Source organism: Phyllostomus discolor, chromosome 6 (assembly GCF_004126475.2).
Source record: "Phyllostomus discolor isolate MPI-MPIP mPhyDis1 chromosome 6, mPhyDis1.pri.v3, whole genome shotgun sequence".
Taxonomy (NCBI): Eukaryota; Metazoa; Chordata; class Mammalia; order Chiroptera; family Phyllostomidae; genus Phyllostomus; species Phyllostomus discolor.
In genome coordinates, this window is record NC_040908.2 from 159422809 (window position 1) to 159494897 (window position 72089).

A 72089-nucleotide genomic window follows, 5' to 3' on the forward strand; every position below is an offset into this window, starting at 1 on the left:
GCTTAGAAAGTACATGTGATCAACACTGAATTAAAGTGCCTCTCAATCTCCTGCGCATAAAGCAGAGTTTCCTTTAAATTATTTTCAAGGCTAACTCAATAGCACTTTGTTATTGCTCAGCTTACTACTCAATAGATTGTGTATTAATAAATTGGCCAAAATTATTTATCTATCAATTTATCATTCATGTCACAAAAGTCAAACTACCTACCACCTTAAAGAAATATCTTTGTGAGTCTTTGGGAAATAAAGGATGGCATCAGACCAGACTGGAAAGTTGTTTTGTTTTATTTAATCAAAAATTCCTGATTTATATACAGTAATTGTGTGCGGCACTTATACAACTTTCATAAAAGTAATAAATGATAACTCAAGACTAACAAAGTTGTACATCAGTTGCATTGTGACTAGCATCTAAGTGAACACAGTGCATGGTGGGGCTGTGCTCTCTCAGTGTGAGGTGAGCTGTGCACACTGCCACTCTGCAGGGGTCCATGACCTGTGATGGCTCAGTTCTTCCTGACAATCTTTTCTCTTTACAATTTTTGTGGACCCTTTCTGACATAAACATAAGCCTAATTTTAAACTAATTTTTAAATATAGAGGTCCACTAAAATCATAAAGTGATTGCTTAGCTTTCTCTTTCACCCTTAAAAATTGCTCTCACATACAGGGTGGGGCAAAAGGGGAGATTTACATTTGTTCACAGGGGAAATAATACAATCATTAAGCAATAGTAATGCAAGAATAAACTCTGTGTTTCACGTACAAACTACAGTAAATCTACTTTTACCCTACCCTGCATTCAAGAAAAAGAAAAAGAAATTCATACTCAGCAGGAAAGCAACTTGATAAAATATTTTCCCTCCTTGTTGTATATGTGCTCTGTAGTGTGTTGTGTTTTCAGTTTTGGAGATGCTTCTCAAAGCTCCTAGAGGAAGAGGAATTGCATTTGAGTGTTTGTCTGGAATGATTGAAAGATCACTGTGAACTGCCTGAGAATGTGTGCCATCCAAAGGCATCCTGTGAGCAGGATAAAGAGATCACAGATATATTTGTAAACTACCCAAACCATGGCACTTTATAAAAGTATTAACTTTTGAAAAGAAATAAATTTTCTAAAGAAGAAGAACTTGGATTTTTGAAATTTGACACAGACATGAAAAATGTTTTAGACACCATCATAGATGATAGAGAAAATACAGGGATGAATACAGATTCTGTAGCCCAAAAAGAAGTTGCAAACACGTCAACAGATCATACTCACATCTGAATCAACAGACTATGCCTGTGGCTGCCTGTGCTACGCAACCTGATGCATTTTGCAAAGCTTTGTGAGAGACAAATTTTCATTTAGAAAGTCAGACGTGATTGCACAATACCACAGATGATTTGGCACACACAAGAAAATGGCTATAAAAGATGGCGGTGTTGGTATTTTACAAAAGTGAAACACAAGGGAAAATGAATGGTAGTTAGCCAACTAACAGCAGTGGTGAACTGGTGGGGAAAGTGAAAGAAGGGCTAGGTCTGGTCTTAGGGGGTATGTGGTCTGCAGAATTTGGGGAATCGTAGAAGCACTTTTCTTTACCATCTAAAAGCAAAAACATACATTCAAATTTCTTTTTTTAAAAATTTTATTTTAATCATTGTTCAAGTACAGTTTTCTCCCCCCTACTCCCATTCCAGCCCACCCACCCAACCCTCTCCCTTTCCCCCCAATACCCCCCACCCCTAGTTTTTGTCAATGTGTCCTCCAAATTTGTTCCTGTAAACCCTACCCATTCCCACCTGAAATTCCCTCTTCTCTCCCCTCTGGTCACTGTCAGACTATTCCCTATTTCAGTGTCTTTGGTTATATTTTGCTAGTTTTTTTGTTTTGTTGTTTAGATTCCTGTTAAAGGTGATATCATGTGGTATTTGTCTTTCACATTCAAATTTCTTATAGTGTAAAACTCTGTATTTCAAATTAACTTACCAGTAAAGGTAGATTTTTCCCCAAGACTAGGAATGAAAAAAATATTAAATATTCCAGTTGAGTTCTGTTTCTATCATCTTGTTTAAATTCTCAGTCCATGATATTTTATGAACTTAGGCAAGTTTTATTCTTTTGTTTGGTTGTTTTTAGATTATCTGTGCCTTAATGTGATGTAACAGCAATAATAATAATCCTCTGATTGTGTGTTTATGAGCATGAAAAGAAATATTACACGTTACCACATAACAAATACACAAGGAACAATTATTACTAAATGAACTCTTGAAAATTGTAGCTTCCATTAATAGATAGCAGTAATCAAACCTCGATAAAAAACTCTCCCTCTCTCTCTTGCAATCACTTCTCTTCTCTTTTACATATATAAACAGCACACCTACACACAGATAACATTTAAGGAATAATTAATGTTAATTAACACAAAATAACATAAAATCCAAGATGCAACCTTCATCTGACAGTTCTAGACAAATGCATTTGTATACCAACCTGAGTGTGTGTAGAAATACCCCCAGTAAAGATGCAGAGTAAAAAGAGAATGGAAAAGAGCTTATGTATACCAGGCAGAAAACAACTGCAGATCCATAAGAGACTATTCCCTGAAATCGTTGCCTTAGGAAAAAAGAAGTAATTAAGAAGCTTCCTCTAGAAATGACCCTAGGGGAAGTACCTCTCTAGAGGAAAAAGTAATTGTAGAATTTCTTTTTTGGCAATGAGGAATGTGTAGGGAGGAGGGAACCATTAGGAGTCATTTTTTAAATAATTAATTTACTATTTTTTAAATTTTTCCATTGTTTATTCTATTACAGTAATTACAATTGAGAGATTTGAACAATTTTATTATCTGTCCACCCAAAATTCAAGTTATTTGGATGTGTCAATTTGCTTTGAGTTTGCACCACAATAAAATTGGTGATAGTGTTATTCAGTCAGCTTAAGGGTATCTTTTATTCTGTACTTCAGTCTATGTCACTTGGATTTTCCAGAGAAAGAGGAAACAAGTATTATTCCTTATAATTAAATTTGTAATTTATCAAAGCAGGAAAAATATGTTTGCTTTAACTTAGTTTAAAAACAAGGAACTCTAGAAACTTAATCATAACAACAATAATGCACTCATTAAACTTAACACAAGCCAGACAATTTAATTTAATTCTCACAAATATCTCCTAAGATATTTATATTATTCTCATTTTTACAGGCAAAAAATCCAAGTCTTAGAGAGGTCCAGTGCCTTACTCAAGGTCACACTTTCAATAAATCAAGGAATAGATTCCTGACTCCAGAACATGATCCCAGAGTTGCACTGTTAATAACCTCATTCTATTACGCAGCAAATATTAGCAGAACAGACTAAAAGTTGCAATTTCTGACCCAAAAGGAGTCTCATTTTCACTATATGATTGATGTTAATGTATATTACATCATAATCTTTATACACTTAAGGGGGGAAAAAAGTAAATATATCTCTACTTTTACCCAAATTTCCTAAAGATAACTTGTTTAAATATATTTATGAAAGTACACTCTGAATGCCAAAACACCAACGAGATTGTAATTACCTTCTGATAGTCCTTATAAGGTACGGCATAAATAGGATCTTAAGTGAATATCATAGGATATTAAATATTGTTGCAGGAAAAACTCAATTGTTCTTGTCCACACAGGAAAGAATTACAGATAAGCAAGCCTACTAGTATGCAGGCAAAGTTTGTTAGAGATATGTTTCCATGGAGGAGACCAGGCCTTGCCAAGGCAGGAGTAAAAGGCATAGGCAAAGGGCATAGGTAAACGCAGGGGTGGCAAAAAGCATCAGGTCCTTTATCCTCAGGACTTATACAGTTAGTGGGATGGGGTGAGGGAGTTACATATTGATTGGTGGGTAAAGGCAGTGCCAGCTTCCCTGGGTGGGTTTGACTACCCAAAAGGAGGTATGTATGGGGGTCTGATAGCCCAAATTCTTATCTTGCTCCAGACCACATTTATTCATCTTGTAAACCAAACATGTGACAGGGTAAGTGTTATTTCTCTTACCCCATAGTACTTCAGCTTGTGAGCCCAAAGAGCTATGTTTCTGTACTCTGTATTTAGAGGTTTGAAGAATGGGCTTCTCAGACCAGCAAGTCACTTGATGCTAGCTAGCTCTTTCATGACTCTCGAGTTTGAAATCATTGACACTAGATAGTTTCACACTGTATGAAAATCTTGTCATGACAATTGTCCATGAAGACCACAAGTCCTCTCCTTTAACACGGATGTATAGTACATTTATTGTAGAACAATCAATCCTTTGGCCACCACATCATGCTATTATTTTTTGCTTGTTCATTTCAGCAATAAGAGGTTGAAGTGACCAATTTAACAGGTGGTATGGATCTTGAGATGGGTGGAAATGAAAAAGAATCACACAAAACTCTACATTTCTTTTGTGAGTTAACAGGGGATTCTATTCCATGTCTCCTCATTTAAGAAGCTGCACCTAAATCTTAAATCCTGCTTGTCACCATGGAGAGAGCAAAACACCCACTGAAAGTTTCTCTCACCAACAATATTTTGCTCAACTGAAAAGAGACACATATGAATTCTAATCTACCTCACTGTTCACAAGTAACCACACACTTCCACCTAAACCCAAAGTTAAGTATAAATGCTATCATGTGCAAAAAGGGCAATAAAATTAAAACAACTAGTGAACAAAATGAATAAAGGTACAAAATGTAAACTTTTGTAATAAAAATTTTACTTTTTGGGTTGGATTAAAAAATCTTTAAAGTTTTAAAAATGCAGTATTCATGAGATTCCACATATAAGTGAAGTCATATGGTATTTGTGTTACTCAGACTGGTTTACTTCCCTTAACATAATACTCTCCAGGTCTATCCATGCTGTCTTAAAAGGTATTTTTTACAGCCAAGTAATATTCCATTCTGTAAATGTACCACTGCTTTTTTCATCCAGTCATTTACTAATGGGCTCTTAGGATGCTTCAAATCTTGGCCACCATAAATAGCACTGCAGTGAGCACAGGGCTGCATGCATTTTTTGGGGTTGGTGTTTCAGGCTTCTTTGGTTATATTCCTGGAAGTGGAATTGCTGGGTTATAAAAAAGTTTCTTTTTCAGTGTTTTGAGTTAACTCCTGTTTTGCTCAGTGGCTGCATCCCTCTGCATTCCCACCAACAGTGTATGAGGGTTTCCTTTTCTCCACATCCTCGCCAACACTAGTTTCTTCAGTTATTGACAATAGCCATTCTGACAGGTATGAGGGGATATCTCACTGTGGCTTGAATTTGCATTTCTCTGATAATTAGTGACATTGAGCATCTTTTCGTATGTCTATTGTTCCTCTGTATGTGCTCTTTGAAGAAATGTCTATTTAGGCACTTTGCTCATTTCTTCATTGGGTTGTTTGGTTTTTTTTGGTGTTGATTTGCATAAGTTTCTGATATATTTTAGATATTAAGCCCTTGTCAGATATATTGACAAATATTTCTCCCCCTTTAGTGAGCTGTCCTTCCTTTTGATTTCCTTTGCTGTGCAAAACCTTTTTAGTTTTATAGGGCCCCACTTATATGTGAAATCTAATGAACAAAATAAACTAACAAACAAAATAGTATCAGACTCATAGATACAGCAAACAGACTGACAGTTATCAGAGGTGAAAGGAAATGGGGGCTGGGTGAAAAGTGTGAAGGGATTAAGCCTCATGGGCACTGACAACAGTGTGGTGATTAGAGGAGATTAAAGGGACAGGGAGAGGTAGAAGAGGATAAGGGGGATAAATGGTGATGGAAGGAGACTTGACGTGGGGTGGTGATCACATACTATTGTACAATATACATGTGATGTAGAATTGTATGCCTGAAACCTATATAATTTTGTTAACCAATGTCACTCAAATAGGTCAATAAAAATAACATAGAAATAAAGAATTGCAGTGTTTCCTACTGGTGTACCAAATTTCTCCTTTTACCATAAATTTTATCCTCTAATTTAGAGAAAAGGTCTCAAAAATGCTTTGGGACCAAAAGAACAGTGATATCTTCTAGGGAAACATATTGTTCCTTAACAGCTCTCTGGCTAATGCTTCTTTCACATCTTTGTTTCTAAGGCTATAAATCATGGGGTTCAACATGGGAATTATTGTGGTATAAAATACAGCCACCATTTTCCCCTGTTCCACAGATTCTTTCGAAGGGGGTCTAAGATACATGAAGAAGAGTGTTGTATAGAATATAGTAACAGCTGTCAGGTGGGAGCCACAGGTAGAGAAAGCTTTGCGCCTGCCTTCTGTGGAATGAATCCTCAGGATAGCAGCAAAAATATAAAGGTAAGAAACCAGGATGATGAGGAGAGAAAAGGAAAGGTTACATCCAGCCACAACAAACATTGATGTTTCTTTGTTGGTGGTGTCAGAGCAAGCCAGCTTAATCAGGGGTGGGTCAGCACAGTAGAAGTGATTGATTTCATTGGAGCCACAGAAGACGAGGCCATAGGTCCACATGGTCTCCATCAGCCCAGTCAACGCTCCATACACATAAGGCACCGTGATGAGGGATGTGCACACCCTCTTGGACATTTTGATGCCATAAAGCAGAGGGTTGCAGATGGCCATGTACCTGTCAAAGGCCATCACAGCCAGGATATAGATCTCCACATGGACCAAGGCTATGAATAGGTAACACTGCACCAGACAAGCGGGATAGGAAATGGTTTTCTTCTGTGACAAAAAAATCTCCAGCATCTTCGGAGTCACATTGGAGGAGAAGCACAGGTCCACAAAGGACAAGTGGCTCAGGAAAAAGTACATGGGCGTGTGGAGCCGGGCATTGGCCTGGATGAGGACAATCATGCCCAGGTTCCCTGCCACGGTGGCCACATAAATGGTCAGAAACAGCAGGAAGAGGAGAATCTGCAGTTCTCGGCGGTCAGTCAGTCCTACGAGAATGAACTCAGTCACAGAGGTGAAGTTTCTTCTCATAGTGTCCTTCAGTGACAGAAGGAAACTAGACATTTATATAAAATTAAAGCAAAATGAAAAAAATTTCATACATTAATGATCTTTGTTTTCCTTCTCGGGAGTTTTTTTTTTTTCACCCCATTTCTACTGGTGTCAAGCTCAGTGTCATCCAGGCATTAGAAATCAAGGGTATCAGAGCAGTTCTCTACCTTTGTGATATTGATCTCCATCTTATTTATTTCCCTCTCTTTCTTCCCACTCCCTTCTAATTCTGCTTCTCTCCCTTTTCCCGTTCTCCATTTCCTCTTTCTCTACTTGTGCTCCTGTCTTTTGATTGATAAAGATACTTTATATCTATACCCACCCCACATACAATCTTCAGGACTAAAGAACTCCTGTGTTCCTGATTATCATAAAAACTGAACTATTTTTAGGCAGGCATTAGTGTGGTTATTTTAAGGTTTATTTATTTTCCAAGAGAGGGGAAGGGAGAGAGAAAGAGAGGGAGAAAACCATTGGTATGCCAGAGATACATCAATCAGTTGCCTCTCACGTGTCCCCAACTGGGAACCTGACCCACAACCCAGGCATGTGCCCTGCCTGAGAATTGAACCAGCAACCCTTTGGTTCCCATGCAGGCCCTCAATTTACTGAGCCACACCAGCCAGGGCAAGACAATTATTTTAAAGAGAAAAAAGGACCTGGTTCTTTTTAAAATGACATTTTTAAAAAATAACTTTCATCTGACCAATTCCCTCCTAGAGAATACTTAGAAATTAAGTGGGGCTACTTTGATGCTTTCTCCCCTTTCAGACCCCAAAGAATTGGGATTTCAGGTGGGGCATAGGAATTTTCTTCTCCTTCTGTTTTTGGAGGGGTGTAGGGGACTACATGCATAATTGCATTTTGGCCATTGTCTAGCCTTTAAATCCGCCAGCTGTTAGTACCCCATTAAAATTATGTTGGACAGAGTTATTGGTAGTTGAAAGTGATGAAAATTCTCTCCTTGTGGTGTCCCACTTCTGGTTTCTACTATGAAATCCGAAGGAAGAGATCCCTGGTTCAGAAAGGGGTACACACGGAAGAGATACTTGTCCTAGTGATCTGACATAAGTCAGTAAGTTCAAGGTGGACAAAATATTTTTGTAACAAATTGATGGCAGTGGACCTTAAAGACCAGAGTGATCCTGTGAAGTTTGGGCTACCCAGCCTCCAAACCTCCCTGCAGGGTTCTCTGTTCTCTGTGGCTGGTATTCTGGCTACACATTGACTTAGAAAAACCAAATGCTTCTAGAACACTTTTGTGCTTGAGGTAGAATTACTGCTGTTGCTTGCAAATAAAGAAAAAACTCATATTACTAATATTAACTGAAATATACAGGTGTATTTTTTTTATCTAGAGGTCATCTATATTCACTAAGAACACCCTATTCAGAGCTACTTTTTGAATTTGAATTCAGATAATTCCTGAGTTCTCTTGTTAGTCATTTATGAGATGCTGCCCTACTTTTTGGAAAAGTTCATAACTCTGAATTTCAGTTTTATTATCAATTCATTGATTCAACAAACAGTCATATACTCCAAACTTTGATCTAGGTGCTTTATAAATGTTAACTTCTTTAACCTTCAAACCAGCACCATTGTGTCCCATCTTTCATAAATATAAATACTAACACACTTCTCAAGTTCAGCACAGAAGAGATAATCTTATGGACAGTAGAGTATACAGATGGAAACATGGGCTATGGAGTCAGTTTCACAGTCTGGCTTCAGCACTTTTGATCCCAGTAATCCAGGTAATGATTCTGAGCTCCAGTTTCCTCTACTGCTAAATGGCTTTAATAAATTGGAAGGGCTATTGAGGATTACAAAAATAAAGTAGGCGATTTGCAGAACACTATGCCTAATATATGGTCAGCCCAAAATAAATGGTAGCTATCAGTCCTGTTAAATGGAGGGTCTTAGAGAATACCACTTAACATATTTTGATCCCCTATCATCTATCTTCATTACTCAGTCACTTTTATAGTTAACAGTACCCTAAATAGTTAATATCTGCACTTTTCTGGTAATTGGCATTCTTCTTTCCATCTAGTCATTTAAAACCATAAATCTAATTCTGGTAATGCATATGCTTTCCTAAATAACTAAAGATTCAAGATCTTCAGTATATGCAGAATAAAGTAACCTACTTACCTGTGGAGAAAGAACCACCTTTACAAAGAATATAAGTGGCTCTTTGGAATAAGGCAAGCAGAATTTATATTATTTATAGGTTAACTCCATTTCCCTAAGCAATTGCACAAATAGATGAAGGTGAAGCAATTACTTTGTTAGATCACTGTTTTCACTGAATGAGTTCTCTGGAGAAATAACTGGCACAACGCAGGTTTAACCTGGGAACTATCCATGGTCTACTCAGTGTTTTCTCCTTTGTGTTCAATCTCAGTATTGAGGAGTCCATGCCGTAGTAACATTGACATTTGCCATGGACTGCATTCTGTTTGCCATGTTAATTTCAGCTGAATCCAATTTTCTGGTACAATTTCTTCACATCATTGTCACAACTCAGTGTCACAATTTTATTACTATCTCACCTTATGTTATAGACTGAATTCTGTCCCTCCAAAACTCATGTGGAAGTTCTGACTTGCAGTACTTTAGAATATGACTAGATTTGGAAATGGAATCTTGGAATAGGAAATTAAAGTGAAATGAGGTTATGTGAGTGGATTCTAATCCAAGATGACTGGCATCCTTTTAGGAAGAGGAGATTAGGACACAGACACATACAAAAGGAAGACCATGTAAGGACACAGGGAGACAGCCCCCCACTAGTCTCACAGACTTTTCAGAATGCAAACAACCCTAGTGACATTTTGAACTTTTAGCTTCAAGAAATGTGAGGATAATGCTCTCCAGTTCCATCTATGCTGTTGGGAAGGATAGGAGCTCCTTTCTTTCTGCTGTGTAGTATTCCATTGTGTAAATGTACCACAGTTGTTTTGATCCACTCATTTACTGATGGGCACTTACATTGCTTCCAGTTCTTGGCTATTGTGAATTGAGCTGCTATGAATATTGGGGTTCAAAGGTCTAATCAACAAAACAAAAAAGCAAGCAAAATATAAGCAGAAACACTGAAATAAGGAACAAACTGACCCGAGGGGGCTGGGTAACTGGGGATAGAAGAGGAAGGGTCATCAAGAAATATGTATACAGGACCCGTGGACAAAGCCAAAGGAGGGGACAGGATTAAGGGTGGGAGGTAGGGGTAGGTGAGGCAGGGGAAAGTGGTGGTAGGAAAATGGACACAACTATACTTGAACAACAATAAAATAATTTAAAAAAAAGAAATGTGAGGAAATATATTTTAATTGTTTAACTCACCTACTTTTTGGTATTTTGTTTTGGCAGCCCTATCAAACTAATATATTCTGTGTATTGCAGATAAAAAGAGAATGTTTTGATGTTAGATGGAAATGTTGCTTCTTGAAAAGTACTATTGTTTTTAGCACTTTTGAGTAAACTTTAAATTTAAGTTTAATATGCACATAGAAAATGTGCACAAAATTGATTCTGGATACACTTTTCATACCCTTTCTCAGTTACTGTCCTTCAAGTTAACTCTACCCTCACTTCTTTTTTATAGCCAAACCAAGATTTTTTTCCTGATTTTTTAATAGTTAAACTTCATTGTACATTTTTTCCACTACCATTTACTCCCCTCTCCCCAACAATCACCACACTGTTGTCCATGTCCATGAGTCCTTTCTCGTTTTTGTTCAGTCCCTCCACACCCTAACCCCACACTCCCACTGTCATCTGTTACCCTCGCTTTTAACACTGTTGATTAATTGTGTCTGGTTTTGAGTTTTACACAATTGAAATCACACAGTGTGTATTTTTATGTCCACTATTTGACATAAAGTATGCTGATGGCCAAACATCACATTGGTAATTGTTTTAGTTTGTTTGGGCTGTGATAACAAAAACTAACATAGGCAAGGTGGTGTATAAACAACGAATATTTATTTCCACAGTTCTGGGAGCTGGAAGTCCCAGATCAGGTTGCCAGCACGCTCAAGGGTCCTTTTCCTGGTTCACAGATGGCCATCCCTGTGCTGTGTCCTCAGGTGGAGGAAGGGTCATGGGAATCTCTCGAGTCTCTTTCATGAGAGCACTAATCCCATTCATGAGGTCTCAGCCCTGGTGACCTAATTACCTCACAAAGGCCCTGCATCCAAATGCCATCCCACTGGAAATTAGGTTTCAGCAAGAATTTTATAAGGACACAAACATACAGTCTGCAGCACTGATTTTCATTGGCAATGTTGAACATAATGAGTATAGCAATTATTCTTTTACTCTCTTATCTGTGTATTGTCTGTTGTATGACTGTACCAAAATTTATATAACCTTCTTACTTTTGAGCTATACTTAGGGTGCTTCCAGATTTTGGTATCACAAAGACATTCTTGTGCCTTGTTCTATGAACACATTTATGCATTTCTGCCTGTTAGAATTCTGAGCAGAACTGCTGGTTTACTGGATATGCATATGTTGAGCCTAAGCTGATACTGCCAAATAGTTTTACAAACTGCTTATATCAGTTTACACTAGCACCAGTATTATATCTGTGGTGCAGTTGTTCCACTGTCTCACCAATACTGAATACTTATGAAGTTTTAATTTTTAAAAAATCTTTGCTATTCTGGTATGTGTTTTTAGGGACAGATATCTTATCATTGTAATTTGTGTTTCCTTAATGACCACTGAAGTTGAACACATTGAAATATGTTATGGTTCTTTGAATATACTTCTGTTCAGAACCTGTTCATAATTTGCTGTGCTCTTTCATGCATTTTATTAACTGGTTGAGTAATATTTTAAGATACTATAATAATTTAGAGTTAGGTTGCTTTAGGATTGTAGCTTCACCACTTACTACCTGTATAATCAGAGAGAGGTCATTTAATGATGCTTTGCTTCATGTTTTCCCAAGTAGAAAACTGGGACCATTAATATCACATGTCTCAGTTGTTTGGATGACCACTGACATAATACCTGTAATATCTGTTTTATAAAAAAGGTAAAGCTTTGAGTATTGGTTGGTAATTGTCAACACTGTATGAGTATTATCTATTAAACTTCTTTCTCATGTGTTATTGCAAAATACATTCTATGTTTAGTTTTTCACTACTGACATTTGGTATTTTAATGCCCACACTAAGTTTAATAAATTGATGTTAGGGAGTGCTTTTACTGTCCTTCTAAAAGTAAAAACAATAAAAAAAACATTAGTATAACTTCTTCCTTCTTTACAACTTGTTTTCCAGTAAATTTATTATATCTTTTGAATCTTCAATTATGTATTATTATTGCTTTATATAGTCAGAACTTCCACATATTTAGACTTGGAAGTTTGTTTTCCTCCTACCATTAAATATATTCTAATAAGAAGTTAAGAGTATCCACCTATGTTTTTTTTTCTCATTTTCCTTGAAATGGTTATGAACAAGACCTTCATCTGAGGAAGTTCCTTGCAGTCTCAGTGGTTGATATTCCCTCCCTCTTGCATGGATTTTTGTTTGCTGGTCAAAGCCCATGAAACTTCTTCCTATCTAGGAGTACTTTCAATTCATTTCTTGCCTTGAGACCTGATAACTCACTCATGAAACTAGCATCAATCTAAAATCCAAATTGACATGAAAACTAACCTATGGTCTTGAATTATCAAATAAGATGATTTCTAACTTCTCCAAGAGAAAAGGCTAGATAGACTAGATTGATTTGCTGCTGCTGTTGTTGACTGGTACTTCTGCAGAGGTTACAGCCTTTCAACGATCCTTAATTCATGAGAGGCCTGTGTTCTAACTCCTTGCTTCATGCTCACCTCATCATTAGCTTTCCATATTCCACAAATATTATTCTTCTTAAAGCTCTAAGTAACTGTAGCAGAGCTGTTGGCCTCAACACTCATAGAACACACACAAACAAGACTGGAATATGTTGTGTTAATTTGGCTATTTGTGCTAACATAACATTTCAGCAACCATTCCTTTATATTTAAAGTACAGAAAAGGATATTAGACCACTGGGCTCCCAGTGAAGTCAGTATCACCTGTTCTTAATATTTTGTGGGATGCAGTGGGGACAAGGTAAAAGACTATTCAATTTACAAAGTGCTATGAAAATATGAGGTGATATTATTATTTGAACTATTCACACTTTATAAGTTGACACAGTAGTTTTAGGCACACATTCAATGTATTACCAATTAACCTTGTGTATCCTCACACAGAACTTTAGGTAATACTAAATTTCAAAACAAACTAGTCATTAAAAAAAAAAAACAGACAAAAAGGGCAGGGATGAACTACAACAAGGTGGATGCTTCACTGTGGATGAAGTCTCTAAAGAAGGGGTTGGCACAAGCCAAGACTAGAGCTGAGCTGACAGATAAGCACACAGAGATGAGGTTGAATTGCAGCCTAGGTGAGTGAAAGTGGAGTGCTGGTTTTCACTGGCAAGGGAAGCAAGCTTATTGAGTAAAGTTTGGCAGAAAGAATATTTTTGAACAGCTTTATCATAAGCTGTATGTTGAAGTAAATAATTCTCATTAAAAGATCATCTAAAACTACATAATTAACTGTTATCAAAAAGAAAATACTGTTCTGATTTTAATGCATTTACTCCCTAAGAAACCAATTGTGGTTTTCACTGACACTGATTCCTCAAAGTGCAGTTTCTTAGTTTGGGTGTGTACAGGCAAAGCTTGGGAAATTCAAAATGCCCATCAATGAAAAAGGTACTCAGATTCCTCTTACTCAAACTTTCTCGATGGACATTCCATTCATCCCTTCAAGAAAAATGATAGAAACTTGGGCAAATCATTGTTGGATGAAGCCCTAAGACAAAAAAAAAAACTCATGGAATGTATAAAATAAAAACAACTGAAATCAGCATTATTTATTTAGGAAGCAACTTCCTTATGAACAGTTCTTTGATTAAAGCCTCCTTCACATCTTTATTCCTAAGACTGTAGATCATGGGGTTCAACATGGGGATTACCGTAGTATAAAACACAGCCACCATTTTCCCCTGCTCCACGGACTCTTCTGAGGGGGGTCTGAGATACATGAAGAAAAGAGCTGTGTAGAATATGCTGACAGCTGTCAGGTGGGAGCCACAGGTAGAGAAAGCTTTGCGCCTGCCTTCTGAAGAGGGGATCTTTAACGTGGCAGGAAGTATGTAGATATAAGAAATGAGGATGACAAGGAGAGAATAGGTGAAGTTGAAACCAGCCACAACGAACATCGACAGCTCTTTGTTGGTGGTGTCAGAGCAAGCCAGCTTAATCAGGGGTGGGTCTGCACAGTAGAAGTGATTGATTTCATTGGAGCCACAGAAGACGAGGCCATAGGTCCACATGGTCTCCATCAGCCCAGTCAGCGCTCCATACACATAAGGCACCGTGATGAGGGATGTGCACACCCTCTTGGACATTTTGATGCCATAAAGCAGAGGGTTGCAGATGGCCATGTACCTGTCAAAGGCCATCACAGCCAGGATATAGATCTCCACATGGACCAAGGCTATAAATAGGTAACACTGCACCAGACAAGCGGGATAGGAAATGGTTTTCTTCTGTGACAAGAAAATCTCCAGCATCTTCGGAGTCACATTGGAGGAGAAGCACAGGTCCACAAAGGACAAGTGGCTCAGGAAAAAGTACATGGGCGTGTGGAGCCGGGCATTGGCCTGGATGAGGACAATCATGCCCAGGTTCCCTGCCACGGTGGCCACATAAATGGTCAGAAACAGCAGGAAGAGGACAATCTGCAGTTCCCAGCGGTCAGTCAGTCCTAGGAGAATGAACTCAGTCACAGAGGTGAAGTTTCTTCTCATTGTTTTCTTCAATGGGAAGTAAGAACTTTGGATTAGTTCAGAATTTTTTTTATGGAAAAGAATTTCATATTTTCTTAGGGGTGTCCTTTTCTTTGCTTTTTTCCTTTCTTTTCTATGATTATTTTTCCCCAGGAGACACTAGAAATAGTTTAATTAAAACAGAATCTAGTCAAATGTCACCAAACCCATGCAAAGTAGCTCTGGATCTCAGTCAACAGGCAGCTTCAATTTTTATTTTTATTTTTGCTAATTGATCTCTTTTTTCTCTGTGTTTATGTATCTTTGTGGTGTCTGTCACTACATTCCTACCTGCATCCTTTCTTACTTTGTCTATTTTCAGCTTTTTACTTCAGCCTACATTAAATTTTTATTCTAGATTTTGCCACTCAGTGGCCATAAACACACAAATACCACTAATCCAAATAAATTTACCAGACAATGTAATAAAAAACTTAATTAGAAATTGAAAACCTTGTACCAGAAGTCCTTTTCCTGCTACTGATTCTTTCAGGTCTTACCAGACAAAATCTCTTAGGTTTTCTGTCACAGAACACTAAGTGACACTTTTACTTGATTCTTTGTAGAAAATGAAAAGTCTGTACTTCCTATTTTAGACTGACTCGATGATATTTGGGGGAAGACACTGAAAAAAAGAGAAACCTTTAAAAAGAATGAGTAATTATAAATCTGTTACCATGAATAGGAATCAATAGAAAGTACAGGGAAACTTTCAGAAATTCTTCTAACATTTTCCCAATAATTCAATAAACCTTGGAGAAGCTAATTGTTCAGCCCATCAGGCCTGAATTAGACCTTGGCAATGACTTAGTCAAGCATATTCATCTATACTTGTGAAAACATTAAAGAGCACAGTGCTCGTACCAGCCACTGGGAAGTTAGGGGCCTGGGCCAGAGCCACCCCCATGCCTACACAAGTGTTTGCTTCTTTGATCCAGAGCTAGTGTCTTTAAGACAACACTTTAAAAAAAGGGAAAATCGTAGTAAACAAAACAAAATAACCAAAAATGGCCTTTTTTTTTTTGCTAACCTTCAAACTAGATTTACTACAACAAAAGACTAAGTTCTAGACAAGAGAAGTTGAAGAAAGAGTGTGATTTTGTACAACAGGCACAGTGTTTTTCATGCCTTTACACCAGAGGCTTGGCCTCCCCTTCCCCTGTTCTGCTTCCTACAGCTATGATATGGGGACAGTGCTGAGCTACCCTGGATCCATGGAGGAGATGGCAGAAAAGGGAGTTAATAACTTGAAACTCCTAAAATTGTGGCAGCACTGAAATGTCACATCCCCTCAGAGTTGCATATAGATGGTAATTGAACTCTAAATTGTTTAACTAGTATTTTATTTACTGTTGCATGAATTAAAATTATTATTCAAGTAATAACAAATTTCTAGGATCAGTACTCAAGATACTATAAGGCTGATTGCTACATAAGATATAATTATATGAGGTGATAATTGTTCTTTTGAATTTAATTAATCCCTCATAGGTTATGCCCAAGGACCATGCTGTGACTTAAAAATTGTTATGATAACACCTAGAAAATCCCGACATCCACCTTTTGAGACATTTTAAAATTGTCTTAAACTTCTTATTCACTTTTTCCATGCCATTTAGAAGTCCAAAATCACAAATACACACACACACTCATTTCAATTCTATGGAATGTAGCTGGAAGATAATATTTGTTGCAAAAGAATAAAATAATTACATTTAAATGTTGAGCATATGTATTTTTTAAATTCCCCTCCTGTGTCTTAATCACAGAGGATTTTTAAAATTTTTTAAAGATTTCGTTTATGTGTTTTTAGAGCGGGGAAGGGAAGGAAAAAGAAAGGGAGCAAAACATCAATCTGAGGTTACCTCTCCCATGCCCCCTGCTGGGGACCTGGCCTGCAACCCAGGCCTGTCCCCTAGCCTGGGATTCCCTTTGGTTCACATTCCAGTGAGCCACTGAGCCAGCCAATCCACTGAGCCACACCAGCCAGGGCCACAGAGGACTTTTTCCATGGGCTGCTTTATAGTACTTAATCCCCAGCTTCATAACATCTTTGGTTTTTCTTATTTCTCCCCCATCCTTTTTCTTATCTCTACTCTTCTTTCTGAAATGACTTCAAGAACTCCCTATTCTTCTCTCTACATATCATTCTGAGCATCTGACCCTTTCTTCACCGTGTGTGCATATATTTTCATGTGGGTACTGGGGTGTCCCACTATCTTCTCCTCTCCTACCAGAGAACACTGAAATATATATCGTACCTGCATATGTGTTCACCCCCTAGTCTTACATCCTACCTTCCTTAATGATGCTCTACCAAGGCATATTTGTGCTTTCCAAAATTAAAAATATTATTTTGCATTAAAATGCTTCCAGTAAACTGAATACTGGAATTTTTCTCACAATATCAACCATGGGTTTTGGAACTAAGCTGATTTGACTTGAAAAATTATGACCGTGCTGCCTATTAGCTCTACAATTGGAGAAAATGTAACCTTTATGAGCCTCTGTGCTCTCATTTGGAAAACGTTGTACCAACAGTTTCCTCCAAGGATGTTAAAAGTTGTAATCATGTAACTATCTGTAACCATGTGTGAAGCACATAAGGCCATCACAAGAAATGTTTTGTTTCTACTACTCCTTTGTTTAATATTTAGAAGAAATAAAAATTCTTGAATCATGAGCATTAATACTTCTCTTATAATCAACCCTAATTATTGCTATTCAGTTCTTTATTCTATCCATACACTTGTTCTTATTAAATAAGAAATTAATTCCAAGTATAAATAATACCACCATTGCTAGTCCTTCACACGAAATAGACAGTCCTACCTGTAAGGTGGTGGGAAAAATCTGTGAGCCTTCAAAAATAATAAGTGAGGAAAATCGGTACTTGTATTTATTTATGAGATGGTTTCCTTTCCCCTATGGCATCTTGAAAACAACAAGATTAAGCAATCAATTCTGCCAATTAAAAGTTCCCTGAAGATAGCTCAGGGAATCCTCACATGGAAGTTAAGAATGGCTTAAGCATCTCCTTTGTGTTTTCTTCCTCTGCACTCTCGGTAGTGGCTTTGCCTACTGCTTGAATGAAGCCGTGCATTTCTGGACACCACTCTTTTCTGCTGCCTTCATTATCCAGCTGGAAGGGCTTCATTTTAAAGAAAGTTACTCATTCATGTTACTTGGCCATCAATGCAGCAATAACATATTCTGCCACATAGTGTCCTTGCAGTGATCATTGATTCATTTGGGAAACAAAGCGGTATATGTAGCTCCCTTTTTCTTTTGCTAGTTTTGTTTGTTTTGTTTTGTTTTGTTTTGTTTTGTTTTGTTTTGTTTTGTTTTTAGAAAAGTCCAAGGGCAAATGAAAGCAACTGGAGAAAGCTAAAGTATGCACATGATTTATTATGCTTTCCTAGGCCATGATGTATTTTGTGTAAATATAATTGTTGAATTTTTAGTGGTTAAGTGTTCTTATCATATTTAATTAATAAAGTAGACATACTAACTGTATTCACAAAACAACTTTTAAAAATACTTCAGCTGTTTCTCATAAGGGTTATGGTAAAATAATTGAGAATGTTTCTCCATTAATAAACATTATTCTTGATAGGCCGTGCGTATATGTTTAATCTTATTAAAAACCTACAGTATCTTGCCTTTGATAAACCTCCATAACTTTGTGTTGAGCAGAGTTAAAGTAACATATGATCACAAACATATTGAGATATTTTTATCAGCTGAGGTGTAAGGTAAGAGGAAACTTGTTATCAGAACAGTCTTACCCAGGTAATTCAGGCTGCCTTCAGCAAATCTTGTAGGAAAAATCCACTTTTTTATACTATAACTTCCAACCCAAGACCATCATAATAAATAGTGATTATAAATATTATTTCAATTCTTGAATCAATGGCTACTTTTACATACATTCTGATTTCCCAAGCTTATTCATCAAACATCACATCATTTTAAAAGTGCTCTGTACAACTCAGAAAAATTAATTTGACAATTAAATTGTGGAAGATCTCTTTGTGGAATGTGAGACAGATAAAAACTGAGGAACCAGGGCTTCAGAACCAAAGATTTTAAGTAATTCAGTTACCTAGTGATTGTTCCTGACTATTCATTGTACATTCTTTGAAAATTTACTCTGTAAGAGTTTATTCAATTGTTGAAATAAGTAATCACCTTCTTTGAAGAAAAACAAAAAGCAATGTTTTACTTATTCAGTAATAAAAACAAAATACAAGCCTTACAAATTATTTACATAGTGATTCTTTATGTTTATTGATAAAAATAAGTAGTAACTCAATTCTGGATTTTATCATATTTTCAAATATTACATTCTTTTTCTTTCTATTTGTTTGGCAGTTCAAAAGAAGTGTCACAAATACATAGAAGAGATATTATTTTAATGTTTGCATTGATTCTTTTGAGGAAGTACCACTACCTAGCCATACTTATTGGAGATTTTGAAAGCAAAGAGGTTTTTCTGGATTTACAAAGATTGAAAAATTTTTGGTAAATTTCAAACTTGACATTCCTGTGTAACCCTAAAAATATTCTAGAGTTTCAATAAGATGTGTGGTTAAAAACTTAATTTTATTTGGTCTGAGTAACTACAAAGTATGATGATGTTCCATATTGCCAGCACCGGAGAAAACAAGTGATGTTCAATTTATATAAAGCCACATGTATAGACTATGGGTGGCCATGGGAATGTAGAACAGCTTATACCCAATGTTGTAACTACATGAAAAACAGATGATCATGTGCATGTAATTGTCAGAGATAACACCAGGAACAAAATATTGAGTTAACAGGAATGTAATCATGTTATACTGGTCAAATGAATCGATCAAGGAAATGACACTATTAAATAAAAGGTTAAGGGGAATGTGTATATTTGGCAGATTGATGAGGAGACAGTATGAGGATGTGATCTGCGGAGTTAGGCTCAAGGTTTGCACAACAAAGAAAATATAGATAACTAGGAACAAGGCAAAGTAGACAAGTTACAACAATGGACAACTAGTCAACCTCAGGAAGATAAATTTTGACTTATTTTGAACATCTCCAAATAAATTCTTCTGTTTAAGGAAATCAAAACAGACTTATTATACATGAATGAATCATACATATTTATAATTCTATCACTGTGTTTCATGTTTTCTAGTTCCCATCAGCTTATAAAACTTATCATCTCCAGTGTGTTAAAGTTTTCTGTCTATGTATTTACCAATCTACTCATCTACCTGCCAATCTATCTCTTTTTTTTTTTAGTGGTACACACTATGTACCAGGCTAAGCAATGGAGAAATGCAAGGTATATCTGGAAAAAGTCCATCTATTATTAAAATAATGAGAACTGTTTTCACAACGTTGATCTAACCTGGCAGCCAAGAAGAGTGGACGGGAATGCACATGCCTAAGTGATGACAACATCATCACTTATCTGTCGGAGCAGTAGATGCTGTTGAGTGAGCACATGTACTGTGTGACCATCACATTCAATGTGACTAAATGAGTAGAACAATGAATCCGCATTAAATTTTGCATTAAGCTTGATCATTCCTCCATGGAAACTATTTGGGTGATTCAGAAAGCCCCAGCTATGGGCAACTGGTGATTGGCAGTTTCATCACCACAATGTGCCTGCTCATGCATGTCACATGCAGTCTTTTAGGCAAAATATCAAATCACCCAGGTAACTGAGCACCCCTATAGCTCAGATTTGGTGCCCTTTGACTTCTGGGTTTTCTAAAACTAAAATCACTTTTGAAAGGGAAGAGATTAATGAGATTCAGGAAAATATGACAGGGCAGCTCATGGCAACTGGGAGAATTGTGTAAAGTCCCAAGGTGCCTACTTTGAAGGGGACTGAGGCATCATTGTCCTATGTACAATGCTTCTTGTATCTTGTATCTTCTTCAGTAAATGTCTCTACTTTTCATATTACATGGTTGTATACCTTCTGAACAGCCCTCATGCTTGCTTTCAAACATTTTATGTGACATTGTGATATTTACTATTATTACGGGCAACACAGGCATTAATTAAATAAACACACCTGTAAGGATATTATATCCAAAGAGTACTAAATGTAATAACAGAAAAATATAGAAACCTATGGAAGGAAACTAAGTCTAAAATAGGTGACATGATTTTCTAGTTAATAATAAAAATGAGTTAACTTTTATTGAATGAATAATAAGTATTGGGCATTGTGTTCGGTACTTTATGTGCGTTAATCCATTTCTGCTACACAGCCTTCCTATCAGAAAGTCTTATATGATGATCTTATATAGGAGAAACGGAGGCAGAAAGATGTTGAGTAATTGGTTCAGTAAATCAGATTCCAGAGTTCATTCACTTAACTATTAATTTAGCTGATAAGTGATGAAGTCATGACCTAACTACAAAGCTTACTTTATTGAACAAGCTGAATTAGTCCATAAATTGTAAAATAGGATATTTTCTCATACTGGACTATGTAATTCAGTGTGCATGCAGCTGACAAATGTATGATGAATATTTTTTAGAAGATAGAAATAATGGTTTTGTTCATTTCATGGTGTTTTTTCAACAAAATATAGTGAAAAAATGTATGTTATTGTAGGAAAACAAAAGAAAATTTGAAGCTAGACATATTGGGACTTGCCTTTTGATTGTAGGTTAATAATTACTCTGTGAGTCTCTGTTTGCTCATCTTTAAAAAGGGGACTATGACAGTAAAAGCAGCATTGGTTGTCACAATATGTGAAACAACAAATAGGCAGGACCTGAATCTTGGTAATAAGCATTATTATTATTTCTTTCCATCTCTCATGTATGTATGAGTGAGAGCCTAAACATTCTTCAGATATGCACTGTTCCCAGGGAAATATATGTGAATAAAAATGTTGTACTTATTGCATTGCTACTTCCTGCAACATTTATTTTTCTAAATACACAAGGATTGGTTTTCCTCACAAAACCACCAATTAGAGTCATAAACCTTTAGATAAGTGAGGAGAAAAATATAAAATATCATAACAAGTATTTCTTAGAGAAGTACAGTAAATATCCTCTATTTTCTCCATCACATTGCTTAATTTTTTATTTTATTTTTATTTTTAATAGTGTATTTTATTGATTGTCATTACAGTTGTCCCATTTCCTCCCTTTATTCCCCTCTGCCCTGCATACCCCCTCCCACCCACATCCCCCCCACTTTAGTTCATGTCCATGGGTCATACATATAAGTTCTTTGGTTTCTACATTCCCTATGCTATTCTTAATCTCCTCCTGTCTATTTTCTACCTACCATTAATGCTAGTTATTGTCTACCTTTTTCCCCTTTCTCCCCTTCCCATGCCCTGCTGATAACCCTCCATGTGATCTCCATTTCTATGGTTCTGTTCCTATTCTAGTTGTTTGCTTAGTTTGTTTTTGTTTTAGGTGTGGTTGTTAATAACTGTGAGTTTGTTGTCATTTTACTGTTCATATTTTTTGTCTTCTTTTTCTTAGATAAGTCCCTTTAACATTTCATATAATAAGGGCTTGTTGATGATGCTCAATTTTTTAAATAAATAGAGACTCCAGCAGAATTAACTTTAAAAAGAGGAGAACAATAATTTAAGATCCTTCATGACAGATTGTCATTAATAAGAGAATTCCTTCAGTTTTAGGTAAAAATTCTGGATCTACTGGAATAGTTCACTAACACAAAAAATGTTTAATTAGCACATACTATTCTATGTCCAGCACAGTGCAGCATGAAATAAAAGACAAACTGTCTTAACAGGCTGATAGTGTTGTCCCAGCCAGCCAGTCAGTTCTTGAAAGCACGTGGGATCATTCCTCCTTTATATTTAACACGTGTGTACATGGGCATCACTGCAGGCTTCACATTCCTAGTGTCAACCATACACGTCAGTGACATTATGGATTACCTGTGTTTCTAAACACTTTTGTTGCCCTATAACTCATGTTTTTCCTCAGAGTCACTGGTTGATCCATTCAGAAACTTTTTTCTCATACATTTGAAAATGGAGATAATTTTTTCACTTTCAAAATGAAAATCCATTTATTATTTTATGCTGTCATTATGATTGAAGCTTTATTTGGTGCCAAGCTAAGCTATAAGGATAAAGACATGGATACTGAGAACAGAATATTTGAACTAATAAAGGGGTTGGCTTTATATAACTAAACGTGTGTGTTTAAATAGTAATAGATCTAGGTATGTATTTAAGTAGAATCTAGCAGACTATTAATTGAATGTTAAAAGTTACAAAAATAATTATTTATATATGTGTTTTAACAGAATTTATAGACAATCTGACTTTCAATACATAGTTATTTAAATAACACCTAGTCATAGGAAAGCTTGAAATAATTATACATGATACTATACAATTAATGAATATTAAAATCTTACCCTGCAGGAAATATTCAGCAAAAATAGGCTGTAAGGTGAAAAAGAAACTTTGAAATACAACTAAAAAATTATCTCATTTGGGGGAGTGACTAATTACTGTTCTATGTAGGGCTTTTACTTCATCACTGAAAGTAACATTCACATGTGGTCTCAAAACAGTTGTAACACTTACTTTGCTCAGACCTGACTGGTCTGACATAACATTGAACTAGGAGCTATGGGTAAGTTGGAACAGGAGCACAAAGGATGAACAAGTTCTTGCCTTGCACAAAAATGAAACTAACTTCAATTTACTCAGAATAAATTGCTTCTTTCCTCTTTTGCGTCAGCTCTTCCATTTTCTTATACTATAGCACTTAACAAATTACATTGATTTTTCTCTTTAAAGCTTCATAAATTCAACAAAACCCTGTAAGCTGCATATTTTTGTAAGAGCCATTCTTTTCCTGCTTCAGGAGTTTAATCTGAAATGAGTAATTGTCGGGAGCTTGTTTCCTGTTATGACAGAAGAAAGATGTCTTATTGAAAGTAATTCTCAGAAGTGAAAAGAAACGAATGGGTGTCAGGCATGCACATGGGGATGTTATGGTAAGTCCTCTTTCTAAGAGGTGATCAGTCTCATTAGCTGTTGTGGACATATTTCTCTAAACCCCTAATTGGATCAAAGCCCCTACATCATTAATTCTACAGAATTATAAAAATAGTAAAACTTATCTCATGACAGTCAACATGTGCATTAACAATTTTGTGTATATGTGTATATAGATATAACTACAGCACACAACAGTTTGTAGATACATAGAAATTTTCTGGAAACAAAGGAAACTGTTAACGGTGGTAATTTTAAGAAATGAGAATGAAAGATGAAGATAGAGGGAAAAGGAAATATTTTACTCTTTTATTTTATAGTCTTGTAGAGACTGAATATTTCATTCTGAGAGTGTGTAATTTTTATAATCTAAAAGTAACATATAAAGTCATCAATGTAAAGATGTATAAAAGAAGAGAAAGTATGTCCCATAGATACCTTTATAACATCCACCCTTTTACGTTCACACACCATGTACTTATGTGTCTCCTATATAACCATAAAGTTTCTTTACCTATATCTTTTATAGTTTGTCATTAGATTAGAGCTTTTTATTGTTTATTGAAAATTGATTTTGCTTCCCTGGCCAGGTAGTTCAGTTGGTTAGACTATTGATCTGATACACCAAGTTTGCAGGTTCCATCTCTGGTCAGGGCACATACATAAATCAACTAATGAATGTATACATAAGTAGAACAACATATTAATCTCTTATTATCTCTCTTTCTCAAATCAATAAATAAAATTTAAAATACATAAATAAAATAAAATTGTCCTTACTATAAATGCAGTTAAAGTCAGATCCAGTTGTTATAAATATATTTTTATTTATTTTGTTAAAAAAGGGACACTGTGATTTTTCTTCAAAAGTACATTTCTTCTGATCAGTTTCCCCAAAGCTTGTTTCACATCCTTGTTCCTCAGACTGTAAATGATGGGGTTCAACATTGGGCTTACAAAAGTGTAGAAGACAGCAATGATTTTGGACTCTTCCACTGACTTGTCCGTGGGAGGTCTAACATACATGCAGAACAGTGTCCCATAAAACACAGTCACTGCCATTAGATGGGACCCACAGGTGGAAAAAGCTTTCTGCCTGCCTTCAGTAGAACGCATCTTCAGAATGGTGATGAGAATGAAGACATAGGAGATGAGGATTATGAGGAGGGAGTTGGAAAGGTTAAATCCTGCTACCACAAACATGGATGTCTCCTTAATGAATGTGTCAGAACAAGAGAGTCGGATGAGGGGTGGATCAGCACAATAGAAGTGATTAATGATATTGGAGCCACAGAAGGTCAAGCGGTATGTCCACATGGTTTCCATAAGGCCACTAAGGAACCCATAGATGTAGGGACCAGCAATCAGGCGAATACAGACACCATTTGACATCTTGCTGCTATAAAGCAAAGGGCTACAGATGGCCATGTACCTATCATAAGCCATCACGGCTAGCATGTAATATTCAGTAATCAGCATGGCAATGAAAAAATAACACTGGACTAAACAAGCAGCATAGGAAATGGTTTTCTTTTCTGATAAGAAGTTCACCAACATCTTAGGAGTCACATTAGTAGAATAGCACAAATCCAAGCAGGACAAACTGGCAAGAAAGAAGTACATGGGGGTGTGCAGGCGTGAATCTATCCTGATCAACACCAACATGCCAAGTTTCCCTCCAACAGTGATCAGGTAGATCACCAGGAATAGTGCGAAGAGGATGGGCTGAAGCTCTGGACGGTCTGTTAATCCTAAGAGAATAAACTCAGTCACCAAGGTGGAATTTTCTCTGAGCATTTTCTTAGGTGCCAGCGTTGCTCACTTAGATGAATTAAAATAAAGAAGTGATCGAGAAGTTTGTCATATGTTTCTTTCTCTCATTTTCCATTCACATTCCCTCTCACACATCCCTATTATTAGACAGAGTCTGACACTGTAGGAGCTGGGACTTTAAGAAAGTCATGGCCATTGTTACCTACATGTATAAAATTCAGATGATTCTGAAAGAAAATGGCTTTTGTGATACCAATCTGTTTTGGAAAGCAGGAATTAGGACCCAAAGTCTGTCTAAAATGTATTGAACTACCACCTGTCACTTGCAGTTTACCATAAAATCATGCACTTTATCATTGAACTCAATTATGGCTCTGGACAAAATGATGATGTGCTTGAAAAATGGTTTTTTAGTCATTAATGGGGTGTGCATATTTAAAAATTCAGCCTCTGAGAACTGCACTCCCCATTGTATTAGAGAGCTCAAAATTATAGAGGTTTGAAGCAAATGTTCTGGGACCTGTTTGACTGCATTGTTCAAAAAATATAGGAGATTGTGTTATCCTATATAAATAGATCAAAGATAAGAACTCCAAATTTGGAAATAAAGTCCTATATGAATAACTGATGAAGAAATTTTCATTCTGAAGAATTTATATGAATAAAAGCAAGAAACACATAAAGATAAGTATCCAAAACTTATGTCATAGTTTCTTTTGCTTATCCATTCTTTTATTTTTTTTTATTTAACAAAAAGCATTTAAGGGATTTATAACCAATACAGAATTTGGCAAATTTGACTTTAAGGCTTATAGTGGAACACAAATATGACTCTAAACTTTCTAATAATATATGCAAATAGTTCAACCTTCTTTATTACAGAACTATAATGTCTAAAAGTTATAAAACAAAAACTAATTAATAGAGAATTATTCTTAGCATTAGAGTTCAGATGATGTTAATTATAATGAAAGGATTATATATTCAGATAATATTGATTATAATTAAAGAATAAAATGAGAAATTATTGTGCCAGGCACCTAGGAAATATATTTTCATTACGGATTCTTAATGTTGTCATGTGTTATTTCACAAGTGATACACTAAAGAAGGTAATGAGTCAAAACTCAAATGCCTGTGGGAGCCACATTAAACCATAAAAATGAGTAGACAGACAGTCTGGGTGAGAGTGAACTGAACTAGAGAATGGTTCCCAGACTACGGCATCAGCAGCCACTCAGGCCAGTTGAATTTTTACTGTATGATCATGTTGTCCCACATCCCGAGATCTTAAGACCTTTCAATTTTAAAGAGTTATCAGAATTCATTATTTTCATGAGAAATCTAATCAAACACAGTATCAGCAAATAATTTTGTTTTTAAACTTATCTCAGATGAATAGAAATTTCCCAGGATAGAGCACTTGCTTTGTCTACTCTGCCATCATGAACTCCAGCACTTTCTCTGTCTCTTGGTTTTCCAGTCCAGTGTCTCACAAATATAAGGGCAGGATGTATCACCTGATTACACTGTATAAACCTAAGGTGTGGATCATTTTACATTTTGCAGCTTCATATTAGTCAATCATCTATCAGTAAAAACTCATTGGAAAGCAGTCTCTTTACCTTAATATAGTTGCTTTATTCTATAGACCTCAGAGCCTTCTTATTCAGTATCAGACTTTGACTAAGTAATTTCTAAAATTTCCATCATTTGTAACATCCTGACTCATCATTTATGTAGTTTCAAATCCTGTACTCATTACTAGTCATGTATTTTTAGTTAACATTAAATGTATCCTAAAAGTTTCTTTCTCTAATAATTTAAAAAGAGATTTACAAAGTTCTATGAGAATTTTGTTTTTGCTACAATGAATATAATTATGCTTGAATTTTTTTCTCTTGAGAATTATTTGTCAAGGTTTTGTTGTTGATGAGGAAATTGTTATTTTCAATAAATATTATTCTAAAAAAATGTATTAGGTTGGCAAGTGCTTACTCCAGTATGGTTATTTAATGTGCATTAAATTATTAAATAATAACTTAATGTTCATGCTATGTATAAAGTAAAATAATTAATATAAATACATAATTCCAATACAATTTTATATTTCCTAGTGATCAATCTAAATAACAAATGCTGAGAAATTACACTAATATTCACAGCTCCTTTTGTGGTCACCTGAGTCCAGTTCATGAAGATTCAAAGCTGAAACAAGAGGAGAAAGTGCAGGCACGGAAGTCAGAATTGTCATACCTACCTGACCCAGGAAAGGTTTCTCAGAGACACTAGTGGCCCAAGGAATGAGTTACTGGGAATGATTTATACCTGACTTGCAAATTGGAACTTTTATCCCTGAAGTAATTTTCAACACACCCTGAAAAAAATAATTACAATGTTATGACAAGAGAAAACTCCAGGGAAATAATAATTCGTGTGGACTCACACTCATTAGAGTCTTGGGATGTGCAAACTGTGATTGCCTCAATTTGTAATCATTTTGAGCTGACTCCTGTGGGTGATCAGGAGTTTATTCTCATAAAATTTGTGTATTAAGGATCACATATATTCCAATCAGATCAGTAAAAATAAATAAAGATTTAAAATAATGACATGATTCATGGACTTTGATGTTTCTGTGATGTTTACCAGTCTGAATTATTTTGTACAGCCCCTTCCATAAAATTACTACTGTTTGCTGAAATGATTTTCATGTATAGAATAAAGTGGTTAAATTTCAAAACCCAATGAGTAAAATGATTTGAACAAGATATTGTAATGAGTTGTAATGCAGGCATTGGGTCTAGCACTTTGAAACTAATATATTATGAAAAGCCTAGTGAGCATGTAATTTATCAATATAAGATTTGTTCATACATGAAAAAAGAGTAAATGTGAAAATAGTATATCTATCTTTTCTTCCCATTACCAAGTATCCAATTATCTACTACAACAAAAAAAATTGTAGTTATGTGAGATAATAGATGTGTTAACTAACCTTGTTGTAATAATCATTTTCAAATATATACCTTTGTAAGCTAAAGCAAGGTTATGTGTCAATAATATCTCAATAAAGCTGGAAAAATATTGGTCAATAAATTTTCAAGAATAAAATCATAAGGCTAGTTCTTTGATAAGAGAACTAAATTACAAATATATAACAATGAAATATCTTTTAGAGTCCCAGTGTATGGTCATTAACCACGTTCTGCTAAACAACCTGTAGATTAAAGAAAAAGTCACCAGGAAAACAAGAAAATATTATAAACTTGATATAAAAATAAGTAGCTTTTAGCTAAAGCAATGTTTAGGTGAACTGTATAAACATTTATATGACAAAAAAGTAAGATTGGACATAATAATCCAAAAATTCATGTAAAAAAACTAGAAAACTCCAGTAAACAAGAAATTATTCTTTTCCAAGGCCTGAGCTTATGGATCCAGTATTGCAATTCAAAGGAAGGAAGTAGAATCCTACAGCTCAGAGGCCACAAACTAGATCCACAAATTCATGTCTAGGAAAGAATGCTCATTCTGGTCCACTGCCTACTAGCCACTACTGACTATTCCAAAGCACATCAACAGGAAACCATTATCATGACCTACAGTTTATGGTTTTACTTAGTAAGTTGGGGTGGAAGGTGTGTTTCTTAAAGAAGATGGTCATAAGAACAGAATAAATTCAAGGAACTGGGCTAACAGCATGTCTCTTCTGTCTACTAATGTAAACAACATGACCACACCAGTGTTCCAGGTTGTGACAGCAAGGAAGTCCCACTAGAGCACTGCCCCTAGATTTGACCTGTCTGCAAATCATCTAGGATGTGGTTAAACCACAGATTTGGATGTTGTAGATCTGAGGTACAGAATGTGATGTCACATTTTTAAAAACCTTTGTGATAGTACTGGTGCTGCTAGCCCAAGGACCACACGTTGAGGGGCAAGGGAGGAGACTATCAAATGCAGCTCATTTTTACCCCAAACCTGAAGGTTGTACATGAGCTAGTGAAATACGCCCACAAAGAACACCAAACTCGTCATCAGCATGCAAAGACATTTGAGCCAACAGTTTAGAGTTATGGTTTATTGGAAAGTAGAGGCATTGCCATCTTAGTGACCATATTTTGTCTGAGGACACTCTTCAATGCCCGCTTTACATCTTTGTTCCGCAAACTGTAGATCAATGGATTAAGCACTGGGTTTACAAAGGCGTAGAAGATGGCTATTATCTTAGATTCCTCAACAGTCTTGTCTGTTGGTGGTCTTACATACATACAGAAGAGTGTCCCATAAAATAGGGTAACAGCCATCATGTGGGAAGCACAGGTGGAGAATGCTTTGTGCCTTCCCTCTGCTGATTTGATCCTGAGGATGGCAGCAATGATGAAGGCGTAGGACACCAGGATGATGGTGAGGGAGCTGGAGAGATTGAAGCCAGCTGATATGAGCATGGCATGCTCTTTGATGTAAGTGTCAGAGCAGGAAAGCTTGATGAGTGGTGGGTCAGCACAGTAGAAGTGGTTGATGATGTTGGATCTACAGAAGGTCAAGCGGAAGGTCAGGATGGCTTATAACAGGCCATCTGAGAAGCCATACACATAAGGAAATGTGGCCAAGCAGATGCACAGCCACCTGGACATTTTCACACTGTAGCGCAGAGGGTTGCATATGGCCACATAGCAGTCATAGGCCATGGCTGCCAGGATGTGCTCCTCAGTGAGGAGGAGCACAAAGAAAATGTAACACTGTGTAAAGCAGCCAGCAAAGCTGATGGTCTTTCTCTGAGAGGAAATTAGTCAGCATCTGTGGGGTGGCATTGGAGGTATAGCACAAGTCAACAAAGGCTAAGTTAGTGAGAAAGAAGTACATGGGCATGTGAAGGTGAGAGTACAGTCTGATCAATACTATCATGCTCAAGTTGCCCAAGAGAGTGACCAGGTACACCACCAGGAACAGCACAAAGAGGAGAGGCTGGAGTTCACGGTGACCTGTGAGCCCCAGGAGAATGAATTCTGTTATTTCACTGTCATTAGTGATGGGCATTTTCTGAGAGTCAGTGCCTGAACTTGAAACAAATGGAAATGGGGCAGACAGGAAGGCAGAGATCAGGTTACTGGTTATTGAAATTATTTTTCTCCAAAATTCATGTCATTTAAAAGGAATGCTACCATAAACCAAATTTGTATTTTTACTGTCATTATTTTAATGTGCCTATATATGAATTACCATTATATTTCTATCTCTTATTTATACTTACACCAACAGGTATACCTATAGATAATATATTTATATCCATACTTTTGTCTGTATACACAACTGAGCTACTCAACCTGAACCTCCTGGCACTATCCTTTGCCTCTCAAGCTCTTTCTCATCCTATAAGGCTGAGTTTAATAGCCCATCCTTTATGAAGAATTTCTCAGTCCACTTTGTCACACATGAGATTTAATTCACCCCTTTCTGCTTTATGCTTCCAGTCACCCTGTATACCTCTAACTTACTCTTTGGCACACCTCATCACCATAATGTAGCTATTTCATACTAACGTATTAGTTCTCCTTGGGCAGCGAAAATATCCAGCCCATTTTTGTTCTGTGACTTCTAAGCACATATTTATGTACTGGATTTTAAAGGCAAAAAATAGTGTAAGCATGGAAAAATGAATAACATGTAATGTTTTAGCCATTTCTTTACCTTCATAAACCTTTTTATGATGCCATATCCTTCAGTGCTTTTTGAATTTAAGTGTGTGAAGCAAGTTTTTGAAAAACATGTTCTTCAAGCAAATTCACAGAAAGTTTTTTCAAAAAGCCTCATGCAATATACTGTTGTCTTCATATTTAACAATTATTTAAAGACTCTAATGTAGATATTGTCACAATCACAATTTTTTTTTATTTCAATCATTGTTCAAGTACAGTTTTCTGCCCCCTACTCCCGTTTCAGACCCTCCACCCAACCCTCCCCCCTTCCCCCCATTACCCCCACAATCACAATTTTAAAAGACACCATCACATTAGTAACACAAATGTATGCCAAATATATGAACAAAGAATCATCAAATCAAGTGAATTCTCCTACAGTATTTTGAATAAAATTTTCATCAATGACATGTATTGATAAAAAAAGAAATAACTTTTCCATAGTTAGTACCTAAGTAATTAATCACAACTTGTGTTTATCTGAAAGCATTATAGTCCCTGTGGTTTTTTAATTAAATTTTTTAAAATTTTATACTGGTTTCAAGTGTACAAATCTATGCTCTTCCTCTGTATCTTGCATTGTGTGCCCACCACCCAAAGTCAGATCTTCCATTACCAGAGAGTTGACCCCATTTACCCTCTACCATTCCCCATTCCCCTTCCCTCTGGTAACCAATTAGCTCTCCTTCACATCACATCTAGTGCTGAATCCCTGTTCCTTTTTCTTAAGATGACTTATGTTTTGTCTTTTCTCTCATACTTATTTTTTCTCTATTCTTGTCTCATTTCAAAATGAATGAGTAAAACATATTTTACTGTAACTCTTAGAAAGTCAGTGACAAAGTCTTCTTATACCTCTATCTTTATTACCCAAAATAATAAATATGTATAAATGTTTATTGATTATACTAATAATAGTTATTGATAACATAACAATTCTTATCCATAAGCCACTTTATTCCCCCATTTGTAAGTAGTAATAGTAACATCCATCTTGCCTATCTCTCAAGTCATTGTGAAAACCAAACCAGATATCCATGGAACAAATATTTATTGACTTTTTTTTTAAAGATTTTATTTATTTATTTTTTAGAGAGGGAAGGAAGGGAGGTAGAGAGAGAGAGAGAGAGAGAGAGAGAGAGATCAATGTGTGGTTGCTGGGGGTCATGGCCTGCAACCCAGGCATGTACCCTGACTGGGAATCGAACCTGCGACACTTTGGTTCGCAGCCCGCGCTCAATCCACTGAGCTATGCCAGCTGGGGCTATTTATTGATTCTTAACATAAGCATCTGATTAGGCATTGTAAATGCAGTGTGAACAAAACTATCCAAAACTCCTGCCCTTCTGGCATCATATTCTAGTAGACAGAGTCATAAAATGTTGCAAGTAAGTACATGGTTTTTTAAACAGCACTGTTATGGAAAAAATAAAAACTAAAGAAAATGTAGTTGAGGGGAAGCATTCAAATTTTTTAAAATAACATCAACAAAGAAGTCATGAAAAGGTAGGGTTTTTAGGCAGAAACTGAAGAACAAAGAGACTAGCAATGCAGCTTTTTTTAGAAGGCTGTGGGGTAATAAAGAGAAAAGGGCATCAAACATATGGTGATGAAAGACTTGACTTTGGGTGGTGGGCACACAATAAAACATACAGATGATGCATCATAGAACTGTGCACTTGAAACTTATGTAATCTCACTATCCAATTCACCCCAAAAAATTTAATTTAAAAGGAAGAGTGTTCAGCCCTGGCTGGCATAACTCAGTGGGTTGAGCATGGGCTGTGAACCAAAATGTCGCAGGTTCGATTCCCAGTCAGGGTACATGCCTGGGTTGCAGGCCATGACCCCCAGCAACTGCACATTGATGTTTCTCTCTATATATATTTCCCTCCCTTCTCTCTCTAAAAATAAATAAATAAAATCTTTTAAAAAAAAGAAGAGCATTCTAGGAAGGATAAAGAGCAAATGCTAACATACCATATGTAGTCTTCCTCTGGAAATGCTAGTAATGTGTGTGTGTGCAGAGTTCATTCAGGAGAGCAGAAAACCCCAGCTGAATTGCTTCCTTAGACACAAATGTTTCACTTTCTTGAAGTCCAATTCACCTCTACCTATCACTTTCCTACTAAGAATATCAAGGACTTCCACTGTAGAATAGCAGCCATCAGTAGGCACAGCTTCTCTTCAAGAAGTGTCTAGCAGCAAATACTCAAGCAACAGCATATTGATTTGTTGACAGCAGCAGGTGGCTTAGAAGGCATACATTTTCATATTCTCTTCAACCCAGGAAATCCCAGAGAGGAAATAGGCAGTTTTTTTACAAGAACAGAGAAAACTGGAAGGAGTAAGAGAAGGATTCAGAAATTTCAGACTTCAAAATACACAGCCAGAAACTGGCTTTCAGTGGTTCATTTGCAGAAGAACTACTTGTTGCATGTGACTTACTGACTGCCTGTGGGATCTGAAATGGTTTTGACTGACAGGCTCAGTAACTCCTGAGGGATCCAGAAATATCCAGTTGAAGTAGAGCAGAAAAACTGGCAAGTGGAGAGAAGCCACAAAGACTATGAGTCATGTGTATTTACAGAGAAATAAAATGACAGCTGCTCTGACTGCCTGTTTCAGACCAGAGAGAAAGATGCACATCTTCTGAACAAGGAATTTGGGGGTTTCCTTGTTCACAACCAGGGAGACCCTCTGCCTGAAGGGGGAAGACCGGCAAAGGAGCATCTCAAGGACAGAATAAAGCTATGAATTATAAAACTGGGACCTAGGATTAGTTTCACAATATACAGGCTCCATTACAAAACAAAATTCAAGTAATCTTTGTTCAAAAATTATTAAGAATTTCAGTATGATGACAGTAGAGCATTAAACAGCTTGTACAAGTTGTGTCCCCATGAAGCCAGCCATTCCTGGATCACAGAGGCTAACAAAACTGCAATGGGGACATGGAAGGAGGAGGAGATTACCCCAACTCTTGCGAGAAGAGGAAGAAGAAGGAGGAGAAGAAGAACACAACAATAACAACAACAACAGCAACAACAACAATAGCAACAACAAGAACATGAAGAAGAAGGAGAAGAAGAAGAAGAAGAAGAAGAAGAAGAAGGAGGAGGAGGAGGAGGAGGAGGAGGAGGAGGAGAAGGAGAAGGAGAAGGGAAAAAAAGAAGAAGAAGAAAGAAATCTCAAAATATGAATCGGCCCCAATGACAATATTCTCAAGGGTAACCAAGCTGATGGGCTAGCTGTCTAGATAAACTTTATAGGCCATGCAATTTCAAATGAATTAAAAAAGAGTTTTGTTTCATGTTTTCAGAGTAAGAGGAAGTAGAGATAAGGAAAACCATTTAGCAAAAATTCATTGTACAAAAATGGTCCTTAAGCTTTTATGTTTTGTAAATATGAGTTCCATGAAAAATCTAATGATACTACTGAAACTGTGGATCCTATGGATCCAGAACCATGTAAAGGCACACATTAAAACCTACCAAAAGACACAATATGCCAGGGGCTTGTAGGTCACTTGGCTCAAACTCCAAAAACTCTTATATTAGGGTAAGCTCCATCTCAAACCTTGAAATGTCTTTACATTTGTGTGAGAAGACAATGTTGGCCTTTCTTGCTTCAGCTGAACCAGTGACAGGTCTATAAAATATTGTCCAGGGAGATCAACAGAACTTTCAATAAACCTGGTCAGGGAAATCAGTTAAAGTTCAAACTCTGCTACTGAAAAGAGAAAGGATTACAGGTACATACTTGCGGATGTGTGCTGGGGCAGGGGGGCAATTTGGTAAGCCTCAGTTTGAAATTTTAACACAATTTTTTATTCACTGAAAGAAAATAAAAATACCAAAACTTACTTCTGATTCTGATAAGCACTGTTTTCTCAACCTCTGATTAGGGAACTTTCTTGACGCCTCTCGAAGCTGTAAAAGGTAGTCCCATTTACATCCAGCTGTGGGAGGTCGGGACCTGCTCTTAATGCAAATCTCAGAAGGACTTAAAAGTATCAGCAATGAGTGTTATATTGGGAATCACCCCTCTTGGGTTTAATTGGAACACTCTGGGATCAGAAAGCTAATTATATGCATCAGTCATAGGTTCCAATTTATTTTCAAATTAAAGTTTACATTCAGTATGATTCTGTATTAATTTCAGATGTACAGCGAAGTGGTTAGACAATCATGTACTTTACAGAGTGGTCCCTCAGATGCTTCAAGTACCCACCTAGCCCCAGACATAGTTATCTCAATATTATTGACTATGGTCCCTATGCTGTAATCTACATCTCTGTGAATATTCTGCAACTACCAATTTTTACTTCTTAAAGCCTTTACCTTTTTCACCCAGTCCCCCAAACCTTGTCCCCTCTGCCAGCTGTCAACCTGTTCTATGTATCTGTGTGTATGTTTCTGTTTGTTTATTTTGTTCACTAGATTCCATACAGGAATAAAATCCTGTGGTATTTGTCTTTCTCTAATTGGCTTACTTCATTTAGCCTAATACCCTCTAGATCGAGGGTGTCAAACTTATTTTCACTGGAGGCCACATCAACCTTGCAGTTGCCTTCAAAGCGCTAAATGTAATTTTAGGACTATGTAAATGTAACTATTCCTTAACAGTTAAGCCAGAGCTCAACACTGCCCCTGGTTAAAAAAAAAAAAAAAAAAAAGGTGCCAGCCAGGATAAAACAAGGTGGAGGGCCAGATTCGTCCACAGGCCTTGTGTTTGCCACCTATGCTCTAGATCCATCCTTGCTGTCACAAAAGTTAAGATTTCTATAGTTTTCATAATTTCAAATTTACTATTTGCCCTAAGAGCTCTGCAGAAGGCACACAAAAAGATATCATCTTGAAACTTTATGATGATATGATTTTTATCTTTTCTATTTCATTTATACTAAAAGTATCTAACCTCCTAAAATCCAGACATCTTAACAAAATCCTTTATGCTGAACATCAAGTCTTGGAAAAAAATCTGCCATGAGAAAGATTGAGCAACGCAGGGTCATTGGCAAACATATTAGTGAGCATTTCACATGTGTGGACACTTTTATGTAGGTAATTTGATTGATTTCTTAATTTAATCCTAAGAAGTAGGGTCTTCATCCTGAACTTTCATCTAAAGAAACAGATGCAAAACTAAAAGAACAGCGATGGATTAATTTAATCAGTGCCACAGAGCCAGTAAGTGACAGGATAGGATTTGACGTCCTGTCTTCATAAACCAGGTTGACTATATTTTCAATTATAGGCAGATGTCATTTCTCAGCCTGCAGTCACAGTTTGTCCTTCCCTTTCTCACCACTGTTTAAACATTCTCTTAGTTTGCCTCTAATCATAGCTTTCCTTTTTCTCTTCAGATTCAAGTGGGTCCTGGTAACCAGAAACAGCTCAAATTGAAGGGAAGCATTCTTTAGACAAGATATTCAAAGCACAACCGTAAAGAAAAGATTAATAAACTTGAACTGTGTTAAAATGAAAAACTCTGTGCCACCAAACATATCATCCACAAAAATAAAATTCAAACCACAAACAGGTTAAAGATATTTGCATTGTATGTATTATTAAAAGATTAGTTCCTGGTACAGAATACATAAGAAGCTATTACAGATGTAGGAAATAAAGATGAAATAATTCAGCTGGAAATTGGGCAAAGAATAGGGACATACAACAAAAAAAGACACATCTACAACTTTCATCAAAAGCATTTGAAAATACTTAGCTGTACTTGTAATGACAACCCAAAAAGTTATACAAGAAATGGAATCCATTTTGCACCATAAGACTAGAAAACATTTTAAAAATCTGCCAACAATCGGGTATGGCTAAAGTAGATTTACACTTGTTTATATGGAAAAATAATACAATAATTAACAAATAATAATCCAAGAATAAACTGTTTCACATACTCAAACTGTAAACCTACTTTTGTCCCACCCTATACTGTATTGACCAGAATGTGGAGTAAAGGGCATTCTCACACATTGCTGGCTGACAATAAATTGGTAAAGCAATTTGGCTACATCTTGTAAATTTAATGTGCATATCATATGACCCAGAAATCACCATCCTCATTACACACATCAGGGGAACTCCTGAACTGGTACATATTCAGAATTCTTATTGCCACAAGAAAACTTATTGCCGACTTTCATAAAATAAGGAACTGGAAAAATCTAATTGCCCATCAGTAGTAGAATGGATAAATATATGATAACATATTTATATATTTGCATAGACATTATTAGTGAAAAATACTGCTACATGACTCAGCATGCATAAATCTAACAATATTTAATGTGAACTAAAATAATTTCAGAAAGACACATATCCTGATTTCATTTACATCAAGTTTTAAATCTAGTAAAACATTTTTATATAATTCTGTGGATACATGAACACCTAGAAAATGTTAAAAGTCTACATAGGGAAAATAAACATTAAATTACATTAGAGTTCAACACAGGAACTGGGGAGAAGAACAAAATCAACCAGATAAGACTTGATTTTAGAATATCTGAGTAGGTGCAATATCAGAAACAAAAGTAGCATGGTGTGAGGACTTAATAATGATCACTTATGTTTACACAGTGGTCTTTCTACTATTCTGTTTCTGATTATATGTTGAAAATGGCACATAATTTGGAGATGTATACTGGTTTGAAAAATCCTAAAAGACATTTAGTGTTTCATGAAAGACCGTACAAATGAAGATTCCACTGGACCAATACTACCATTCTAAATATTTTTCTTAGAGTAATAACCTGAAATACCCAGGAATCTTTACTGCTATATGACTTTCTAAAGGCAAAAAATTCACTTCCTATGGTTGAGAAATTTCTGAGTATAGCTTGGAAATCATTAAGCACTATAAAACTCTAACAAACTTTTATTGTTCTAGCACCATCTGATAGTTCTGCCTTTTACAACTTTTTAAGAGTAAGAGTATTATAGATGGGAACATCCAGTTTTCATTGACTTTAAGGATCAATAGCAATACCTCCTAGTATTGTCTTTGAATTTCTATGCATTACTTTTTTTTCACTCATTGACGTGATAACTAAGATTCTTCCAAGTTCAATATGTGAATTACAAAACACAACAACACTCAATAACAAATAGTGATTTATTCAAGTGCTTATTAATTGGTCAGACAATAAGATGTATTGCACACCTAAGACCAGAATGTTTAATTTACTTAAGAAACAATTTATTTTGGATAACTTTTCTGAATGCTTCTTTAACATCTTTGTTCCTCAGGCTATAGATCAAAGGATTTAACATGGGACTCACAAAGATATAAAACACAGCTACAATTTTACCCTGCTCCACAGATGTTTCTGAAGGGGGCCTCAGATGCATGCAGAACAGTGTCCCATAAAAGACAGTGACAGCTGTCAGGTGGGACCCACAGGTGGAGAAGGCCTTGCGCCTTCCCTCAGCAGACCGAATACGCAAAATGGCTGTGAAAATGAAAATGTAAGAGATGAGAATCATGGTGAGAGAGAAGGTGAGGTTGGAACCGGCCACCACGAACATGGCCATTTCTTTGACATGAGTATCTGAGCAGGCAAGGACTAACAGAGGTGGGTCTGCACAGTAAAAGTGGTTGATTTCATTGGGTCCACAGAAGGAAAGACGAAGCATCAAGATGGTCTGGACCAGACCATTTGCAAAGCCATAAGTATAAGAAATCATGACTAGGGAGATGCAGACCCTTCTGGACATTTTGCTACCATATAACAAGGGTTTGCAGATGGCCGTGTAGCGGTCATAAGCCATTGCTGTGAGCATATAATATTCTGTGATCGCCAAGGCAATGAAAAAGTGGAATTGTATAAAGCAACCAATGACAGAAATGGTTTTCCTCTTGGATAAGAAATTAACCAGCATCTGAGGAGTGATATTGGTGGCATAGCAGAGATCTAGGAAGGAGAGGTGACTGAGAAAGAAGTACATTGGAGTGTGAAGTCTTGAGTCACTCCTGATTAGCAAGATCATGCTCACATTGCCAATCACTGTGATCAGGTAGATGAACAGAAACACCACAAAAAGGACAGGCTGCAGCTCTGCTCGATCTGTCAGACCCAGGAGAATGAACTCAGTCACCTCTGTGGAGTTCTTCTTTGACATTGTGTTTGCTCGGCTTCAAAGGAGGTCTAAACCAAGGAAACAGAGACTCATGCCTTTTGTCATTCATCCATTATCCCCATCATGTCCTCTGATACTTCCTCTTCTTCTCTCAAACTCGTAAATACAAGTGGCATAAAGAAGTAGCCTAGTGACCATGCAATGGATGTTTTAAATATCTAAATTAATATAGAGCTGTTTTATATAAACAGTCATATTTTAAATGATTTCTGCAAGGCTTTTTGTATTTGAAAATCCTTTATCTTTTCTGCAGCTCTTTACCACATTTGTTCACTTACAACCTTGTTAAACATTGCTTTATTTTAGAATTGGAATCTCATTTATCTTCAATATATCTCTTGATGTGGTATCTAAAGCATCATCATTGAAACCCATCTGTTCTTTACAGCTGAATGGACTTACTGCAGTGGGACTGATGAATGGCTCACAGCCTTACAGAACTGGAATCTGTCTACCTGCCCTCTAAACTCAAGTGTGTTTTCAGCTTGTCCCCTCTCCCTGAAGTGCATGTCCTTTGCCCCCCACTCTCACCCACCATCTTATCACCAAACCTTACTTAACTTTTTTCATTGTTGTTCATTTACAGTTGTCCCACCCTTTCTTCCCTGTTGCTCTCTCCTGCCCCACCCTCTGTCTCCCAACCCTGCTCCCACAGTCAACCCCCACCCATTGTCCATGCCCATTACTCATGTGTTCATGTTCCTTGATTGTCCCTTCCCCTTCTTTTCCCCATTGTTCCCCTCCTCCTTCTCTTCTTATCACTGTCAATTTGTTCTTTATTTCCATGTTTCTGGTTCTATTTTTCTCATCTTGTAAGACTCAGCTCAGGATCTCCTTTGATTGATTATATATATCTCTCTCTATATATAAATAGAGAGATAAATACATACACTTATCGGTGCTATTAAATGTTCATGGGTATAGCAATTAGGAATAAATAATGTGTTAAAACTCTCTGGGGTGAGGTTTTAATATATAAATAATGAAAAAAATACAATACAATAATAAAAAAATGGTTCACAAATATTTTCTCAGATCATAATAATTAATTTTATTGTAACTCTACCTCATTTTAACTCTTGCAAAATTGAGACAAACCCTATATGAATTCCATTCAAATTCTTTAAAACATCTAAAAGGTTACACTGAAAAAATAATCATACAGCCCATACAACTGAGAGACTACCTAAGATGTCATAAAGTGCATTCTCCCAATGTGTACTCAGGAAAAAGTTACCATAAAGACCATTGTTGAAAAATCTATGTCCTCCTTCAATAACACCTGTGCAGCTATGTCCATGTAACAGTGAATTTTGATAATAGCTGCAATGCCAAGGATGAACACAGCTCACTTTGTAAGGCACTTTGTAAATGCATCAATCCAGCATTCTTGTTGATTGTGTTACCCTATTCTGCACTTGAGGACTTTGCACCTATTGACAAAGGTAATAAAATGTAAGACAAGTCACCTAAATCAGCAAAATCATAATCACCTTGCAGTTTTTCTCCTAAGTTCATAAGATTATAGTTATAGCCATAACAGACAAGTACTCTTTTGTGCTTGGATTGTACTTTAATAAGTGTTCATTTATTGAAATCTTAACCAAGAGTCAAAACAATGAATATCTCATTCAGTTTCTCTTGTGATAAAATGAGGCAATGCAAACAAAACTTTTCATATTCGCCAGCTGATTAATTACTTTATGGTAATAACCTTGCTTTAAAGAAGCAGGACACATCCTCCATGATTTAAGCAAGGGAAACTCACCTAGAAGTACTTGCGAGTGGACAGAGTGGCTCTGGGAAACCCCGAGGTTTGCACTCTTGACATTCACCCTCATAGGCATGCATGAGCAATCTTAGGCACAGAGAGATTAGGGGCTCTTTCATATAATGCTTGCTGCCACTGCCTAAAGAGTAGAGGTTAGTCTTCAGCTTTCATGAGAATGATGCCTCCTTAGCACGGGGTTACAGCTCAACTTAAAGTGGAAAAATTAATTTAGAAAAAGCATCTTCATGAAATGTGTTTTGGTCATTTTAAATAATACAGATAATAAACCTAGAAGTGACCAAGTGCCTATGAAGTGGGTGCAGAACATCATAAGGCAAGATGCTTATAATTATAGAGTAGCATTGCTACCTCAGAATGAATGAAAATGGAAAGGTTGTTTACATCACCCCTTTATTTTACCTATGAATCAAGAAAGAATAAGCACGGCTGGTTACTGAAAGCAGGCAGAGTGTTCAACAGTTACTGTACATATGCCATGAGACTTCTTGTTCCAATATGACATGTCCTCTAATTCCTATCTGTGGGGCTTGGGCAAGTTGTTGGTCTCTCTCTGCCTAAGATTCCTTGTGCGTAAGATTTGCTTACTAATAGCAGTTCCCTCCATGTCAGGGAATTAATCAAGGTAAACCTTTTAAAATATTCCTGTCTTATATGGAGCACTTAATAAATTGTAGCTACTGCTGTTCTTTGGTGAAGAGTCCAGGTCTAGCCTAAAACAAGAGGACATAAACTGTGAGGTCCTTGGAGACAAGGTTATCTAATCTGTAGCTATACCCTCAGTGGCACGTAGACCGGTGCCTTCTCAAGCAGAGGCAACTCATGGTTATGGATGGGATGGCTGTTCTCTTTGGTCTAATTCTTGTCTCCTAAATACTACTTCGTGGTACATTCATAAAAATTTGCAGTCTGAGAAGAATAATAGAGTATAAATCAAGACATTTGCTAATTCATCACAGTATATGTGTGCCAACTATTTTTATTGAATAAATACCTCTTTCTAGATCCCAAATATATTGTACAATAGCTAATCCTACCTGTGAAAGAAGAGTGACTTCCCAGTGACAGCATGGATATGAAGAACCTAAAGAGTTTATAACAGAATTATCGCGTAAGGATCAAATCCCTGTAGTTCAATTATTTGTAACACAAAATCACTCAGACAATAATCACTACTGTTTTATTCTTTTGCACATCCTAAGCTCACTAAGGACATAATTTTTTCCACTCCCCAATATCACCAGGGAATCACATTTCCCAAGACACATGAAGCCATAGAATTTCTTACTTAACTTATGCTTGAATATCTTAATTTTTAACTTTGGATAAATATTATTTTTTGTTTACAACATGTGAGATAAAATACTACAGTGGTATAGTGAGAAAGGTTAGAATATGAAAACCATTGGAAGATCAATTCACTTTTATTGATCTTGGACCAGTCATTTTCCAGTTCTGAGCCTTGTGATCTACCCTTCAATGGGAACAATAATTTGTAGCTATGTGGACACTGTGGATATACAGATAACACAGATGTACTGGTAGTTCTCCCTTTGGCACCCTACCCAACCCGCACGTGTTGCTTTTCCTCTCTATTTTGCTTAGTTCACCTGAAATTTACTTTATGATCACAGCATCAGAGCTCCATGAGTAACCAGTTTCTAGCACAGTTTGGCCAATGAGAGAAACCACCAGAGTTCAGAGTTGAAGAAAAGGAAAGACAGCTCAATTTCTACCTCATTCCCTCCAGCTTCAGAATCACAGTGCTAGACTGGCTGCATCTTTCAGAGGAAGACTCATGTGTTTGTTGGTGAAGAAACTGACCTGGCCTAGCTCTTACTGGGCTCTGGTGCCTGCCTGGCCACTGCAGGACTAAGAGAAAGAATTTTCTTTTTTCAGTTACCCGCAAGTTGCTTACATTTATTTGACTGATTTATTTAACACTGCTTATATCTTCTGTCTTTTCATTAAATTCCTGTTGAGCAGTCTGAGTAGAATTCTGTTTTATTCTGTGTCCTTGGCTCAGGCCAGAGCAGCAGGCACATAATAGTGATTGAATAACTGTTGCAATAAAAGTTTTAACAGTAATGATTATTATAGTAATAATTATTAATTTTGTTAAAGTTTTGGCATTTTTCTGAATTCACCATTTTTGGAGGTGAAAAGGTCATTGAATGACTCTCCTTCTGGATCCTGAGTTAATTGAGGAATACACATACCAGTTGGATACTAACATCACTAGCATTATGGAGGGTAAATTAGGATCTGATAACATGGTTTCAGACGCACTTTTCTGTGTTCTTGCACTGATTTGAAGTCACTCAGATATAGCAGAACAGTGGCATGATTCTTACTTATTCCTCCCTTTTCAGAACCATGGGCTATTGGCATGTCTGTTTGAGTGAGGTGAGACGTGTGTATCAGTCACAGAGAGGACAACAGGATGCTGAGCCAGGTAGCTGCAGTAAGTCTTTTTCTAAGCACCCCAATCTTCATTTGCCTTTTCAAGGTAAGTATGTAGGGGTGCACAGAGGCAAGAAGTTGAAGTGTGCTTCATAATCATTCCTTTAAAGTCATTTAGAAACTTCTGCATCAATATTTTTATCATAGTTGGCAACCTCCTTTCATCTGCTTATGCATTCCAGAAATCTTGGAGTCATTGTTGATCTCTCCCTCTCATTTCTACTCGTTCCCGTAGCCAAGTATCATCTCTGTGACTTTTTAAATATTCAAGTCAAATTTTTCTACATGAAGAGAAAGAAAAACAAGAATGGTAACAAGAACAAGATAAGATCAAGAGGAGAGAAAAGAAAAAAAGGTATTTCTGCAATTGAAAAGAACTTCAAAAAGGTCTGGGAGTATGTTTTAAAGGTATTAGACAATTCCTTTTCTCAAAATTTTACAAATTGTTATTAACTGATTTCATAAGTAAAAATTTCACCTTCAGGAAAGTGCTATAAATGCCAAGTTCAGAACTGCCTGGAACAGAATTCCCATTAAACATTTTAATAAACACATATGGTTTAAAGTGTTTCCAGAACAAGCACAGAAGTATCTAAAACATAAATTTTTATTGAAACATAGGTCTTTTTCTGTCTTTGGAAAATTATCAATTTATCCAAGCTTCAGGCTTTTCATCTGTAAGAAATAAATTATGATAGCTATATCATTGAATTATGGGGTTAAACAAACTTCTTTTTTCCTTGGTAATGAATATGTATATCCATTTTTAAATGCTTAGCATATTGGTAGCTGGCATCTAATAAATACTCAACAGATAATAGTGGTTGTCCTGTTAAGGGAGTTGAAAATGTATGCATTATGTTACATCTATGAGGTAAAGAAAACACAAATTGCTTAAAGTCTCTGCAATTGCTTTGCTCTTCCCCAAAGGCCAGTGTTGGAGGAAGTCATTGAAAAGACTTATCTTGTTCCTGCCTCTGGGGTTTTTGTTTTTGCCTCTAACCTGCACAGTTACTGTTTGCTTTGTTGCCATCCACCATGGTAAGTGCATTTGGGGGTCATTGCATTCTCATAGCTGATCACAGTCTCCTAGCTTTCCTGCTGATCCACCTGTGCCTTGGCTCTCGAGAGAACTACAGACCTGACCTTAGTCTGCCCCTTATATTCATTCAGACCTAGCCTGGGGGGTCTGCTGTGTAGTAGGTAAAACATTCCAGACATCAAATCTCAGGTATTTTGATATTCCCCTATAATGAATATGCTGATATCTGGACATGAAGGTACTGCCCATGCCTTATGGAGACTAAGAAAACTGAAAATCTCAAGTTCAAGTGGAAACTGCTTAAATAAGCTGAGTCCAAAGTTTACTTTGCTTTGGCTACCCAATAAATTAATTCAGGGCAAGGAAATTGGGGCAGCTTGTCTCAGAGAGATTTCCTAAGGCTCTAAATCTTCCTTTGTGATTTTTTCCTATTCACTCATTTGTATGCCCATGCCAAGGGTAAATCTTTCAGCTCTTTACTTTCTCTCTGTCATAATCTACATTTCTCTACACCTAGCATTAATCAGCAATGGAATTCAGGAGAGGAAGATGGGCCCAATCACATGGAAGATATAATACTGTTATATGTTTTGTTATTTATAACAGTATTATGATGACCCTGGACCAGAAGCAACAGAACTTTATTCAAATTTCAAATACTAATGTAGATAACACCCCAACAGAAAATGGATAAATTTTTATATATATAGATATGTATATAATGTATATACATATATATGTATATTATATACATTTGTATATGCATATGTAATATATGTATACAATAAATACATATGTGGGTATATATATGAAATCATGAAATAACATATCTTTGTATAAGTGGACATGTCAAGAAGTCTACTTGAATAAATTTCATGTAAACTACCTTTTTAATGAAATCTGAGAGTCTAAAAATTGATTCCCTATAACTTACACTTTAATTCACAAGCAGAAATTGCTAATAAAATAGAGGTAAATTTCTGTTTACATGAAAGATCACTATTCACAACTTTCTGCTTCATCCCAATATCAAAATCAAACCTGTGTGTTTCCAAGAAAGCAAAATATAACCAGAGACATTGAAATAAACAACAAACTGACAGTAACGAGAAGGGAATGGGGAAGGATAATGAGAAGAAGAACATCAAGGAACATGTATAAAGGACATGTATAAAGGGGAGGAGGGGATGGGTGGGGAGAGTGGTGGGGAGATGGAGACAATTGTACTTGAGCAACAATAAAAAAATTAATTTAAAAAAATTTGTATCTTTGCATTTACTGAAAGACTTTGGACATCAGATAGCTAATTCATACATTAAGATCTTATCCATTAAAATACAACTTTTGTAAACACTTCCACAGGGAGTCCTAATGATATCCCACAGGTGATTTCTTGATGAAAGCGTTAGGAATTAATCCCCAAGGTTAACCATGCAGCATAAATCTTCCTACTCTGGGGGCATTCAGGGAGGGTAAGGAATCAATCTCCCTCCACAGGTGACTCTGATAGTTCTGAAGATTGAGAACTCATAAGAAATATGATTTGAGTTCTTACTTTTCCTCTTTTGAACATAAATAAAGTAATAGTGATCAGAAAAATTATCTCCTTAAGACAAAACCATGGGCAGACAGACCTCAGACTGTGTCTGATACAGACAATTGATGACTGGTGATGGAAGAGGAGGTCAGACAGGTCTTGGAACCTTCCCTGACTGTACTTACAGATCCATTTCACAACACAGCCATGATTTAGAGGAAGTTACATATTGAACTTTAGCCAACTGTTGGAATTCAAGAAGTACACACATCACAGTTTTCTTTTAACTTGTTTATCTTCTCTGAGTCTGGAGTCTGAGAATTTGGCACAAGAAAATATACTTCTACTCCACATTCCTTTAATAATATCATATGCTTGTTTTTAAAAAGAAAGTTTACAGGATTTTGGGTAAGTGAATGTGAGATTAAGAATGATGAAGAAAAAAGTTAATGTGAACACTTTTCCTTCCTCATTTGAAGAAACTTCTCTTAGGTTTTTCCAGTTTAGATTGAACTGAAATTTTTGCAGTGCTGTATCCAGGATCATCAAAACAAGTTTATATTATTTTGTTCAAAGGAATCTACTTTCCTCTACCATGTTTGAGTCCCTTCCTCACATTATGATGGATTTTAATGACTTTTCAGTTGAAGGAGCCCACTTGGTCAAAGTTCTCCAAAAAGATTCTATAGGACTTAAAGTTCTTGTTTTCTTCCCTTGCACTGTACCTAGATCTTTCACTTATACTTATCATAAGCATCATTGAGGTTCTTTTCAATAATTCTATTATTTAATGTGTAATGATTTTATATATTAAATTAATACTTTCTTCTGGATATTTTTATGCCTCCCATTTTCTGACTTATTTTCCTCTTGGATTGATAGAGGAGCACTGAATGAAGAAAGAGGTCTGTCTAAGATTTGGAGTATTTCCATCTGGGGAAGGTCCATGGCATTGTGGACTATGTCATGTGATTTTCAGTAGAAAAGTCCTTAGACATGATCAACACAGATTATCAGTGCTAGCACTTTTAAAACTGAGCACTTCTAAAACTGAAATCTGCCCTGGCTGGTGTACCTCACTGGATTGTGCATGTGCTTCTGAACCAAAGGGTTGCTGGTTCAATTCCCAGTCAGTGCACATGCCTGGGTTGTGGGTCAGTTACCCAGTAGGAGGTGTGTGAACCACAACCACACATTTATGTTTCTCTCCCTCTCTCCTTCCCTTCCCTTCTCAATAAAAATAAAAATAAATAAAAATTCTAAAAAAACTGAAATCTACAATGAGAATGATAACAGATGGGTTCTTCTCTCCCATTCCCTCACTTCAGCTCACCAATTGAAATACAACGATACTAAATCTACTTTCACAGCTGGAGTTTCTCATGTGTATTCCAGACTACACATAAAGAAACACAAACTCTGTACTGTATGTAATAAATAAGAGAATGGTGTGATTTTTTATAAGGAAGTGTTCTTCCATTTCCATCTGTTGCTTGAGTGCATGAAGACTTGGGTAGGATCATGGAGGCTTTCAAGAAGATGATCTCTTTCAGTCCTTCTAAACCCAACAGAATACTATGAGGGTTAAACAGCTGCAGTTTTCCCTTCTTCAAACTAATAGAAAAAAAATTTGTGTACATTCATGACAATAAATTCTATACTTAGGGGGAATCTGTGGTAATTATCAATTCATACATTAAGATCCCATCCATTAATATGTGACTTTGTAAACATGTCCACAAGGAGTCCTAATGATGACCCATAGATGATTTCTTAATCCACTGTAAGAGGAATGCACAAGCTAACATGTAAAACCATGTAATCAAAACTCTTTTATTTACTTTAAACAGAGCATTTCCATTGCCTAATCCAGTGCCTCAACCTTAGCTGTGCATTAAAGTTATGTGGAAACTTGTTAAAAATATACCGATCTCTGTGTACCACCTAAATTGAGCTAGAACCTAAGTATTACTGTTTTTAAACATTTCACACCTGATTCAAATGTGAAGCCAGGGTAAATAATCCCAATCTAAGTGTTAGATTTCTAAATGTAATATTTTAGTAAAGCAATACAGTTCATCTTTAAAATTATCACAATTTTTAAGTCAGGCACTATTATCACCAGCCTGTGTTATTTGAAGAAACCCCTGATTGTGCTCCCTCCTGTACATTGTTCTCAACACAACTAGAGTTTTTAAGTAACTCAGTCTCTACTGGTAACATCAGGAAGTTAAGAAATGTATGAATAAACCATCTGTTATGAGTTGGAAAAGTTATTCATCCATTTATTCAATTATTGGGTACAGCATATCAATTATGATTCAAGCACTCACCCAAGTTCTGGGGATATGACACAAATAGTTCCCGTCCTCACATGGCTAACTCTCTGTGCAGGGGCACATAGCAAAATGCACATAAAATGATTTGTATAAATAAATAATAATTTCTCAAGTGAGAAATGACATGGATAAAAGTACATCATGGTTCAATTCTAGAACCATTGGGAATAAAATCTAACTTAGAAAGATGGCCAGACAATGTCTTTCACAGGAGGTGTTATTGGTAGAGAGATCTAACTGAAGTGATGAAGTGAATCACTCAAAGATCTGGAGGAAGAACACTCTAAGCAGAGTAAGCAGTATGCTCCAAGGTCCTGATGTGGGAATGAATCTGCATGTTTAAGAAACAGCTGGAAAGTCAATGTGGCAGGAAACGAAAGACTGGAGATGAAGTGGTCAAAGAGTTTGTGGAAAGGGATAGGAAGACATGACATAAGTCCTTATATCTTCTGTGAACAAGTTTAGATTTTGGCCCAAGTGTGGTAGAAACTCTTGGACCATTTTACCAAGTCAGCTGCATGATGCCATTTGGGTTTACAAAAGATCACTGGCTTGTGTTGGAAGACAGAGGATTTCAGTTGTAGAAGATGGAAGTTTATCATGGTGGCTTAGGCAAGAGATCATTTTGGCTTAGATATGACTTAGACCTGACTGGTAGTCAAGGGTTTGAAATCAATATAATTCTGAAGTATTACTCGTTGATTTGGAGCAAAGAAATGGCATAAAGAGAGCACCAAAGGACCAGAAGTTCATGTCTGTGGAAGAGTAAGTACAAAATGAGGAAGAAACTGAACTGAGTGAATACATAACAGGCTTCCCAGAAGGATTTGTGCTACTCTAATCACAGAAGCTTTGCCTTCACTGACAGTGGTAGAACCAGTCTACATAGAGTCATGTATTCTCCCCACTCCCTGATCAAGCATTTTTGTCAGTGGCCATTTTGAACATCAGAGTTTCCAATTCCAGAGCCTAATTAGGGACACCCATCAACTAGGTCCAATTGCATATGCGCCAGCCCACTTACAGGGTTGGAGTTGCAAGGCAGCCAGCACAGTGTGCCCCATGAACTTGAAATATGTTTCTCAACTATATTGTCCACTTGAATAGCACCACCAATCACCTGCAGGCATCTTTTAAAATTCTTCTATCTCTTAGAGAAATAACCTATTTAAAACTCTCTTTCCAAAACCAATTTGTACAAGTGCTCATTTTTTTACTCTCTTCTTGGTTTGCATACAATTTATTTCTCCCTTATATCTGAAAAAGTATTCTTCTCTTACTAGAGAATATGAAAATGAAGATACATTTCCAACACAATCGCACTGAGCCAACTGAGTTTATTCTGCTGGGATTGACCAGCCAACCAGAACTGCAGCTTATGCTTTTTGTGAATTTTCTCCTGATTTATGTCATCACACTGATTGGGAACATTGGACTGATTTTTTTAATCAGATTCTCTCCTGGGCTGCAATCCATCATGTGTTTTTCCCATTCCCCTGTAACATGTGTGGATCTTTTTTATTCCCCCAATATCTCTCCTCAGATGTTTGTTAATTTCTTATCTGGGAAGAAAACCATTTCCTACTGAGGGTGTCTAGCCCAGTGTTTTGTTTTTGTGACTCTGTTCCTTACTGAGTATTATGGGCTCGGTGTCATGGCCTATGACAGACACGTGACCATCTGCAGTCTCCTGCATTACAACAACACAATGACCAGGCCACTTTCCCCTACCTCTGGGGTTCTATGGTGGGCATGATGCACGTAATATCAACCTCTTGCTCATCCTTTGTGAACCCAACATCATCAACCACTTCTACTGTGCTGACCCATCTCTCTTAATGTTGGCATGTTCTGGCACTTACATAAAGCAAACTGCAAGGTTTGTATGTGCAGAGATTAACCTCACAGGTTCCCTTCTCATCATCCTCATCTCCTACCTTTTCATTTTCATCATCATTATGAGGATCCATTCTAGTGAAGGACAGTGCAAAGCCTTGTCCACCTGTTCCACCCCCCTGACAGCTGACACTAGTTCTATGGGTCCCTGTTCTGCATGTACCTCACACCAGCAAATGAGCAGCCTGTTGAGCAAGGGAAAGTTATGGCAATGTTTTGTATTTTTGTGAATCCCATGTTCAACCCATTCATCTACAGCCTGAGGAACAGGGATGGGAAACAGGCTTTAAGAAGAGTGTTTATGAAAACCTTGGTACAATGGAGAGAAGTTTTCTTTCAACAGTGTCAAAATGGAAAAAAATAAGTCAGAAAAACAGTCAAAAAGCACCTCTCATTGGTTGTGCCTAAGTGAGATTCTCTGGAATAACAGTAACATTTGTATGTATTCATAATTTGGGTTTGAGTGAGATTCTAATGGAAACCAAGAATGGAAAAGTTGTTTGGAAATGAGGGTTGATAGCAAAGACAATATCAGAAATCTGGTGTTTATCATTAAACCTGCCCATGTCTCATTCAATGTCTCATTTACACTTAATTCGTTAGTCAACAAGTTTTTTCTCTCATTCTTTAGGTCATCAATATCGAGCATCTTATATCCAATCTATCAGTAAAAAGATGTGTTTTACACTGTATTTCTTCAATAAGAAAGTAATTTACTGCTCTATGATATATTATATATATTCCTTTACTGAAAGCTTATTATATTCTCAGAAAAGGTCATATCTCTGTTTTCAGATATTTGCTTTCAATATAGTTTTGGTACATTTTATATCTACTTTTCTTAAATATAAAACCATATATTTTTACTATCTCAACAAATAACCTGATATTTTATATTTTAATAATGCAATAATATGTTTTGTTATTTTCCTTTAATCACAATAAATACTTTCATTAATGGGAGATACCCATTCTTGATTTAGAATTTTTATTTCTCCCATAAGAGGTTTATACCATTCTATTCCTAAAATATTAACTATGACTTGTTCTATAATTTTACATATTATCTTTCCTTTCTTGTCTACTCACAAACCATTTTAAAGTAACACCTGTTTTAATATGTATTAAAACTTGGTTTACTATTTTACAACTATACTGTAGCATAAGCCTATTTCAGATTATTTGATACTCTGAAACTGGTCTTTTCTTTTATTTTATTTTAATTGTTTTCCAAGTATAGTTTTCTGTCCTTTACTCCCATCCCAGATGACCCATGCATCCCTCTCCACCTCCCTCCCATTTCCAACCCCCCTAGTTTTTGTCCATGTATCTTTTATATTTGTTCCTGTAAACTCTTCCCATTCTCCCCTGAAATTCCCTCCCCTCTCCCCTCGGGTCACTGTTAGTCTGTTCTCTCTTTCAGTGTCTTTGACTATATTTTGTTTGTTTGTTTGTTTTGTTGTTTAGGTTCCTGTTAAAGGTGAGATCATATGGTATTTGTCTTTCACTGCCTGGCTTATTTCACTTAGCATAATGCTTTCCACCTCCATCTATGCTGTCACAAAGAGTAGGAACAGAAAGAATGAAACTGGTCTTTATTTAAAAATATAATATAACTTAATATCGACATGGCACATTATAGTAGTATACACTTCCTTTTAACATTTAGGGGGTTTTACTTTTATCTCTTTAGGAAAATCTTTGACCACATGAATTGTTATTTCTGACCTTTATTAGATTAAGAAAGAATTTCACAGTCTTATTTTTAGTTTTATTTTTTCCATGTAGTGGTGTATGAAATCACCACAAGTAAAAGAGTATCCAAGTTTCCCTTCACCCTCAAAAATACTGTGATCATTCATCTTATTGTATGTGTGAATATAACAGATATAAATTGAGCACAGAAAACATCATGCATCAGATATGATTTATTAAAACTCACCTTAATTTGATTTACATTTTCTCCATTTCACAACATGCTAGCTGCTATGATGCTGATGTTTAAAGTTGAGATGAAGAAAAAAACACATTTATTTGAAAGAACTTTCTCTTAAGAAGTAAACTTCTGAATGAAAGAAAAATTTTGTTTCTAGATTAAAACATCGTAGGTAGAGATACTGATAATCCTTTGCCTCATCTCCCCCTCCCAAGAAACAAACAAGTTTAATGTTGTTTACACCTGGAGATCTCAACTTACTCAGAAGCACAATATTTTTAGGAGGAAAATACTAGAAGTTTGAATTAGAAGTAACCTGGATGACCCTATACTGTTATAGAACAGTATTGAGAAGAACAGTACTGAGCTAGGGAAGGTCATCAGGAAGACATGACTGCTGGTTTGAACATGGGAACCGGACCTTGGTGATGGGAGGCTCCCCATTCCCTCCTCTGGCCTTGGAGGTTTACTCCTCTCACCTTCCTAGCACTAGAAGCTGCTCAAGAACACAGCCTTCAGACAGTGATGTGGAAATGAGACTATCTGAACTGGGTACATAGCTAAACCCCGTTGAGGCCTTGTGTGTGTGACTGTACCCAGGTAGGACCTGTATAGAAACTTAGAAGTTTTGTGGGGTGGATGCAGAAATCTACTCTTCTTGCCACTGCCCAACAAAAGCCTCCTAAGTGAGTTCCCTGGTTTCTCCAACCTGCCTCCCACCAAACTGGAGTGGTCTGCCTTTTTCTTAGGTCTCTTCTTGCCCTCAGCATGCTGGGGACTGGTTTCAGATTACAGCTGGGAAGCTCCCAAGGAACTTGTCACCCAGCATAAATCCCTGCTTTTTCCTGCATTCATATTCCAATTCTAATGTGAATAAAGATCCTTTAATTTTATATCCTGGAATCTGGATGATACTGGAAGACAGCTATGTTCACCACTATATCACCAATGCCCACTTGGATGATACTGGAAATATGCACATGTTTTTGTTTTCGTGATCACAGCCAACACACCCTTACAGGGGATCCAGTCATATATAACCAGCCTCTGTTCCATCTGCCATCTGCCCGAGTCCAGCCAGTTATTCATTGCAGGCTGTCTGCACTTGCACAGTGCTGTGGGAACTGAGACCCATGCAAAGCAAGGACACGTTTCCAGACTGCCCAACTTTCAGCTAACATGGTACCCTTACCAAGCGAGGGCTGCCTCTATTTAGTGTACCACTTCTTCCTTTTCCTCAATTACTAAACAAACATTGCAATGAAAATCTTCTGCCCCATGTGTTTCTATGCTCTCAGCACATTCTTAAAATTTGAGTAACTGAGTAAAAGTGTTCAAAGACTTTTAAGGCTCCTTAAAATATAATATTAAACTGATTTCCATAAAAACTATGTATCATTATTTCAACACCATCAATGTAGAAATTGCCATACTTGTTAAACTCTCTTGAAAACAGATTCACAAAACAGTACCTTAATTCATAATTTTGATTGCTGACATTTATTTATTTTAAATCTGATTAACATAGAGTTTCTTTCCATGTTTAAATGACTCATAGTTGAGGGGTATGAGTGGACCCCTCAGTTCTTTTGAGGAATAATTGTTGGCAAAAATAAAATTCAGTAATGATAAGATTCTGTGTTTAGGTATCTTTGCTGAAAAAAATATGTTGCATTATGGCACTAGTATGGTACAAAAATAAATGTTTGTATAAAAGCATTCATACATAAACAGCCTTAATGTGCCAGGTTATAGGCTTTTTTCATGACTAGGCCACCAGCACTTCTCTGCCTTTCTGAAAAAACAGTTTAACTGGATTGTAACCTTTTAAATCTGAGAAGCCCTCTCTCTGGCCTCCATTTCATACATCTCCCCTTCTGATCTGGGTAGAGCAATGATATTAATACTGAATGTTTCCCACATTTGTCCAATAATCTACAGTGAATGCACATTGTTTATATTGTAATATTTGATTTCTATGTATATGTATACATACACCTCATGAACTGAACCATTATTGTAGAATTTCTGTATTAAAATTTCTGCATGGGATATCTAGAAGCATCTGATTTGAGTTCTCCAAAAATCAATTTGAAAAGAATAATAATTAAGATAAAATTTTTTTTACAAAAATTAAAACATATTTTAATCTGCATTAATTATAAGAATTTGTTTTCAAAGCCCTGGCTGGTGTAGCTCAGTGGATTGAAAACGGGCTGTGAACCAAAGTGTTGCAGGTTCAATTCCCAGTCAGGGCACATGCCTAGTTTGCAGGCCACGGCCCCAAGCAACCGCACATTAATGTTTCTCTCTCTGTCTCTCTGTCTCCTTCCCTTCCCTCTCTAAATATAAATAAAATCTTTAAAAAAAATTTACCAAAACATTCTGTGAAAATCCACTGACTATATAAAATTTTTTTAAAAAAGAATTAGTTTTCAAATACATATATATGTCAAGAAGAAATAGAAAAGAATTTATTTAGTGTGCAATAAACATAACATAAAAATTAGTGGAAAAATAAATGGTTACTTAATAGATAGTAGGAGAGAATGGGTTAGAATGTGAAGGAAAATGTTGCATACAATATTCTAACGTACGATAAAATTGTATCTCAAACAATTCAAGGTATTCTCATAAAATATGGCCATGAAAAACAATAATATAATACAGATGCTTGCTTATTTAAATTTAAGTTTGAGAAAAAACACAGAATAAGAAAGATAAAATATATTTTCAAATAAAAATATAAATATTCTTCATGCCAGAAATCATCAGACATCAAATATACAATAATCATCAAACTGATAGCTATCCCTTATTCTTTAAACATGTATTTCAATTCTTCTGTTCAGTGAAAACAGGTCTATTTCCTAAGAATTACAGCAAAGAAACAAATACTCTTATAATGACATTTTCTAATAACAAATGTACAGTGAAATGTTTATTCTCAAACATTGTTTATCATAAGTGTACACTTTGATGACTAAGTTTGACTCTTTCTGAAGAAAAATTTACCCAAAGAAAAAGTTAGCAAAGCCTTTAAAAATGTTGAGATCATTTAATTCAGCAATTTCTTATTTAAGAATTTATCCTAAAAGAACAATCAGGAAGATATGTACATAGAGTTATGAGTCAATTATAACAAAAATAGCAGAAATCTCAATATGATAGAATAATGGTTTGCAAGATAAACTAAGTGAACAAAAATGCCAAATGCAGACAGCAGTTCTCTTTTAATAAGTAAATTTTAGACTTATTTCAAAGTTGAAATTGGATTTTATTACAAAATTGAAAAATATATTAGTAGTTTTCACAATACATATGTAATACTTTTATAATTAACTTCCAGTATGATTCAATTTTGTGTATTATATTACATTGGTCCTCACTACATATATTTAGTCCATAAAAAATACAAACATAATAGTATCAACTGAAATTAATGTTCAAACTTTTCAATGGGAAATATTTCCATTTTTATACCTTATAAAACTATATATGAATATATATAGAGAGAGGAAAACATAACAAAACACAAACAGAGGTTGTTCATTGGTTTAGAGCATAAGACTGATTAACATTGCTGCCTCACATCTGTTGTATTTTTAGTTCCATATAGTGAACATGTTTGATAGAATCAGCCTATATTCAATCTGTTGAAACTTAAGAATAGAGCCCAAATTTCTAGAACTGCTGGTCATGTAGGTATTTCCTGGAAAACAATTCAGACACAGTACAATAAATTTAGCAGTTGACTTTATATGGACATTTAGTATTGTAGTCTTATGTAAAATTAATGTGCACCTGCCTGGTGTAGATCAGTGAATTGAGTTCAGGCCTGTGAACCAAAGGGTTGCTGGTTCAATTCCCAGTCAGGCAACATGCCTGGGTTGCAGGCCAGGTCCCCAAGTAGGGGGCACAGAAGAAGCAACCACACATTGATGCTTCTCTCCCTCTCTTTCTTCCTCACTTCCCCTCTCCCTAAAAATAAATAAAAATATTTTTTTAAATAAATAAAATAAAATAAAAGTCTACAATCTCAGAATACCAAGCATTTAAGGCAATTTAAAAAAAAAGTTTAACATAAGTTTCATTATGTAGCCATGTCATTGACTAATAATGCATGGACTAATATGAACGAATTATGTATCTCTTTATATAGCTTTTCTTAATATCAGTTTTTCTCAGTAGAAATTTTGAAAACTGTTACAGACTAATCTAGAAAATAGTGAGTCACAGACAGTTTTATGCACCAAAGTAAGCATTGGGTGTTTGCTTCCAGAAGGATTTCTACACACCTACTCATCTGCATATGCTCTCAGGGCTTTCCTGGGTCTGCAGAAGCCAGCTGGTAGACACTAATAACTCTTAGTATATTAGACATAAGGCAGAACTACTTAATATATAACTCTTATAGTTATAATATTATAGAGTTAATATTATAACTCTTAATATATTAGACATAAGTCAGAACTACTAATTCATGATTGAATTAGATCCTTATTTCTGAACTCTCATAAGGAGGTGTTGACAGTGTATTTTCAACATCAAGGAATGTAAATGGTATTTTAAAATGAAAAAATGTTTCTTAGGATGTGTAAAATATGTGTGGTTAGGGGAATGTACACAGAAGGTTTAAACCTCTGGGTGATCCATGTATTTAAAATTTCTTCACTGTAATTCCAAGCACCAGAGCAATTGCTGTATACCACACATTGAAGAATAAATTATTCATAATTTTTCAAATACAAGTGTTAAACCAATCACCTTATTTATAACTCGCTGTGGCTTTGAAGACTATATAACTCATAGCAAATGGGTTTCCAATGTTCCCATCAGAGTGAATTAGATTAACCACCAAGTCAGTAAAGATAGTGAAGTATTGAATGGAATTATTGAATATTGCCCATTTATTATCAAAAGTTCTTTGCTAAATAAAACATTTTCAATGTCAATGTTACAGTTTTAGGAGAACAATATCCTTAAAGTTACAAACTTCTACAAGAAATTAGCAAATGTCATTGACAGTTCATGAAAACAAATAAAAATGACTACAGAGCAGGAGGTTTGTTCTTTGAAGAGAGTCCCTCTCTCATCACAGACACTTACTCAGTACAATGAACAGATGCCTAACCTGCATTTTTATGGAAGAGATTTCCCCTCACTGTCTGCTGCAGGGCGTGGATCACATGCTTGTTCCTTAGACTATAGATCAATGGGTTCAGCATTGGGCTCAAAAAAGTGTAAAAGACTGCAATTATTTTGGACTGCTCTACAGACCTCTCAGATGGGGGCTTTAAGTACATGCTGAAGAGGGTCCCATAAAATATAGTGACTGTTGTCAGGTGGGAACCACAGGTAGAGAACGTTTTGTGCCTGCCTTCAGTAGAATGGATCCTCAAGATGGCTGCAAGAATGAAAAGGTAGGACAGGAGAATGATGAAGAGAGAGCTTGAGAGAGTAAATCCAGCCACTACCAGCATTGCCATCGTTTTGACATGGGTGTCAGAGCAGGCCAGCATTATAAGAGGAGGATCTGCACAGTAGAAATGATTGATTTCCAGGGAGCCACAGAAGGACAAGTGAAAGGTCAGCAGTGCCTGGGAGAGTCCATTGAGGAAGCCAAAAACATAACATACCATGACTAGAGAGGTACAAGTGTCCTTGGACATTCTGGTACTGTAATGTAAAGGGCTGCAGATGGCTACATAGCGATCCAATGCCATTGAGGCAAGGATGTAAAGCTCAGTGATCCCCAGAGCGATGAAGAGAAGACACTGTGAGAAGCATCCAGCATAGGAGATGGTCTTCTGGTCTGAGAGGAAATTGTACAGCATACTTGGGGTGATGTTGGAAGAATAGCAAATATCTACAAAGGAGAGGTGGCTAAGGAAGAAATACATGGGCGTTTGGAGGTGGGAATTGGTCCTGATCAGCATGATCATGCACAGATTCCCTGTCAGCGTGATTAGGTAGATCACCAGAAACACCCCAAACAGGATCTTCTCTAGTCCTGGGTCATCTGTGAGTCCCAAGAGAATGAATTCTGTCACTGTAGTGTGGTTTGGGGAAGACATTTTCTTATCCTTGGAAAACTAAAAGTCACAAAGAAAAGTGAAGGATTCTGCATTTATTTTCTCTACCTCGTGTTTACTTATTAATTTAGTCATTATTGTGAAATTTCTCTTTTCAAAACTACACAAGTGTTGCCCTGGGTTGTGTGGCTCAGTGGATTGAGTGTAGGCCTGAGGAACAAAGGGTCACTGGTTTAATTCCCAGTCTAGGTCCCATGCCTGGGTTGCAGGCCAGGTCCCCTGCAGGGGGCTGTCCAGAGGCAATCACACATTGATGTTTTCTCCCTCTCTTTTTCCCTCCCTCCCCCTTTCTAACAAAAATAAATAAATACAATCTTTAAAAAATACATGAGTGTCTACATAAATATATTCACCCTATATCTCTGTGCTGTCCCTCTCTTCCTCTCAATATATCAAATAGACATATACATTCTCTCTCTTAGATGTATGTGACTGTATATGTATATATAATTCTATTATATATTAATATGTATAATGTAAAAATGTTGCATATTATATGTCTTTTTACATTTATGTCTATCTTTTTGGAGAACTCCATATACAATATTTAATCAAATATTGTGAAAAAATAAAGCCAAAGGAATGAAAATCAGTCATGAAAAACAGCATCTTAGCATCATTCAACTGAACAAATGATGGAACTTAGTTTCCTAGGGTGTCTCCAGCTCTGATTCTTGTTGTTTCAAAAGAAAATAAGATATATATATTCAATCTAGTATTTTCATTTGAAAATCCAGTTGTCTGACTTCATGTTATGTAGGGGACTTTGAGTTAGTAAAACTTATCTCTTTGTAACTGGCTAAAATGTTACAGAATAAAAAAGTGTTCTCTCTGTTTTGTCAATTAACTCACTCATTTATTCATGTACACTGAAAAGTTTTTGTATATTTCTGTTCTAGGTTCTTGGTTGATAGCATGAAAACTATTCCTCTTCTTCACAGAGCATATAATATAGGAGAATTAAACACAGACACAAAGATGTATAACATAATGTCATTTAGAAGCAAGTACTATGAAGGAAATGAAGGCAGGATGTTGTCAAATGTACTTTCTTCCCTACATGAGTGAGATACTAATTTCCACCCAAAATAACAAAACATGTTTTTGTGAACAAACGTTGAAAATGACTTACCTGTAATAGATGACTTACAATATTTTGTAAAAATGAAGTAGGAAGATTTATAGTGTATTTCTTAAGAAGATTGTCTAGGGAATTTTAAAAATAATTTTAAAAAACAATTAAAATAGCCTTTGTTCCTCAAGGGAAATTTTCTAATTTTATGCTTTGGGAGCTGGATTCTCCTTTGAGGCCATTTACCCCTTCCTAACACTTATACACACTGCTGATATTGTGTATGGGCTTTTTTTTTAGCACATATAAAGAATTTAACTGTCACTTTTAATACTATGGAAGACTAAATATGGGAAAATAAGTTTTGCAGTTTTAGTATAGTAAAGAAAAGGGAAATGCAATCAGAAAGCTTAATGGTATAAAGAGTGAGATGAAGTCATCTAAGGAGAGTGAGGAGGAGGAAGGTACAGTAGTGGAAAGATGGCAGGAGCAGGAAAACTAGGAAAGCCACAGACTGAAAAACAGTGTCCACATTAAATAATCCTGACAAAGTCTTGTATTCAGAATACATGATGGTTCTGCACAATAAACTAATCAGCCCAATTTTTAAAAGTCTAATAAGGAACTAATCAATTTATTAAAAAGGTATATGAACAGCCACCATACATGAAGAGAATTTCAACATCCATCCATAATTGTCAAAGAAATGCCTATTGTAACTACAATGGGATACCACTTCAAGCCCACATCAATGGCAAGAATTTTTTAAATAGATAATAAAAACATAACAAGGTCAAGTAATTGAAACTCTCACAATAAATTATTTGATGGAATATAAAATGATTCAAATGCTATGGAAAACTGGCTATTTCTTATAAAATTTCATAAAATGCTATAATTCTTTATAAAATGTTGGCTCAGTAAGTATTAATATTTATCCAAAAGAAAAGAAGACATACCCACTAAGAACTCAAAAGTATATTGGTAGATACATACATTTAAATATGTGAAATATCCCTATAATTGAATGCTAATCAGCAGTAAATGTTTTTGAAAGACAAATAATAGAACTCAAATGAATCTCCAAAAAAAATCTTATACCAAGAGGAAGATAACTTCCAGGAAGGAAAAGTAGTGCCCAAAACCTGTTTCTCCACAACAGTAATGAGAATACTGACCAAAGTTGTAAAATCAACTTTTCAGAACTCTGGATATTACCCAAAGGCTTGTAATAATTCCAAGAGTGTTTCTTCAGGCCAAAATGTCTGAATCTTGTTAGGAAGAGTAAGCTTTGGGGAGTTTTCATGTGCCTTATTCTCACCCTCTGTCCCCACCTGCATAGCAGTCTTAAAAACAAAACATGATTACATGGCTCTATACATCTGTCAAATTGCATTGAAATGTCTCCATTTTAATGTAATAAATTTACCTTTGTAAATTAAATAAACACACACACACAGGGAGGCACAATGTCATCAGTCTCTAGCCAAAGTTAAATCAAACAGGTTGGCAGGCAAGCATTGAAGGCTAGAACTTGCTTCAAACACATTTTCACCTTCCAAATTTTAACAATTACATCATGGATGAAATCCAAACTATACTATAAGGTCATAGTAATCAAAACAACCTGGTACTGGCATAAAAACAGACCCCAAGATCAACAGCACAGAGTAGAGAGCTTGAAAATAAACCCACTCCTTTACAGTAAGTTAAAATTAGAGGAAGCAAGCACATACAATGGGAAAAATACAGTTTATTCACTAAATGGTGTTGAGAAAATTGGACAGATACAAGTAGAAAAATGAAACTAGACCACCTTCTTACACCACACACAAGAATAAATTCAAAATGGAACAAAGACTTAAATGTTAGAACCAAAACCATAAAAATCCTAGACAAAAACAAAGGCAGCAAAATCTTGGACATTTCTGGTAGAAAATTTTTATCAGGTGTATTTCCCCAGACAGGGGAAACAAAAGAAAAAATAAACAAATGGGACTACATCAAACAAAAAACTTTTTGCACAGCAAAGGAAACCATCAACAAAATAAAAAGACAACTCACAGCATGGAGAACATATTTGCCAACGCATTTGACAAGGGGTTAACATCCAAAACTTATAAAGTATTTACAAACTCAACACCAAAAAAACAAACCACCCAATTAAAAAATGGGCAAAGGAGGGTGTGGAGAAAGGGGAACCTTTTTGCAGTGTTGGTGGAATTACAAGTTGGTGCAGCCACTATGGAAAGCAGTATGGAGATGCCTCAAAAAGTTAAAAATGGATCTGCCTTATGATCCAGTAATCCCAGTTCTAGAAATATATCTGAAGGAACCCAAAACACTAATTCAAAACAACATAAGCACCCCATGTCCACTGCAGCATTATTTACAGTCACCAAGATAGGGAAGCAACCCAAGTGTCCATCAGTACATGACTGGATAAAAAAACTATGGGACATTTACACAATGGCATACTGCTAGACCATAAAAAGTAAGAAGATTTTATCCTTTGTGACAGTATGGATGAACCTGGAGTACATTATGCTAAGTGAAATAAGCCAGTCAGAGAAAGACAAATACCATATGATTTCCCTCATGTGGAATCTAATGAGCAAACAGGATCTTGCATATTCTATGTCTCAGGCCTGATTACCCCAGGGGTCCACCATTTCTGGTCTGGGCTGCACTGCCCCTGCTGTTCCTGCAGGCCTGAGAGGGGCAGGAGACAGAGGCAGCCAGGAGACTTGGATTTCTCACATCTAAGAACACAGATGCAGGCTTTGACAAAGCCGAGGGGGCAGGGGTTGATGTCCATCACCCCTTCATATCCACAGCCCAAAATCTCTTCCCTTAGGGCATTCCCATGTGATCACGTCTGTCTTAGATTCATTCTCTTTCTTAGAGAATTGTTACCCATCTTTGACTGCCGATCATGCAAGGGAGCCAGGCATTAGAACAGGGAGCATTCATGCCAGGGAAATAAGTTTTTGTCTCCTTATTGGTTCCTGGTCCAGAGGTCTTTCACTCAGCCTAAGTCACGGGGAGTTACAGCTTCCTGAGACCAGGCAGGCAGTCCCCAACACAAATACTATATGATTTCCCTCATATGTGGAATCTAATGAACAAACTGAACTAACAAGGAAAATGGGGACAGACTCATAAAAGGGGAGCAGGATGAAAGCTAGTGCAAGGGGTTACATCTCCTACATTTTCATTTTCATTGATATTATGAGTATCCATTCCAGGGAGAACAATGTAAAGCTTTGTCCACCTGTGGCTCCCACCTGACAGTTGTCACTAAGTTCTATGGGTCCTTGTTAGAATGTATCTCAGACCAGCAAATAAGCATTCTGTTGAGCAAGGGAAAATTGTGGCAATGGGTTTTTTTTTTTTTTGTCTGCTTGTGTTTGTTTGGTTTTTTGTCTGTTTGTTTTTGTGGGTTCATGCTGAATCCATTCACATACACTCTGAGGAAGAAGTTTGTGAAACATCCTTTAAGAAGAGTGTTTATGAGAAACCTTGGAGCAAGGAAGAAAAGTTCTATTCAACAGCTTCCAAATGAAAAAAAAAGAGTCTCAAAAAATAAAATTGTATTCATTGTTGGTTGTTCTTGAATGCAATTCTCTGAAATGACAGTACTATTTGTTTTGATTTTTATTGAATTTATTGAGGTGACATTGGTTCGTAAAATTATCTAGGCATCAAGTGTACAATTTTATGCTTTATGTCTATATTGTATTGTGTTTTTACCACCCAAAGGCAAGTCTCTCTCCATCACCACCTGTGAAAGGAAATCTGGTCCACAGAATTCCTCCCGTCCATGCATGGGAAATAAGTCATCCCAGACACAATCTTGCTGTTTCTGTGGAAAAGTGGATGGTGAATCCCTCTAGTAGGGAATGTGCCGAGCCCTTCTCCCAAATGGCTTTTATTGGGAATGGTGTATGTAGGTGTATTCAGCATACACTCATAGTTGATCAATCAAAGTAAAAAAGGTTATCATCATACAAAAACAGGTATTATCTATAGATAATAATTGAACAGACACAGAGATTTGTCATAGGTTAGGGCCTGTTAGTCACACTGACACCAGAGGGTTTTTAAGACGTGTTTCATGAGACAAGGAGTTTACTCCTTATGTCTTTTTAAAAAAAATTTATTTTAATTGTTGTTGCAGTACAATTTTCTATCTTTTACTCCCATCCCAGCCCACCCACCCAACCCTCCCCTCCTCCCTCCCATTTCCACCCACCCCTGGTTTTTAATCCATGTGTCCTTCATACTTGTTCCTGTCAACTCTTCCCCTTTCCCCTGAAATTCCCTCCCCTCTCCCTTCTGAACACTGTCAGCCTGTTCTCTATTTCAGTGTCTTTGGTTATACTTTGCTTGTTTCTTTGTTTTGTTGTTTAGGTTCCTATTAAAGGGGAGATCATGTGGTATTTGTCTTTCACCACCTGGCTTATTTCACTTAGCATAATGCTTTCCAGCTCCATCTATGCCATTGCAAAGGGTAGGAACTCCTTCTTTCTTTCTGCTGCATAGAATTCCATTGTGTAAATGTACCACAGTTTTTTGATCCATTCATTTACTGATGGGCATCTAGGTTGCTTCCAACACTTGGCTATTGTAAATATGTCTTGAACTTAAACATCCAGTTTAAGGGCTATACAAAACAGAACAAGCTTCAAAGGATACAATGTATTTACCAGGCCTGATTCCCACTGGAACCCTGAGTGTTAGAGTCAGGTCATGTCTGCAACCTGCATTACCTGGTTTTCCAGGGAGAATTACTAGCCCCTTTCAGAGTCTGCTCTTGTAGAGCTGCAGTCTCAGAAACCACACAGAGTGGTCCCCAACAACCATTCATCCTCCTTTTACCTTCTACTTGCCCCCAACTTATGTGATTGTGATTCTGGGAATATGCCTGAAAACAAACAAAACACTTATTCAACATAGCACATGCACCCCTACACTCATTGTGGCATTATTTCAAAGAGTCAAGATTAGCAAGCAACTGAATTGCCCAGTAGATGAGTGGATAAAAAAGCTGTGGTACCCTTACATGATGGAATGCACTCAGCCATAAAAAGGATGGAAATCTTACCTCTTTTGACATCATGGATAGACCTAGAAAGTATTATACTGAGTGCAATAAGCCAGTAAGAGAAAGACAAATACCATATGATTTCACTTATATGTGGAATGTAGTGAACAAAGTATACAAACAAACAAAATAGAAAAACAGATTCATAGAGACAGAAAACAGACTGACAATTGTTAAAGAGGGGGAGGGTTAATGGTCTGGATAAAAAAATTGAAGTGATTAAGCCAAAAACTCCTCATAAACATAGACAATAGCATGATGATAAACATTAATATTTTTTATGTATGCATAGCTTGGGATCAAGTGAGAATCTTGAGGAAACAATGAGTGAGAAAGTTATTTACAAATAATGGTTGATAGGAAACACAGCAGCTGAAGTCAGGTTTAGTCTCACTCAAGAACTTGTTTATAATTAATCAACTAGTGAATGCCTTTTTCCTTTCACTTTCTTGGTTACCAACATTGAATATCACTGAGCTACTCTTACAAACAAAGTGCATTACAATATATTTCCTGAATATGAAAATGATTTATTTTCATACAATATATTATTATAAGGTTTCCTTTCATGAAAGTTGATTATGTGCTCAAAAGAAATTCAAATCTCTAATTTTGATGGTTTTTAATCACTATATATTTGGTACATTTTTAGTGTACTTATCTTAATATAAAACAATGTGCTTTATTATTTCAAAAAAGAACAAAATATTGCATGTATTTGTAACTCCACTATTTATAATATTAGCTTCATTTACTCAAAATAGATTTTCTTCTTAATTGAGTATGCACATTTCTAATTTAGAATGTTCCTTTTCTATAAAATAATTTAATAAAATTTGTTCCTACAACAGTATTAACAACTATTGTTATACAAGTTTATATATCACTTTTCCACTCTTGTGTACCCATAAAACAATTTTCATATAACATCTGCTCAAGTGTCCATGAATATTTGGTTTTAGTGCTTTAAAACTAAATAGCAACATAAGAATATTCCTTACTACTGGATCTCTGAAATTTGTTTCTTTACTATGCAATAGGACTTAATGGTCATTTACATCATTAGAACTCAAGTTGTTTTGAAAGCATAGGCAATGAGGTTGATGAGTAGGGAATGTATGTATTAATTCTTGCAGACACAAACATACTGTAGTGTGTCACTCCCTTTTAATAATTAGGCAGTTTTAAGTTCTACTTCAGGAAGAAACAGAAAGACAAGTACTGTGTGATCTCACATTTATTTGAAATCTTCAAAAGCAAAACTCATAGAAACAGAATTGAATGGTGGTTGGCAGTGGCTGGGAATTAGGGGAATGGGGAATATCAACCAAAGTGTACAAACTTCTACTTAGAAAATGAGTAAGTTCTGGAGATCTAATGTATGGCATGGTGACTATAACTAAGAATACTGAAGCGGTGAATATATCCTTGGTGAGAATTTTTTTTTTTAAAATACTGTTTCAAATAGTTAGAAGTGCTAAGACAGGGAATCTTAAATGTTTTCACCACCACAAAAAATAATTAGTATCATGGAGATGATAGATGTGTTGACTAACATTACTGTGGCATTTATTTCACAATATTTATTTCACAATCCATTAATACATGGATCAAATCATCACTTGTACATTTTAAGCTTACAGCCTGTTATATGTCAAGTATATATCAACAAACCTTGAAAAAATACTAGTCAATAAATTTTCAATAATAAATCATAAGGTTACTGTTCTCTGAAAAATAAATTAAATTACAAATACATAATAATGAAATATCTTTTAAATCCCAAGTATATGGTAAGTAAGCACTATTTTCTAAATAACATATAGGTTAAAAAGTCACTGGATAAATAAGAAACTATTGCAAACTAAATGATGAAAAATATCAATATAGTAGCTTTCAGGTAAAGTAGTGTTTAACTGAAATGTATAAAATATATATGAGAAATAAAGCAATACTCAAATCAATAATACAAACATTCACTTTTAAAAAGTAGAAAAGAAGATAAAAGATGACCAAAAGCAAAATATAAATTTTTTAAGAAATATTTTTTTTCAGTTGCAGTTTACTTTCAATATTATTTTGTATTGGCTTCAGGTGTTCACTACAGTGGTTAGACAATCACATACTTTACAAAGTGTTCCCCCTCGTATCTTTACTACCAACCTGGCATCAGACATAGTAATTGTAATATTATTGATTATATTCCCTCTGATGTACTTTAAGAGTACAAATTAGTAGTTACAAAATAGTCATGGGGATGTAAAGCACAGTGAAGTCTAAATTTTTCAATCCAAGTGTAATAGAAACCATTCATTCATTTCCTAGACCTGAGTTTATGGATCCAGCGTTGCAATTCAGAGGAGGGAAGTAAAGTCTTACATTTCAGAGGCCACAAACTTGATCCTCAAACTCATGTCTAGGAAACAATGCTCATTCTAGCCCTCCCTCCACACATTCCCACACTGATCATTGCACAAGCACATTCACAAGAAACAGAAACCACTGTGATGACATGTCATTTTGATTTTGCTTAGCAAGTCAGGACACTAGTAGGGAAAGGCGTATTTCTTAAAGACAGGTGGCAATAAGAGCAGAATAAATAAAAGGCACTGGACTGAAAGCAACTTTCCCCTTTTCTACTACTCTAAACAACAAGAGCACACCAGTGTTCCAGGTCATGAAAGGAAGTTCCACTTAGAGCACTGCCCCTCAAATCTGACATGTCTCCAGTTCACCTAGGATGTGGTTAAAGCACAGATTTGGATGTGGTACAGCTGAAGTACAAAATGTGATGTCACATTTTTAAAAAAAATTTCAAGAAAATGTTGTTGCTGCTAGTCCAAGGACCACACATTGAGGGGCAAGGGAGGAGACTACCAAATGCAGCTCATCTTTACACCAGACCTGAAGCTTGTACATGAGCTACTTGAAATATACCCATAAAGAATGCCAAACCTGCCATCAAGATTAAAAACATTTGAGCCAAAGGTTTAAAGTTACGGTTTATTGGAAAGTGGAGGCATTGCCATCTTAGTGACCATATTTTGTCTGAGGACACTTTTCAATGCCCGCTTTACATCTTTGTTCCGCAAACTGTAGATCAATGGATTAAGCACCGGATTTACAAAGGTGTAGAAGACGGCTATTATCTTGGATTCCTCAACAGTCTTGTCTGTTGGTGGTCTTACATACATACAGAAGAGTGTCCCATAAAATAGGGTGACAGCCATCATGTGGGAAGCACAGGTGGAGAATGCTTTGTGTCTTCCCTCTGCTGATTTGATCCTGAGGATGGCAGCAATGATGAAGGCGTAGGACACCAGGATGATGGTGAGGGAGCTGGAGAGATTGAAGCCAGCTGATATGAGCATGGCGTGCTCTTTGATGTACGTGTCAGAGCAGGAAAGCTGGATGAGTGGTGGGTCAGCACAGTAGAAGTGGTTGATGATGTTGGATCTACAGAAGGTCAAGCGGAAGGTCAGGATGGCCTGTAACAGGCCATCTGAGAAGCCATACACATAAGGAAATGTGGCCAAGCAGATGCACACCCGCCTGGACATTTTCACACTGTAGCGCAGAGGGTTGCATATGGCCACATAGCGGTCATAGGCCATGGCCGCCAGCATGTAAAGCTCAGTGAGGAGGAGCGCAATGAAAATGTAACACTGTTTAAAGCAGCCAGCAAAGGAGATGGTCTTCTTCTCTGAGAGAAAATTAGTCAGCATCTGTGGGGTGGCATTGGAAGTGTAGCACAAGTCAACAAAGGCTAGGTTAGTGAGGAAGAAGTACATGGGCGTGTGAAGGCGAGAGTCCAGTCTGATCAACAGTATCATGCCCAGGTTGCCCAAGAGAGTAACCAAGTACACCACCAGAAATAGCACGAAAAGGAGAGACTGGAGTTCAGGGCGACCTGTGAGCCCCAGGAGAATGAATTCTGTTATTTCACTGTTATTTGTGATGGACATTTTCTGAGAGTCTGTACCTGAGCTTGAAACAAATGGAAATGGGGCAGATAGGAAGGTACAAATCAGTTTACTAATTACTGAAATGTTTTTACTCCAAATCCATGTCCTTCTAAATGAATGCAACAATAAACAAACTTTGTGCTTCTGCTAAACCATTTGCATTTTTTGTCTTCACATTTTATACTGTTATATTTCTCTTATCCACACTTATATTATAGATATACCTATATATATCTATACTTAAATCCATATTTAAATGAATATATGCAACTTATATCCACATATGCATACATATCCCTTATCTCAGTTAACTAGTTTTTGCCTCTCAGACTCTTCTCGCCCTATAAAGCCCAGCTTAAAGGCCAGTTTTTCATGCAACATTTCTCATGCCACTTCTCTCATACATGAGCTTGAACTCATCCCTTTGCCTTCCCATTCCAGTCTACCCTACCTACCACTCATTTCGTTTGTAGCATATCATGTGACCATAACACATCTACTATCTACTCATATATTAGTTCTTCAGGGCTACAGACAAAATCTAGTTCATTTTTGGCTTCTACACACATATTTATACACTGGATTTAAAAAGAAAAGAAATAGTGTGAGCATGAAAAAATGAATTGCATGCAATGTTTTACTCATCCCTGTATCCATCCCCATGCTCTCCATGATGTTGTGTCCTCGGGAGAATAAGTCCTTTTTAAGCAATTGTTTGAGAAACTTGTTCATCAAGCAAATGAAAGAAAGTTGGTTTCAGAAACTCTGCTGTGAGATACTCGAACCTTTATGTTTAAGAATTACCCAGAAGATTCTCATGAACATGTTCCCAGAATCACAATTCAAAAAGGTACCGTCACAGTGGTCCCATAAACAGATGGCAAATAAGCGAACAATGAAGAGTCAAATCAAAGGAATACTCACACAGTATTTTGAGGATGGTCTAGAGCAATGTTATAGAGTGCTGATAAAGAAAAAAAATAAGTTTGGCTTAGTTAGTAATTAATCATAACTTATATTGACCTAAAGCATTACAATTTAAATGGCTTTTTATTTCTCTTGCATGCCATGACCAGTGCTAAATCTCCTCTTCCTTTCTCTTAAGTTGCTCTAATTGTTTTCTCTTTCTCTCATACTTAAATGTTTTAAACATACCCCATGCTTGCCTGATTTTAAAATGTCACTAAAACTTGCTTCAGTAAAAAATTTAGAAAGACAGTAACAAATATATCTCCTTTATCCAGAATATTAAGTGCTTAATAAATATTTGTAGAGTAGACTATTAATAGTTATTCATAACATATATTTATTCTTAACCACGAGTTACTTAAGTGTTCCAATGTAAGGGGGATTACAATATCTATTCTCCCTCTCAAGCCAGGATGAACATCAGATTAAAAGTTCCCAAAACAAGTCATTATGGATACTCAACATAGCTTGTGATTAAGCAATGTAGATACAAAATGAACAAAAACTTCAAAAACCTCTGCCCTTCTGGCATGGTTCTCTAGGGGACAGACACAGATATTACTGCAAGTGAGCACATAGTGTTTCAAATGGCACTATTTCAGAGAAAAATAAAGAAAATAAAGTTTGGGGAAAGGGATCAAATTTTAGAAAGTAGCATCAGCAAAGAAACATCAGGAAAGGTGACTTTTATAGCAACAAACTGAAGGAGGGAGAGAACAAGTGTTAACATGATTTAAGAAGGGTGTTTTAGGAAGGATAAAGAGCAAATGCTAAGATAACAAATATGGTCTTTTTTGGACTGTTAGAGATGTGTGTATGCAGAGTTTATGCAGAGGAGGGCAGAAAATCCCATTGTCCTCCAAAGCAAATCTTTCACTTCATTCATCTTTAACTATGTCTTCCACAAAAAAATGTCAATGACCTTCACTGGAGAATAGCAGCCATCAGTAGGCACAACTCTTCAAGAAGCATCTAGCAGGAAATACTGTGAAAACAGCATACTGATTTGTTGACAGCAGCAGGGTGGCTTCGGAGATATTTTCAGGTTCTCTTGAACCCAGGAAATCCCAGAGAGAGAATAGCTGGTGGTTACATGAACATAGAAAACTGGAGGACAAAAGATCAGAATATTAGAATTTTTAATCTCTAAAAACATGGCAAGAAATTGGACTAAGGGGTTCATTTGCAGAAGGACTATTTGCTGCATGTCACTCACTGACTGACTATGGGATCTGGAATAGTTTTGACTCAACCTCAGTGATAGTGAGGGATCCAGAAACATACAGTTGAAGTAGAGTGGAAGTATTGATAAGTGGAGAAAAGAAAAAAAGTTTGTGAATAGTATGTTTTCACAGAGAAAGAAAATCACAGTTGCTCTGGCTCCCTGTGTTAGGCCAAATGGAAATGTGAACATCTTCTGAACAAGGAGCTTGGGGATTTCTTACTTCATGGTCAAAGAGAGCTTCTACCTGAACACAGATGACCCAACAGCTCAAGGACAGTAGAAAGCTATGAATTGTAAAACCTTCATCTCATGCCTGAAAATGTCCTTACATTTGTATGCAGTGCACAGAATATTTGCCTTTCTTGAGTATTTTGCACCAGTGACATGTCTGTAAAATATTGTCCAGAAAGAACAGCAGAAATTTCAATAAGCCTGTTGTCCCTGAAAGTAGTTGAGATTCAAACTCTTCTGCTGAAACAGAAAGGAATTCAGGTATGTATTCTGAGGCAAAGGGGTGAATCAAAGTTAAATTTGTCATAGACATTCACAGGGGAAAATATGACTTTTCTACTTTTGCTTGTACAAGTGGAGATAAGGATTATGTGCAAAATGAACAACATAACCAGTCATTTTTAAGAAACAACTCTATTGTTAATTTAAAAGCTTGATAAATAAGCTTTAACTACAAATGAGGAGATATAGGAAAAAAACACCTGACTCAAGTAGATTTGTATTTTATCCTCAGGGACATATGTAAATTCTATGCCATTGGGAATTACAGAGGAAAAAAGTTGCCTACTCTTAATCTGTTTTCAAAATAACTTTTCTGTTCACAGGAAGAAGAAGAGTGAATGGGGTTGCCTACAGCTCTTCCTCTTTGTCCTCTTCTCCTTCACCTTAACATAGAAATCTTCCCACAAATAATTAAGAGGATAAAATGATTGAAATGCAAATTACAAAATGTTTAGAGGCAAGTTGTCAACAAATAACATCTGCTCAAGAGAGCATCTCCAAGGAAAGGAAGAGTGCATACTAGGGTTCTGGAGCGAGGGGTGAACCTAAGTGCCCCCAGAATGTCTTGTATTAATCTGGCACATGCAACCTGAAGAGACCAGCCCTCATG

General features: G+C 36.3%; 7 protein-coding genes across 7 annotated transcripts; all 7 read right to left on the reverse strand.

Annotated features, from left to right (window-relative positions):
• Positions 1–6018: 6018 nt before the first annotated feature.
• On the reverse strand, positions 6019–6990 carry LOC114500101 (olfactory receptor 5M8). The gene has a single exon (XM_028516693.2). It carries the CDS (start codon positions 6973–6975, stop codon positions 6040–6042), a length of 936 nt encoding a protein of 311 aa, XP_028372494.1. The 5' UTR covers positions 6976–6990; the 3' UTR covers positions 6019–6039.
• Positions 6991–13926: 6936 nt separating this feature from the next.
• Positions 13927–14868, reverse strand: LOC114500237 (olfactory receptor 5M8-like). Its single transcript, XM_028516875.1, has one exon. The coding sequence runs from the start codon at positions 14863–14865 to the stop codon at positions 13927–13929; it is 939 nt and encodes a 312-aa protein (XP_028372676.1). The 5' UTR covers positions 14866–14868.
• Positions 14869–24620: 9752 nt separating this feature from the next.
• On the reverse strand, positions 24621–25713 carry LOC114499080 (olfactory receptor 1030). The gene has a single exon (XM_028515035.2). It carries the CDS (start codon positions 25692–25694, stop codon positions 24726–24728), a length of 969 nt encoding a protein of 322 aa, XP_028370836.1. The 5' UTR covers positions 25695–25713; the 3' UTR covers positions 24621–24725.
• Positions 25714–29744: 4031 nt separating this feature from the next.
• LOC114500308 (olfactory receptor 5M11-like) lies at positions 29745–30760 on the reverse strand. The gene is given in 2 exon segments (XM_028516959.2): positions 29745–30449; positions 30451–30760. Coding segments are annotated over 2 exon segments (966 nt in total). The 5' UTR covers positions 30714–30760; the 3' UTR covers positions 29745–29746.
• A 7234-nt stretch (positions 30761–37994) lies between these two features.
• On the reverse strand, positions 37995–39651 carry LOC114500151 (olfactory receptor 1030-like). Its single transcript, XM_028516764.2, has one exon. The coding sequence runs from the start codon at positions 39511–39513 to the stop codon at positions 38575–38577; it is 939 nt and encodes a 312-aa protein (XP_028372565.1). The 5' UTR covers positions 39514–39651; the 3' UTR covers positions 37995–38574.
• A 17694-nt stretch (positions 39652–57345) lies between these two features.
• On the reverse strand, positions 57346–58610 carry LOC114500268 (olfactory receptor 5M10-like). Its single transcript, XM_028516915.2, has one exon. The coding sequence runs from the start codon at positions 58608–58610 to the stop codon at positions 57663–57665; it is 948 nt and encodes a 315-aa protein (XP_028372716.1). The 3' UTR covers positions 57346–57662.
• A 9193-nt stretch (positions 58611–67803) lies between these two features.
• On the reverse strand, positions 67804–68772 carry LOC114500271 (olfactory receptor 5M11-like). Its single transcript, XM_028516919.1, has one exon. It carries the CDS (start codon positions 68770–68772, stop codon positions 67804–67806), a length of 969 nt encoding a protein of 322 aa, XP_028372720.1.
• Positions 68773–72089: the final 3317 nt, after the last annotated feature.

Bases quoted from the DNA above. Each gene is read 5' to 3' on its own strand.
- LOC114500101 (XM_028516693.2), bottom strand. From the start codon at position 6,975: ATGAGAAGAAACTTCACCTCTGTGACTGAGTTCATTCTCGTAGGACTG.
- LOC114500237 (XM_028516875.1), bottom strand. From the start codon at position 14,865: ATGAGAAGAAACTTCACCTCTGTGACTGAGTTCATTCTCCTAGGACTG.
- LOC114499080 (XM_028515035.2), bottom strand. From the start codon at position 25,694: ATGCTCAGAGAAAATTCCACCTTGGTGACTGAGTTTATTCTCTTAGGA.
- LOC114500151 (XM_028516764.2), bottom strand. From the start codon at position 39,513: ATGTCAAAGAAGAACTCCACAGAGGTGACTGAGTTCATTCTCCTGGGT.
- LOC114500268 (XM_028516915.2), bottom strand. From the start codon at position 58,610: ATGTCTTCCCCAAACCACACTACAGTGACAGAATTCATTCTCTTGGGA.
- LOC114500271 (XM_028516919.1), bottom strand. From the start codon at position 68,772: ATGTCCATCACAAATAACAGTGAAATAACAGAATTCATTCTCCTGGGG.